Source organism: Platichthys flesus, chromosome 12, assembly GCF_949316205.1.
Source record: "Platichthys flesus chromosome 12, fPlaFle2.1, whole genome shotgun sequence".
NCBI classification, from domain to species: Eukaryota; Metazoa; Chordata; class Actinopteri; order Pleuronectiformes; family Pleuronectidae; genus Platichthys; species Platichthys flesus.
Genome location: NC_084956.1, coordinates 9,811,626 through 9,883,714, shown reverse-complemented (window position 1 = coordinate 9,883,714; position 72,089 = coordinate 9,811,626). Strand labels below are relative to the sequence as shown.

The 72,089-nt window shown below is 43.0% G+C and overlaps 1 protein-coding gene across 3 annotated transcripts; it reads left to right on the top strand.

The window, feature by feature from the left end:
- The first annotated feature begins 27,020 nt into the window (after window positions 1-27,020).
- Window positions 27,021-56,676, top strand: pax2a (paired box 2a). 3 transcript variants are annotated; one of them, XM_062400367.1, is made up of 12 exons: window positions 27,021-27,218; window positions 28,731-28,899; window positions 29,919-30,116; window positions 33,670-33,755; window positions 33,909-34,053; window positions 35,133-35,170; window positions 37,586-37,606; window positions 42,343-42,518; window positions 44,486-44,606; window positions 52,072-52,173; window positions 53,559-53,645; window positions 53,851-56,676. In XM_062400367.1, exons 1-12 carry the CDS (start codon window positions 27,176-27,178, stop codon window positions 53,970-53,972), a joined length of 1,308 nt encoding a protein of 435 aa, XP_062256351.1. In that variant the 5' UTR covers window positions 27,021-27,175; the 3' UTR covers window positions 53,973-56,676. The 3 variants fall into 3 exon arrangements, with proteins under 3 accessions (XP_062256351.1, XP_062256352.1, XP_062256350.1); XM_062400368.1 differs by having other exon boundaries at window positions 53,832-56,676; XM_062400366.1 differs by lacking the exons at window positions 27,021-27,218; window positions 35,133-35,170; window positions 37,586-37,606 and adding an exon at window positions 34,992-35,036 and having other exon boundaries at window positions 28,694-28,899; window positions 33,909-34,028; window positions 53,832-56,676.
- Window positions 56,677-72,089: the final 15,413 nt, after the last annotated feature.

Here is a 72,089-nt window from a genome sequence, read left to right as displayed (position 1 = left end):
ACAAATCCCATTAAAAGCACAAAACCTTTAAACCCATAAAAGACCTAAACCAACATTGAATTGATGCCAACAAGCAGAGTTGGTGTCGGGTTACTAAATGCGTCAGAGTCCCTGCAGTGTTCGAGCCCATGATCAAGTCACCAAATTGAGTCACCATGACTCGAGTCAGAGGTATTAAGGTAAAATTTGCTATGGCATTTTATCACCTTTTTTTATTCACAGTATACTGATGCACATGTAGGCTGGTGAACACACTACACCTTCCTGCCTTGGCATGAAAATGTAATAATGTTACAGTCATAATATAGTTATTAATGTCTTATAACAATTTATTGGAGCCTATTGCAAAAGAAAACTAAGGCAGTTTTTTTAACTACTTTAAACAATTAAAAAGTCTAATTTGAATGCAGTCCATGCTCGAAGTCTGACTAGTCATTGCTGAAGTTCAAATCAAGTCATGAGTCTTACAAATCTTAGACAATAAACTAGTCTTGTTTCCCACATATGATGTTCTTTTGCTAAATATACTAATAAGTGCACAAAATCCACAGCTTAACGTGTCGTGCTACTTTATTCTAATTTGCAAAAATCAACATTTCCCACATTTATTTAGATTTTTTTTTTTTTTTTGACTTATTTAAAAAAAGATCTATGTTTGTATCTATACGTATGAAGGGGCTTGGGTACAAAATTCAGGTTGGGAGGTTGAAGGTACGCATTTATCCAACGCATTCATGTGTTTTTTCTTGGGCGTCCTGTACAACACAAATAAAGAATAATCGAATATGTTCTTTATTTCAGTGGTCAGATAGTTGTACGAGAACGTAAAAGGTGGCTAAAATGTTAAAAGTATCAAATCGAGGAATTGTTTGGTAATAGCTCTGAGTTTATGATCTCTCCAGGCTCCAAAAAGCATGGCTTACTGCTTTATCAAGCCATGACACACTCATATCATCCTTTATGAAGCCAGAAACCAGCTCTCTAACACGCAGGCCCATCAAAGCCAATCCCATCAGAGGGATGTGGGGCAGAGCAGAAATTGGTCTCTTTAACTCCCTGTACCGTAACATGCTAATGCAGGACAATGACTCGCTCATTGCCTGCTATTATGGAATATACTGGAGGCCCAACATGAGGGCTGTGACAGAAATGATTGTGTGATACATGGAAATGCAGAGAGGGAGAAGTCAACTTTTACCGTAAAGTGTGGTGTTGTCGAGCAGGATACTTTGAAGTTGGAAATGAAGATTGATGCCTCGCGTTGCTTCTATTAATATATTGATGGTGCTGTCAAAAACATTGCAAATAACATTTTTTTAACTTTACATTGATGCATTAGCTCAGGTAATTGATGAAAATCCTGTAAAACTCCTTAATTTTTTTCCCCTTATAAGCTATTTGTCTACCATCTGCTCCATTTAGAGCTCCCCTGGGGACGGTCGTGATTGGTTGAAATCTCTGCTGATGAGAGTCCTGAGTGCTCACAACTCACAGTTGAGTTTAGACCCTAAGAGAGCATTATTTTCTGTGCAAGAAATAATTCACATCACGGTGAACATTGCGTAAACAAATAGATGTTTCAACGTATTTTATTGAAACATGCATAATTATAAATACATGTGTGGGTTTACTGAGATTAGTGTTATAGTGGATAATCAGAGAAATCAAATGTTTGACTTAGACATACCAGCTGACTTGTAAAAACTGAGTCCACGTGAGAAAGCAGGAGATCCTCCGGAGGATTCAACGCGAGCAAGTGGACATGCTGATTATGTTTCTAACATGCAACAGAAAAAGAAAAAGAGGGGCCATACACGTAGAAGACACTGACGAAGATGTTAGATGAGATCCGAGAGCTTAATTTCCTGTGGAATTTATACATTATGTCCTGCATGCTGAACCACCCTTTGCGTGAACACTCACTTTCTCTTATGGTGAACACGTGAGACTGGAAACCCCCCTGCAGTGTTCTTCATACGCGAATGGCAAACTCTGGAGACATTCTCTGGAATGTTCATGTTAGAGAACGACTGCATTAAGATAAAACATCCCGTAAATTATCTGTTGAATTCATCCCTTCGACCTTCAACATCTGTGCACGCTCCTCCAAACCCAAAACAAGCCCTTTGAACAGGGCCTGTGTATCCAAGGTGAGATACGCCTCTAATGCTGTTAAATCACACCAAGCAGGATGAAGACAAATATGCATCAATCATGTGTTTACTCAGCAAAGTAATGCAAAACAAATGGAAGCCCACAGAGCACCGTGTCCTTCTGGGGTTACATTTCATGAGGTTTTGTTTATGGGTCCGTGTCTGAGTTAAATAAATTAACACTTGTGATGTCTCGGCCGGTTTAGGAGTTAAATTTCTGGGAGTTATAAAACATCGCAATGACACTGTCAACGTTAATCTAAAGAAAACAGCTCTGTCGCTGTATTTTACACCATTTGTTGACAGAGTAAAACCCAACAGCTCCCTCCATAATCATGAAGGGCGTTGACGTGAAATGAACTGTGGCCACTCTCTACTTGACCAGTTCGCAGTGGTCAGCGGTCCACGTCCAGGAGACTAGATTGGATTTATTGCTACTGGGCTAAAGGTAACAAATACATGCAATATAAAGGCGGAGATGGATGCCATTATCACTGGATGGATTTTGTGCCCATCATGAGGGGCAATCACATGGAATAGATTGATACTGCAAGCAATACCTTTATATTAGGCTTATATATCTTAACTGGACAATTCACTTTCAAGAAGGTAAAACAGGTACTGGTTGAATGAAGTAACTCCGCAGCCAGAGGCGGACCACTTTAATCATATTTCCCCTTCTCTTCATTCATGACTTTCCCTCTATTTCTCTAATGGTTTACCTTTAAGTGTGCCTATCAAAGTATCAGACAGGTCAAACTCTGACTATTGTGATTACTCAAAGGCCATTACTGCCCAGAGGTTTCAGTGGGCCGAGTGGAAATATCTTCATCTCGTCCGCGGGGTCGGCCGAAGGTTCCCGGGAGTCCTCGGAGAGATGAGATGAGGTTGTGAGAGGTCATGTAGAACAGCTCAGTGTGACAGCAAATCAGAGGCCGCCCCTACGGATGGAGTCACGTGAAACAAAAGGAAACAAGGAGACGAAACACAAACACAAACCTCTGTGGGCAAACTACGTCACCCCCTGAGCTTTTCTGCGGCACAACGATCTTTCAGCCTCATTCCCAATTTTTTTTGTTGTGAAAATTGATTTTAAGTGCTAATATTTGATAATCGCTTAATCCTTTTTTAGAAGTCGGGTTTCACAGGCTCTTCCTCATTGCAATCCATCATTCGGAAAATAAAGAAAACCTACATGTATATTTTTAAAGTGTTCGGTAATAGATTTTTAATGTTCATTTGTCTATGCCCCGAAGGCTTGGATCTTTGACATTTGAAATAATTGTTGTTCGAAAGGATCATCACCAGGGGAGGGTTGTGAATAGTGTGGGGACGATTTGAGTAAATGACTGTGTCAGCCTGTTTATTTGTAACATGATTGCCTCGGGCGCTGCCGCAGGACAGCTATTAGAGGGTTTGGCCATAAAGAGATAAAGAGAGAAGCCCGACGCTCACCCAAAAGTTAGCACTTAATGTGACAACTTATCAGCCGACAGCTCCCCACAGAGACTGTGGAAATGACAGACAGAGAGGGAGGGAGGGAGGGAAGGAGGGCAACATCATTGCCCTCAGACACAATAATGTATGAAGAAGGGGAAACTGTATAATAATTACAATGATCTGAAGTGGCTGCGGTGTCAGAGATCACATGTCTATTCAGGGTCCTAAGCATTGTCCCATATGCTTTAGCATATTGCACAAAGCTGTCCAATCCATGTTGGCCTGAGGGGAGGCAGGGCACAGAGGACGCCCAGTCCTGTATTTAATTAGATGTCTCTAATGCCCCTCGCCTGTGGCAAGGCCTAAAGTGTAAGTGGAGGGTTTCTTTTTGTAACTGCAGTCTGTAAGTGCCTCTAAATAAATGCATCAGATCCCAGAGGGCCTGAGATCATGAGAGGATGCATGTCAGTCCTGAGATGTAAACACAACAGTGAGAAACTGAGACAACTACAATTGCACATGGTAGAGCCTGCACCTTTGCCAGGGCCATACAATCTCTAGAATGAAATCAAGGGTTATAGCTAAGACCACATTATGTTTCTCAGCTACTCATTGCTGGTAGTAATAGGTTTCTAGCCTTATTGTTACCATAGAGCGGCTGAAAAGGCTTACACGCTTATTCAAATCCAATAATAATATATATTATTATTATAATAATATATAATAATAGTATGTACAAAACACATGGTAAGAGGAGAGTTTGTAGATTTCACACCCACATGAATAGAACCACCTTAAGTTGTTTATACAAGACAAGAGAGACAAAAAAAGTATCCTCGGAAAGCACCCTCCATCGCAGGTCTCCACAACAACTCTGGCCCTGCTGAAGAATGCTTGTAATCTCTTCTGGCAGGGACGGATCCTGTGGCTCAGGCCGGCTGTGGAGTGGACAGTCCCTTTGTTGCTCTAAACCTCAAAGAGGAAAAAGGGGGCGATAGGAAGGCAGGCGGGAGGCAGAGAGAGAAAGCAAAAGAGAGAACGGGGAGGAAAAGAGTTGACGGTGAGGAGCAGGAAGCATCTTCCTCTAATCCTCCTCATGAAACTCACTTATTCTCTGTTGTCCTGGGGAAACTGCCGTTGTCTTGGTGACTGCCGACTTCAGCGACGCTCTCTGTTCATTTTGTTTCACAAGTCGATGAAGTGCATTGTTGCTTTTATGCAATAATTAAGAAAAACACATGAGGAAGGTGTGGATGGCCTTCTTGTTTTTTTCCAATGAATGATGAGATGAAAAGGAAAAGATTCAGCAAAGAATTTGTTTATGTGTTCATGTGTGTGTGTGTGGGGGGGGGGGGGGGGGGGGGGGGCACCAAGGAGGAGGGACCAAGGTTTTTTTATTTTTTTATTATGCTAAATCAGGGCCAGTTAGAGGAGGAGGTGGAGCAGAAGGCCTGACAAAGACTGAAGAGGATGCGGCCACTGGCATTTAAATGGGCAGGAGGTTGAGGGATTGAGAAAAGTAGAGAAAGAAAGAGAAACAAAACGCTACAGAGAGGAAAAGCGAGAGAGTTTCTCCGCCATGACACACTCTTTTTTTTTTCTGGGCTCTTCAAACAGATGCTGAGGCAGATGGTGGTGAATTAACAGAAGATGGGAGAAGAAGAAATGAGAAAGCCTAAAATGGGCCCATGGAGGGCAGACATTAAAATATTGTGTGTGTGCGTGTGTGTGTGTGTGTGTGTATCTGTGGAGAGAAAGAGAGAGAGAGAGTGAGAGAGAGAAAGAGAGAGAGTGTGTGTACGTCTGAATGTACAGGTCCAGGGGAGAGGCTGTTAAACAGTATTTCAGCTGGGAGGACTGAAGAGGATGGGTGGAGGATTCCCACTCAGAGATAGAGCTCGCGATAATAATCACAGGCGTGAAATTACAATGCTGATATTTGTTGCACCCCAGGGTGCGGTGTGGAGAGGCTACGGGAGCTCAGAGGGCCCACATATCACCGGAGGCCTGCGCCGGCTGACGGTCATCAATGATCAGAGGAGCGGCCTCACACTCACACCGCTGCCCACCGTGGCTCCAAATCACCCAGGAAAAAAAAAAGCTTTTGGTTGTTTTCTGTCTTAATGTAATTAAATGTTTTTTTCTTAATTTGCATTTACAGTATTTGGGATCAATCGCTGTTACATATCAAATTATTTTTTTATATTTTATACAACAATATATTTTGTTATATTTCCACAATGAAACATTTTTTTATAGAAACAGTATCAAGTAAAAGTAAACATATTCTTAGCCTATACTGTCTCTTGATCAGAAACAGAGGAAAGTGTCCGACCAACTTTCAACAGGGAATTTGGTTTTGAGTTGATCTTGATCTTGTGGCTGTTACAAACACAGAATCTGCTTAATTTAACTGAGACATATGGGCTCACAGTGCAGGACCTTCTCTCATGTGATAAAACAGGAATTTTAAAGGTAGTGTTTAAGTGTTGTGAGTCATTGGCAGGTAATTGTTGTTTTCAGCACCTGGAGAACAAAGATATCAACTTCAACTTTTAACTTTATTTGTCCCCAATGGGCGATTTGTGTTTACAGCAAGGATGAACAACACATAAGACACAAAATATATAAGAACAAAGGACAAATACGTCTTTCTTTTGCACATTTTAAATATTATTATCATGTATTTGTTATTCTCCTGAGGGGCCTTAAATGTGTTGTATGAGCCAAATCCTGATATATTTGTAATCAGCATTAAGCCTGAACAAAATGCACAACACATTTATTGAAATCCTGTTTTACAATTTGCAATGGAACAAATTACTATAATATGAGAATGGAGCAGTAGGCTAATGTTTGTCATGTAGTTAGAAGTATGCATAATCCTAAATCTGGATGGATTTATGGACAAAATGCCAAAGATTACCATACTGACCAAAGACGAGTTGCCTTTTGAAACTTTGCGATAGTGAAGTCAGAAAGATTGTTTCTCCTTGTGCGTGGTTTCTAAGTCAAGAGCACATTCACCCTCCTCTTGTGTAGCTCCACCTGTTCTGTCTTGTCTACTTCCAATCACAACCTGACGTGCTCGCCTGTCGATTTCAGAAGTGTCTTTCCGCTGTCACTTAAGCAATGTTGAAGGTTTGTGACGCACCTCTGCCCCTTCACAACCTCTTCACTGGAAAGACATATAAACCTCAAGCTTCATTCCTCATCACTGCTGGAATCTGGGCGGCTTTACCTCCGTATTGGAATCACAAATACATCTACTTTCTACTGTGAGATACTTCCTGTTGGAGTCAAAGCCTATTTTGTCCTTCTCACAATAAATGTCATCTAACTGTATCCCTCCTGAAAGAAATTAAAGTTTCTCACGTAAGCTATCCTACAGATTTTGGATACATTGCATCACATATTCTGATGAATAATGAGCTGCACCCTCCTGTCTGTTCGTCTTGTTTAACGGTGAAATCTGAAGCAGAGAGGTGGCCGGACCTACCTCAGCATCAATCTCTTCTCCTGGCCCTGAGCCAGGCTATGACAAGATATGACACCACATCCACTCAGTGAGTGGAGGGGAAAAAAGAAGCTCATTTTCGTGTCCATCATCTCCTGCTCCTGCCACTACGCCTGCGAGGGCCCCCTCCGCCTGCCCAATTTCTGGGGCGAAAGTGAAAAGTAGATGTGTTGTCAGGGCAAAACTGATAATGGCAGCGGGACACACACTGATCCCAATTGCCCTGCTTTCAGCCCCTGCCACCCCCGTGCTCCCCAGCACTAAGGGCTCCACTGACAGATGGGATGGGGTACTGTGGGGTAGATTGCTGAGTGGGCATTAAAAGCCCACCACCAAACTTATTGGCATCAGAGGCTTAAAAAAATACTATTTGTTGAGTGACAACCACAGTGTGTATTTAAATGGGTGAAGGTTCCATTGTAATGATTGAGTAGTGTATGAATTCTGCCCCCAGGCCCTTATCAGCTTCTGGGTATGTTTGAAACTACATTCCAAACTTTGGGACTGAAGCCAGTTGAGCACATTGCCTCTATTCTACCTTACTGTGTTTATTTTTCTACCATTTATAGAGCAGCCCAGTGGCTACAATGCAGCCTGGTTATCACTTCACAGGCCCCATTTCACTCAGATAATCTGCACCTCTCAGCAGAGGCCGAGATAAATCATGGGATCCATCACCAGGAGGAGCAAATGCAAGGTCATTATAATGTCATCACAAGTTATCCTGCCGACCCCCGAAGACCCGCAGATTGAATATTGTCCTCGAGGACATGAAAGAAATATAGGAGGGACAGTTATAGAGAGAGAAAGAGACATGTTGATGGACAGGAAGTGAGAAGAGGAGGGGGGGAAATGGAAATAACAGCATGTTACAATAACATGGTTATGCAGAGCTGTGTTACACCAGAACAGGTAATGTATAAGCTGCCTGTTAGATTTATACCAGAGAGAATAGGCTGGTAAAGATGCACTTTATCTTCAGACGTGAAAAAAAAAAGTCCTGCTCTGGCACAGTCCCAGCAGGGACTGGTGGGAAATTGCTGTTTTTACATTTCTGTATCATTCTCCCATAAGGAATATGGATAACAAATGAAATATTCAGCCCCGTTGTCTGATTTATTCCTTTTATTATCCACAAATATCATCCCGGCAGTCAAAGGAAGGGGCCTCTTGGGGGGCTGACAACCTATCAAGTCTCCTTGCATAAACAGGTCAGGATCGTGCGAGCGCTACAATGTGTTCTACTTTAGGGGTTTTTGCCGGGCGGCATCGCTAAACAGAAATCAAAAATTACTGGAGAAGAATCCCCCAGAGGTGTCACAGTGGGCCGCGGTGCAAAAATAAACTACAAACTGATGAAATCAAATAAACAACATTAAATCCACATAAGAGCCACAGATAGTTATATAATGAGATGTTTTTTTTTTATCTCCAGCACTATGGTTTCCTTTCAGCGTGGGATTTCAGCGTGTGATCCTGCTGCAGTGAAAAAGCCCATGTGTTGTTACGATGTTTGCAAAGCAGGAGAGACAGATGCCCAGTTACAGCGGCCACGTAACACAATGAGCCTCATCAGATATTAGTAATTGACCATTAATGAAGTCCCCATGATAGCCCACTGAGGAATACGCACGAGGGCCCCGGGGACCGCGGGGCAGCGGGAGAAAGGGCCTCATGGCATTAACATACTCCCAAGGCTACAAGAGGCTTTTAAATGGCCAATCAATAAAGAGCATTAGTTCATCGTGCCCTCTGAGGGACCCTGGAGGTGTCTGTTTTGTGTTGAGAGGCAGCACAATAAGGGGGAAAAGTGTGCCGTCAAGAGCCCCATTCATTGTGGATGATGAATGTGAGAAAGCAAACGTGGGTTCAATTTGTTGTCTGGGGACAGACAGTCTTATTATTCAATTATTCTGAGGCCAAATTTGTGTTGTTGTATTTTATGCCCCCCCCCCAAAAAAAAGACACTTTAAGTAAAACTCAGGCTTTTCACCAGTGCTGCACTAAACCAAACGCCCTCTGTACTTCCTGAAGACGCGACAACATCCCCATTTTACCGCGAGTGTAAAACCAGGACAAGGGCATCACAAATACCATGTGACATTTACTGTACATATCCCATTAGATAGCTATGAATAAAGCTAGACCTGCTCTGCACCCAGCAGTTTTATTCTTAATTTCGTCATTTGTGTTATATGGCACAATGAAATGGATATCATTACATAGAATAGCACTATCATACAAATACCACGCTGTGTCCTTGAAGGAAACATAATAAATGGTTCATCACCGGAGAACCAAGCGCCAAGGCGAATTTATGGCATCTGATCCCGGTCATCATCACAGCAAAGTACTCTGTAAAATTTCATTGTAACTTCCAGGGAAATAAATAAATTTGCCCCCTGACCTTGAGGGGGAAAAAAAAAAGAATCCCCTCCCACACATCCAGCTGAGATGATGGACCCCTCTGCCTCCATCGCTCCCTGCTCTCACTTTCAATCACCCCCATGCATCTGACCTTCTTTGGCACTGTGTCCATACATAGATAGCAGGCTAAAGATAGGTGTCCCACCTTCACTCGCTCTATACCCCCGTTCCCCTGAGGTTTGCACAGCACCTCTCTCTGTCTCCTGTCCCTGTTGAGACCTCCGCTCCCCCCCCAGAGGAACAACAGTGGAAGAGAGGGGAGGTATAATATGGCAGAATATGACAGGAAAGGAACATGCATTAAGTCTCAGTTTAAATCAAGATAAAAGACAGAAATAGAAAATAATAGAGGGAACAAGCCCCTGGACGCTGGCTCTCTCTAATGGAAACACATGGCTGAGGGCTGAAGTGTTGTCAGCAGTCTGCCTGCGCACACTGACACCCCTGCCTGATAATCTGGCCCGCCATAAAATTAGAATAGCAAATATCCCACTGACAGAGATGCATGTCCTCTCTCTCTCTTGTGCCACCATAAAAAAAAAAAAACTCCTGCTGGTTACTTCCGAACACCGCAAACTTCAATTTAAATTTACAGCGCCGCAAAAGGAGAAGTGATATGCATTCAGAAAAAATTTAATAACCTATTAAGTTATGACTTCAATTTCGTTTTATGAATATTTTCCTTAGGGAGCGCCGCCATCACTGGAGAAAGACAGAAATTTAAAAAAAGATAAATAGTGCCATTAATCTATAACATTTCTCTCCCATTATTCTTGAAAATGAGGAGTTATTTTTGCTCAGATCGTCATATAATTAGCTCCTTACGCTTGACTCACACGCCAGCAAATGACCAATGTATGAAAAGAAATGTGAAGTCTGTCACTTGACCGGGAATAAAAATCCTCATTCGTCTTAATCTGACAATCAGTATTTGACGTTTATTAAGTCGGTGGCTTTATTATGGCCAGGGAGTGGATTCGAGGGAGGTGAGTCCTTTACTTCAAAATCTGCTTTGTTTTGAACGATCACTGTACGATAAATTCTCACATGTCGTTTATTACGCAGCGTTGTGTTTTAGTGGGTTTAAGCCGCAAAACTATTAACCAACTCATCACAACTCCACTTTGTAGAGAGTGAATGTGGGAGTGCAGCAGGGTTTAATAGCTTTAATCTGTCTGTTGTTTGTCTCATGGGCATTAAACACCATCTTGATATGAGTGAGACTACAGTGCACGCAGGAGGGGGGTCCTCATAATATTTAATAGGTCATCAAAGGGAATGGGGGGTAGACTGCTGACATTTGCCTGGATAGTTAGGAGAAACCCCAGGAGTTGTCATATGACTCATTACCAGAGCACAGTCGACTTGGTTGCATCATCGTTCAAAGCGACTGTGTGGCAGGAAAATCATAATCTGCCAGATATAACCGTTCCGAATCACAATGGCTCCATTAAGTCGCATGAGATTTAGATTCTTGTTTCCACCCTGAAAATAGAGACTAATCAGTTAATAAAACTCTATTACTGCCACCGTGAATGAGAGGCTGCGACAAACCCTGTGAGTACAGCGGCACGAGAGCAAAAACAAACCGGAGCAGAGAGGAGTGAGAGATAGATAGATGAGGACAGATTGTGTTTGGATTCTCTCTGTCCTCGTGCAAAACTCCCACGAAGCATCGAAACACCTGCCGAACCAGCGCCTCGCCCACTACCTCTGGCCAAAGATTAAAAAAGTTGCAACCCCCGCAACCCAAAAGGAGATGAGGAGACATTGTTTGGAGCCGCCAGATTTTCCATAGAAAAGGGAAAAAAAGATATATATTGACCGGTCCACCTGCAGACCTCCTCCGGCCTGCAGGGCAGCAGGTGTCAAAGGAGTAAAAGTTAATGTGAACTCCAAGATATCTATTATACTTAAAAACCCCTTGGATACATTTAAATAGCCACAATAAAAAAAAAATGCTAGTAGCCGATGGGTCACATAAAGTTTCTGGTGTCTGATTAGTGGTTGTTTGTGTAGCTCTGCAAACACACTCCGACATATTATCATATGTCTTAATAAAACATACAGTTGCACCAGTTAACTTATGAAAGGTGGTGAAAGTAGATCTTTCACGTTGGTAATGAATAAGATGTGAATTTACTTTCCAAAAGATTACGATAAAGTCTCAACATGTTTTAGGGCTGTTATCTTACATTAACCAAGTCGGATGCGTGTCAGCGTATAACCACAACTTGTCCAGTCTAGGAAGTTGTGGACTTTGGAAACCAGTGAGCCGTGCGGAGTGAATGATTATGACACAAAAACGAGAAGTAATTTGTTGGTAGAGTTTTCATTTGACATGTGATAAAATCATTGATAAGAGCAAGAGATTGTGAAAGTGTAAGTGGCTCACAATAAGTTTACCAAATTCAACACCTAGAGGACGTGTAGTGCATGAACTGTACAACGCTGAGGGCCCGACAAGAGTTTATTCAAGTCGAACGTTATTTTAAATAGTCCTCAATCATGGAAACCATTGATTTCCTTTTTCCAGAAGATCGACCTCCATAGTTAAAGTTGTAAGAGTGTGGGCGTTACAATTTCTACAATATAAAACCATGAATTAAAATAAGAACAAACTCATACTAATCCTAAGACTTGATTGTGATTTGCCATCGAGATCTTGTCGTGGTTCTTTACTCCCCCAGTTTGGAAAGTGACCTTAAAATTCTTCGCACTTGTTTTTTCTTTGCAAAGAAGCATACCGAACGTGGTCCTCTCAAAAGAGCATTTAGCTGTCACATTCAAAACCCCTCAAACTTTGAACAACCCCCCTTAGCCCCGCACAAATCAACAGCACAGCACTTACATGCCCCCCACACATTGATTCCCCTCCCGAGGGCCCGAACCAATTTCTCTTGGTCTCAGACGCTCTCCCTGCCTGAACCTGCAGTGGCCATCAAAGACATTCATCCATCCGAAGGGGGGTGACTATGACTGATCTCGCCACCAAACGATCAATTTGTATCCCTTTCTCTTTCTTCTTCTGTCTTCTCCCTCTCTCTCTCTCTCTCTTTGTCCCCTTCATTTCATTCTCTTGCGGTTTTGTTGATGTGCAGAATATGATGAAAAAGTGAGGCAGCGGATCGCTCTGACACAGTGGCATGTGAGAGTAACAACGCAATCACTATCTGACCTTGGAGAACAGCTAATTCCAATGTTCATCTATCTGTATTCTTGACACATGTAACTTTTCATGGCAGCCAAAGCCCACAGATCATTCATGCAAACATAAAATCATAATTCTTCACCCCGCAGGATTTTGAAAACTGTGGGCCGTTTGATCCCTGACACGCTGAGCCATCGAGACAGAAACAATCGTGCCCTCAAAACTACGGGAGTTAATTCAGAGCAGCTTCAATACGCCTGATCTGTTCGGTGGTATATGTCTCTCCTTCATTCATTAAGCTGTAATTGGACGTAATTCTCGGGAATGCAGCCTCCTCTGATTCCTCCAAGGCATGCAAGGTGATGATGACAGTGTTAGAAAGAGCTGTTAATCCGTCTTGTAATTGCAGCGAGCAGACGGCAGGGCTGGTCGTGTCTGTGAGGAGGGCTGCGGAGAAACATTTGTCATCAAGCGTGAACAATAGGTATTTTGTGTTTGAGTGCGTCTGCATGTGCGCTGAAGGCTTTTGTGTGTTTCCGCGACGGTGCCGTGCTGTGCATGTGTGCGAGTCTTTGTGTTGAATGAAAGTGAATGTTGTGATGTGATGCTGGTCTGTCCATTAATACATGGCAGTGTGTGTATGTTGATGCAAATGTTGTTTGTGTGCACATGGTGGGTTGTGTGTGTGTGTGTGTGTGTGTGTGTGTGTGCGTGCGGTGGGGGTCCCTCTTCCTCGCTATTCACAGACAATTTGTAAGGCCGGCTGTTGAAGCCAGGCCGGAGCCTGTGGAACAGCTGGAGCCCCTCCATGATTGATAAACGTGGCGGCGAGAACTTCATCTCCCCCTGAATGAAGACAAAGGCTCAGCCAGTGTGTTACGCCTGCCTGTCGTTAAGTGTGGACCGTGGACCTGCCCTGGTCCTCAGCTGGGGGAGTCGCGGTGCCAAGAGGGAGGTCAGGACCCAAACTAATTACCATTTTATGACAAAACGCTTCTTTTGTCGTCATTGTATAATTGATTTACCTTTCAGAGGGAGATCATTATAAAGTTGCCGTGGAGGGATGTGATTTAAAAGAGACGAAACAGGGATTAGCCGCCGTGGTACATGTTGACAAGGATGTAAACATGTGCATGAGTACATATATCTACATATGCAAACACAATCGTTTGAGAGGAGGAAAATATATATATCAAAGATGAATATCCTTAACAAAGTCATATAGAATTCCGAATTCATCTGCTATTAAGACAGATTTAAAATATATAGTAACAAAATAGAAAAAACTGAGATATAACCAATATTGAAACGGTACAGATCACTGACCCCCTTAGTGGACATGTGCTCTGAGCAGCTCTGTTCATCCACCATGAAAGTGATCAGTTAAATCAGCATCAGTTGCACATGATTAAAAATCAGTTTGTTGTATCGGTCCTGGCGGATATTTCCAGCAGACAGATTTTTAACAGAGACGTGTTCAGAGGTCTGCCGCCTCAGTGTCGTAAACTTTTGTTTAGTTTGTGACCCATGCAGGACCAGGTCAGTGAGTCAGATCAGGGCCAGCTCTGTCAAAGTCACCATGTGGTCATAATCGGTATATTTGGCTGTGATGAATCCCATCCACGGATCCGTCTCCTGTGTCCACACGTTGTGCTGTGGGTGACAGGGCTTCATTTCCACTGGGGATCATTTACAGCACTTTAAGATGTACCAGATTTCTTCCCCATCACTTTTTATGGCAGAATTTATTAAAAAGTTCTGATTTCAAGCAGCCCAGCTTACAACAGAATGTCCGAAAGGTGAATTGTGGCTTATCGGGCAACCATCCTGTGTAGTGGAATAGTGAAGTTATGGCAGCCAGACACAGTCTGCATGCTACGGATTAATTAATCGTCAGTGTCAAAGTATGTAACCTCATAGTGTAGAAAGCGGTGTGTTGTGTTCACTGCTGCGGTGGAAATTTCTTGTTCACAAATGCCACAGATCAGGGCCATTAGTGTCTGTTACTGGATCTGAACTTGGATATATGAGTCTAAATAAGACAACAGCGAAAGCAGGACAGGAAAATGGAGAACGTGACAACACATGTCAACATTTAAAAGCATATATACGCTTAACATGAGACATGATTGGTTGAACTTGGCGGATAAGGTGGATTAATTATATTTGGCACAGCTAACATTGTTAAATCGGTTGTTTGCATATTGCCACATTTTGTAGCAGTGATACTGTTTCCCAGTAGGCCTACATGTGAAGTTGGCCTTTTGAATAGACAGTGTAGCAGCTGTGCACATCATGCATATGGATGAGTGTTAGTTGTATGGTTTACCACCTCATATTCTCCTATTGATGACTCTCGAATAGCCTTTGCCTTTTAGATTTTCTGCTCTGACCCCCTGCTGATCCCACCATCACGTTGCCTAAAGTCACGTATGTTGTCGACCATTAAACTTGTTTTTTAATCTGAATGCTTTTGCCCCCAACACTTTTCGACACCCTTGTGCGACGGCATTTCAAGTTTTTCCATTTCTACTCATCTTTCCGGTTCCAGCTTTGAGAAGAGCCAGCTTCTACTCGTGCACAGTGTTTCTTGTTGCTTCAGAAAACCTCAGCTCGTACATCTATGCGATGCATTAAATACGTCTATAATCCCCTTGTTGGAAACACTTTCTTTTGTGTGAAACAAATGATGTTTTTGCAAACGCGCCCCCAACTTTCTCTGTTTGACTGAGAGAGCAATGCAGACTGGGTACATCCATCCTTGACCTATTTAATGGCTGGGTTCTGTTGAAGACCCAGTGCACAAATTGAAAAGTTTTCAGTCGCTAAGTGAAATGTATGGCCCTGTCTCTGGTCCAGAAGAATTGGGGATTGTTCTATTTTAATTCCAAACCCAATTGCAGACATCCTCCACGACGCGACAAAGTGGTTTTCGAGCCAATCCATTGCATCATGCTCGTCGACATTTCAGCTGCCAGGACGCACGAAGAATGAGTGAATATTGATGAACACAAAAGATGTACCCATTTTTTTTCTTGTTAGTGTTGGTCGGGAGGTGGAGAAACGAGAAGATAGGCGGCACCCTTTGGATCCCCAGGGATTGAGGAACCCCTCTCCATATTCAGAATATTCGCTGCGAAGTTCAGGAAGAGATATCAATCTCACTTTGAGGCTCTGGGCCTTCATTTGTTTGTGAGAGATGCGGAGCACTGCTCAGATGACTGTGCCAATTCTTCAAATCCCACTTACAGTAGGAGTTCACACACGAACACACACACACACACGCACAAACACACGAATGTATACACACCAAACACGGCAGCATCTGCCTCTTTCCCAAGCTACTGTGTCCCAGGCATCAGTGTCTTCCTGGCTGAAGTCTACTCTATGTTACCGTGAGCTCTTGATTGAGGAAGCAGTCGAAGCTCATGTCGGCAGCTGAGAGTTAGGAATAAAAAATGCATGGCAGGTTGGGAAGAATCCACACAAGCAAGTGTTTACTGGATAAATGGGTTTGTTTTTTCTGTGTCACATTCTTAAGAGAAAAAAAGGTATTTGTTGTGTATGTTTGTATGAGAGAGAGACAGAGGTGGAGTTCTGTCTTATTGATTACTGCAAATTTTCTCTAAATAAAGGCTTTAATTCTTTAATTGTAGACAACATGAAGGTGAACATGGCATCCACATTACGTAGGAGTAATTTTTGTTCAATTGAAAGGACAATTAACCTTACAACTAGAGTATTGAGTATTTAGTTTAGAGACGCTGCCCATATCAAAATATAATTTTACTAATTTCCCTGATATCCTGTTCACATTCAAAATAAAGGCATAAATACAACTGGAATATCACTCAGTGGAGGCCAATGGGCACAACAGCCTCTGAATGAAACCACCTCTAAATTCGTTAGATCCCGATCTTTATTCGTACCAAATTAAGTGAGTTTTTTTATGTTTTTCCTTATTTGTCTGATAATCATGATCAGAAGAGAGAGAGCAATTTGTGTGGAAACACATGTTAGGTTGCCACAGTTACATGTTGAGACTCTTAGCTGCTGATACAGCAAACAGGGACAATAATGACTCTATGAAGGGAAATAATTACATGCATCCCCTCAAATATATAACCATTCTTCACCTCAATGAACACTGGCTCTCTGGGTCCATCCCTCTCGTTCATAGTGTGCTTGAAATGTGATAGACTCACCAATACCAACTACTTATAAAAAGCATTACACAAAATGTTGGTTTGGATCCGGATCAGGGATTTTCTTTTATTTAGGTAATTTTTCAACAATTTCGTGTTTTAAGAAATATTGCAGAGATACTATATGACAACAGTTGAGTGCTACCATCTATGAACTGATTCATAACAGTGCAAGTCTGGATAATGATCCAGATTTAATTTATCAAAATAATAATGTTTAAGGGGTTAATCGTTATTTAGTTTCTGTAAGGTGAGAAATATTATTTTCAACAGAGAGAATGGATATTTTACCTGTGATTAGTGTGTATATGGTAAATGTATCTATTTCGAGCTTATTGCTTTCCCCCCCAATGTTTGTTACCTCATAAATGTTGTGTGATTATTTACTCAGAGCTAAAATCTTCTTATCTCTCTCTCTCTCTCTTTCTCTCTCTATTTGCCATCTTTACACCCCTCTCCTAAAGACACCAGTGTGTCAAGCATGTAACCTGGCTGGGGTTTGGCTTTAGCAAGGCAATGGGCCGTGCAGGCCTTTTTTTTTCCCACAGTGGGTTCCTGAGTGGAGTCTCTGCCCTCACATGCATTCAGCTGGGCCTGCTTTACCCACACTATTGATTGCAGGTGATGTTCTGGACTCAGTCCAGCTGACCTTGCAGGTAAGTTAGATACATCATTGTCCAAAGAGGAACCTCCGGAGACCGGGCAGAAGCGGCACACGTGTTAAGCGGTCTGACTTTGTCGAGCCGCTGCATCTGTCAACAAGAGCTTTGGACACCAGCATCTGTGCTGAAAACAAAGTCCTTTCAGCAGTGAAACAGAAAATAGATTCTGCCACAGACCAACATTCCTCTTTCCACTGCTGCCTTTCTTGAATGGATGCCCGTGCACCACACACTCCACAACTACTTCACCTTTTCCTTCTGCCCGCTAATTAGAAATCTTAATATGCAATCATGTTAACATTGGGTGTAAATTCTGCACCGCACATCTTTGTTTCTTACACACCTTACAGCAATTGATGGATATGCAATGAGACGCAGAGTCCCTGCCAGAGGGAGTAGCTCTGCAGCATGTGACACATCGCTGAGGCTGGGGGGGGAGAACGCCTTAAATTAATTAACATCGGACCTCTTGTAGCTGCTCACTTCTGTAAACAAACATTTTAATATGCAGTAATTAATTAAATCTGCCAAGCTACTCTGCCCCTCCCATAGATCTTCCTTCAGTCTTACTTTCCCCGTCTTGTTAAAGAGTTTATTATGTGCTGCGAGAGATGATCAGAATCATAACTTTGTTCTGCCACATCTCTCTGAAGCCATACATTTCTACGTTTTCAACAGCGACGTGACGTGAGATGTTATAATTCCGGCCTCCGATTTGCATCCAGATTCACACTTCCTGCATGGTGAAGGATATAAGGAGCAAATGTTACTTGACACTTGTGAGGAATGGACCAATAAAGAGAACATCGCAGCAGTCCTGCCCCCTTTAATAGCTTCTGCGTTCTGGCTGTGAGAGAACAAAAACCTCTTGGGCTGCGTTGACCGACTGCAATGAATAATGTTTGCTCTGACAGTCACAAATGTGTGTTTTTGACATCCAATATACTCTGTCTGCTCACTATGAGTGTGCGGGTCTTATTTTGTGGTAGGACAAGATGTTTTTATTTATATTTTTACCCCCAAATATGCAATTTATGTCAAATATTAATATACAAACTGCTGAGCTGACTGCACTGCAAATAAAATCCCTTTAAGTAGATAAATAACATTGATGTTAACGCTTATGTTAATTCGATAAAATGCAAACAGCCATTGAGTGGAATGTGAAAGTCAACTATTAGAATATAACTGTGCTGAGTATCAATGGATTTAGATTTATTTAGTAAGATTTCCTGTTCAAGATAAATAAATTCCAGACACTTCAATAAATCCCTCAAATTATCTACAGTGGGTAGTTTTGCATTTATCAGAGATGGAAAAAAATACGAAGATTGCGTGAGTTTATGGAAATCCACATCAGCAGGGAATGGATGCAGACTCAAGGGGCATCACTGCACAGGTAAGCTGCTTTTGGAGGGTTCATGTAAATCCTAAAGTCCAAAAGTCAATTACTGGGGCATCTCAAGCGTGTGTTACTGAAAGACTCTGATGTTTTATTGAAGAGAGGCTTTAATTCATCAGGCTTCTCAGCTCCCTTTCATGCAGCTCGGAGAGGGAGAGCAAGGCACCTCCTTCAGATGGCCAGTGTCATATATCACACACACACACACACACACACACACACACACACACACACACTGAGCAAGGAAGAGAAAGAGAGAGAGAGAACACACACTAATGCCCAAAAACAACTCTCAGGTGGTCTGCTTCACTCCACTGACCAGACCATTACCCCTACACACACACACACACAAACACACACATACACTCATGCACGCACACACACACACACACACACACACACACACACACACACACACACACACACACACAGCTCCTCTCTGTGCAGACCACACAGACTAAACAAGGAACTCAAACTCATCCATGCAGCATCTTGGGCTCTTTCCGTGCACAATTATCTTCATTTCAAACAAGCCGTTGACAAATTTTAATTACAGATAAAAAGCCCTTTCATACTGTAACCACCCACAGTTTGACGGACACCTCGCTCGCTGCTTTACAGGAGCTCGGAGGTCCCACTCTGCCGTGTTTTCTCTTGATGTCACCACTGCTGGTTTTGATGGTTTGGCGAGGTGGGAGTCACTGTATTATAATAGCATCACAATCCGCTGATCACAGAGCGTCGCCGCGCTTTATTCCCGACGGAGTATTAATAAACAAATACAGGCTGACACTGTCCCATCACAGCAGAACGAGGCCTCTGCCTCTAATGCGTCCACAGCTGGAATTAAAGCTCATGGTGGCATTGCCCAGAGTGAGGCAAGCAGACAGCTTATTTTTCCACTGTGATTAGCCAAACTGTGTCGCTCATATACAAATGGAAATGGGATGTGCATGAGTGTCCCCCTCTCCGTACCCTCTCTCTATCTCTCTCCCTCTCTCTTCCATCTGTCAAGACAATAGATTTTAATCTTTAATCCATGAGCAACCATTGAATACTGAGGAAGTACAAATTGCAGATGTTTTACTGTGTGTTTTCGTTCTTTCTTTTCATTTTTTTACTCCCACAACATCTCCTTCCCGCTGTCTGTCTCCTTGCTCAGGCCCTTCAGCTATACCTGCTATCTTCATGTAAGGTGTGTGCACTCTCGTACTTGCCACAACACAGAGATGGAGACACACACACATGCGCACAATCAGATACACACATTACACACCCTCATTCTGTGCCATCATGGTACCATATGACACTGTCATCATTTGGTAATTAAACCCTTGCTGGCTTTAAATATGAAAAGCTGGCAGGAGTTGATGATGATGATACTGGCTGTCGCTCAGCCCAGATTTCCAACAAACCATCCAGACACCAGGCAGGAAACATATTGTCCTTTTGTTGTCTTAGTTCGGCCATGCATCCCCCTTCTGAGGAGGAGGAAATGTCGTGCAAACTATTTATTTGGCCAATCACATACTGATCACGGATGTAATAACATTAATAATTGTGTAAAATACGCACATGTGACTTTAATGTGCCGGTGCATGGGGTAATAATTGCATCGAGTTAGGGAGAGGGAAGAGGTGCCAGAGACAAATGAGGGGATGGGGGGGGGGGGTGAGGGAGGGAAGTTTATTTAATGTTCAGCTCATGAGCAAGTGGGACGCTATTTTTAAAAGGGGGAGAGGAGGTGTGGCGGTGGCGGTGGAGGTCAGGTATAGTGTGGTGGGGGTTTTGGATGGAAGTGCAGGTGAGAACCTTGGCTGTCCGTGGAGAGGCGACAGGAAGAGAGGGTTTGAAGATGCATACCTCAACATTAACCTGAACCTCCCACCAAACACACAGACACACACACACACACACACACACACACACACACAAACACACACTTCCTTCCTCTCAGCCCCCTGGCAATCTTGGACAGAGCAGATACCATTGACCAGTCTAATGGACTATGCCATAAGATCTCTCCCCCCCCCACACACACACACACTACGCCGCCCAAGCAAAATCACCCCTCTCCCTCAATTTCTACTCGCTCTCTCCTGCAGACTCTGGTCATAACCCGTAAATGTGGTGTGCGGCTCTGAGGAGAGCTTAAGTTCCATTACTGACAGCCCACACAGCTTTATAGCCGTTTAAGCTACTCGATTTGGGTTCCTCCCATTTCCATGTTCCTGCAGACCCCCAGTGAGTCGCCTCAACGCCGACATAGAGGGGAAAAAATTCTTATTAAGATCGTTAATGTCAAGATTGCCGAGGCAGAGTCGGATCTGTGTTGTAAAGGTAATTTAAACACAGCAATATACAATGATACAGTCTAAACAGCACACAGGTCAGTTTGTGTGTGCGTCAATGGAAAGATGACCAGATGCTGAGTTGCTGTAAATGACCAGAAATGAACATTGGTCATAGTTTATTATGAGGACACTTCACACAGAAATTAATTTATTTTAATTGTTCTTTTGGGATTTTACAAAGCAACAATGGAATTAATGAATTGCAGTTCTTTCCACCATCTGATTCCTAACAATTCACAATTGTAAAACTCTATTTAAGTCCATATTTACTGAAATTTGTATATATATTTGTTTCTCAGTCACATTATAGGTGAGGTTATATATTTCCTGTATGTTTCCAAATTGCTAAAATGGACAATAATGTGCAGCCGTCATGACGATGGTGTTTTAAACAGAGCACACTCAGCCTGCAGGTGTAAAGTGAGCTGCTTGTTTGAATTTAAGTAAGGAACTCATCTTTTCTGGCTGAGTATCTTAGATATAAAGTGTTCCATAATACCCATTACTGGTCCTTGGTCCAGTGGCACTGCTATTGCCATTCCTGAACTTCAAGCACTGTAAAGAGCCTTATAATACAAAATGTTTGTTAAATAGCCGATAGAGAAGCTATAATCTTTTAATGTTGAATTTTATAGCTTTACCACGCTCTGTCGTTCTTGTGAATATTGTAATATCGCATTTTTACTGGTTATCCATCTGATAATGTTCCAGTTACTAAGTTTTATACTCTCCCTTATACCTTTTTTTTTGTATTTGCTCACACTGTTAAACACACAGAGAAAGTTTCCTCTGCAAAGTTTATATATGTGTCTGACTGGACTGAATCTCTGGAGGAGAGGGGGCACTTTGTGATGACTGTTTTAAAGTGGAGGTGTCGAAACTATGATTGGTATTTAAAAATATATGTAATCACTGTTTTGAGTAGGGAGCTGAAAAACAAAGCTTTCTTGAGCCAACTGTTATGAATTAAGACTTAATAAGTAAGTACACACTTCTCTTGGTTGTTTATATGCTCTCTCTCTCTCTCTCTCTCTCTCTCTCTCTCTCTCTCTCTCTTTCTCTGTGTGTGTGTGTGTATGTGTGTGTGCAAAAGAGAGTAGATGTTAAGCTGGCATTAATCTGCACATAACAATTACTAAAAGAACAAATTAATTTTTAATTAAAATTTTATTTTATTTCTGTTGCAAAGTGTCATAAATAGTATCACAATATTTTTTAATACTGAGGATTAGCTTCGAGAACTCGACACATGCCTCTGAAGGTGAAATATGGTGCTTTTCAAATATACTAATTTGAGGCTTCAGCAAGTTGCAACCGGAAATTGTATTATTTTCAGACACATAGGTAAGTTTGACTGTCCCCTTTAATTCTGCTGCATGTATTGATTTCTATTTATTTATTTTTGTATCCCCCTTTATCAATTCCTAGCTCATTGGAGCAGGGTCGCTTCCTCTTTTTGTTGTCGCTTAAACCGTTTAGTTTTGGATGATCGCTCAAAGATCCTGACGACCAGCGTGGAGAAGCGCGGCGCGCAGCCGGGGAGGGAGCGCAGGAGGCCGGACAGATCTACTGGGCTGCATCGCGGAGACGCACCATTAGACAAGGGGGAGAAGCATGGCTCACAGCCGCTGGTCGATCAGGTAAGGATCTCTGCCTCTAATGTCACTGTTTGTTTGCAGGTATGTGCTGGCTGCGCTGTGTGGGACCAAACTGAGTGCAGGCTGCAGCTCTGTGCTCCGAGCCTCTGGATTTGTATTTCACTATTTCATGCTCAGATCAAACAAAGCGTGGTGTGCCTCTCCTTCCAGACTGTTACAGTTTACAGTTGCTGTAATGTCATGTAACGCCATGAATCAAAATAAAAAATATATATGTCATCGGTTATTATAATTATTTGTGTTATTATTTGTATTTTTGTTATTATTATTATAGTACATTATAGTTTATTAACATCCTCGTATCTGCTTGGGGCTGTAATTGAAAACATAGATCTCAGTCTAATTCACCTCTCAATTTTGGGTGGAGATGGGAAGATCAATGGAAAACAGTTGTAATGATCTAATTAATTATCGCAAAATTAAAAGCAAGTACAAAATCAATCTGCGGTGGTGTCGCGGATATGGAGTCAAATTGATATCCATCTGCTCCCGTTGTAAAGCACATGAATAAGCAATCTGAGGACGCAGCTGATATCCTGCAGTTTGGCATAGCCTGCCCATATGGCTGTGGGTGTCAGGAGACTCCAAATCATTGTGGGGCATCGCAAAGTGACTCCTGGTATGATGCTGGTGTTTAGACTAATATAAAGAATATAGGGAATTGTGCAGAGAAACAACCCCACTGCTCTGTGGTGTCTGATGTGCAAATGCAATCCAATCAGGTCTTCTGTAAATCAGACACAAGATTTGGTGTCTGAGAATATAAAAGATGTAACATTGACTTTTACTTCAGTGACAACTGGGTGTCCTCGGTGGAATGAGAAAAGGTTTTTGGTGGAGGAAGTTTGCACAACTAAGCAGTGCAAGAAGATGTTGCTTCTATTTTTCTAAATGCTCACATATACAGATCAAATAAATCAATCATTATTTTCTACAGTTTATATAGCAAAGTTAAATTAGCTTTTAAACTCAAAGTCAAACCTGCAGTGGCTCCCAAACTGGAGGTCAGGAGACATCAGGCAGAAAAAATGGATTTCAATAAGTCCCCACCAGGTTAAAAAATTTCTAATAATATAATAATGATAATAATAATAATAAAATAATTCTCACTTCCAATGCTGTTTTATTCCACTGTATAAATGAATAGCCTAACAGAATATGTGTCTTAATAACTGAGGGTTGCTGGTGAAGGCAGACAGACTTAAAAAATGTCTCATACAGGCGAGAGAGACACATGAGGCAGATAAGAAGAGAAATATCGATTGTTGACGTGAACGTGCACTGAAAACAGGCCCTGTTAAAAAAAAAACGGGAGAAAAAGATTTGTTTTGTCCTCCGAGGAAACTCATCATCCTTCTCTCCATCCCTCTCTGTCTGTCTCTTCACTTCAATACTTCAAACACACTTAACAAAAAATACCCATTATTTGTATTATTTATAATAATGATTATTTTAATAATAATAATGATAATAATAATATTTCTAGTGTTTCATAGAAAAATTAAAAACAGGCCTAAAACATGTGAACTGTTAACCCTCCTTAATAAACAGTAGAACGAGCTGAAACTCTTTAATAATTGTTTTTAAGTGTCTGATGTGAAAATCAACTGTTTCTCTGCAACTGTGTCCAAGCTCCAGTATTCTACAATGCAGGCAAATCGAAAACAATAACTGCATCAGGCCTAATGGGACTGGGGTGAAGGCAGGACTAACAGTTTCTTAATTATCACACGCTTTATGTTTTCTTTTCTGTAGTGATGCTGTGACACGCGGGGACGTGCATCGTTCTGAGAGAAAGAGAGAGGGAGAAGGAGAGAGAGAGAGAGAGAGAGAGAGAGAGAGAGAGAGAGAGAGAGAGAGAGAGAGATAGAAAGAGGGAGGCATACGGGGGGGCAAATCGGGGTGTTGAGGGGGAAATAGCAGCAGCTTTAGGGCAAAAGTGCAGTGACGTGTGAAATTACAGCCCATGGTGCTACATATTGTACCAGAAGCTCCCTCCCCAAAAAAGGCAGAAACAAAAAAAAAAGAGGAATCGTCCTCAAAGTTGTCCAGAGGGCAGCTGGACGCAACACGGAGCCCTGCGTCATGGAGGAGTCCAGCGAGCCTCTAAATAACTGCTCGTTATTATCATTATTATTATCATTATTATTATTATTAGTAGTAGTAGTTGTAGTATTAGTATTACTGTTGTTGTACAGCAGTTTTCATGAAAAATAAGTATCCTAAGAACCTGCAGGAGATTGCAGTTGCATACATTATTTACAATAATCACTGTACATCAACACGATGCATTGATCAACTGTACATTTACATATGGTTTGTTACATATTTTTTACAGTGTTCTGGTTAATGGCACTTGCACAAGTTGATGGTGACCCCATGCAGCCAATTATATTGCGCACTTTTTGAAAATCTCCTTTGACCGAGTGTTTTTCACTTACCCTCTCGCTCTGTGTTTTCTTTCGGACTGAGCTCTTACCGGAAGAGATTAAGAGTGCATAATTCAGCTACAGTAGGCTTACCAGCGACCTTTGACCCGACCAACCTCAGCAGCATCACCCTACCTGCCTCCCTCCCTCCGTGCCTCCCTGCCTCCCTCCCTCCGTGCCTCCAGCCTGCAGGAGCACAGCGGGCTGCTGGCGAACCTACTGTGTGAGCGCCATCTACAGAGCGATGCTGCACACCGGCGGCGACTGGGATGATGATGATGATGGTATTGGTGATGATGATCTTGATGATGATGATGATGATGGCCAATACTGGCTGACTCTCCCTCTGCAGGCTCACCTTGCACACCTCCGACCTGACATGGAGAAGAGACAGAGTTTGTCTTGTGTGATAATAATAAATAAAATCAAAACCATGGTGAATAGAAAAGGTGCAAAGACTGTAGATATGTTTGGTCTTATTTTCTTTCCTTATTTAACAACAGGAAGATGTAAAAATATATTTTTTAAATGTCAACACACTTTCAAAAATAAATTGAATTGAATTAAATCGAATTCTGTTTTCTTGTGTTTCATACTTGCAAATAATATCTTGGAGATTGTGCAGTTGAAGCAGGAGGCTCACAAAGTGGGTTACTGGGTCGCTTCCACAAGTTTGCAACAACATAAATAATAGTTTAAATATTTTTGTTCTAATTAAGTGTACAATACAATGTGGAGAAATTAAACCTGTAATTCATGTCACTTTAAAAAATGTAGTGGCAACAATAGAAAATCCTCCCGAGTGTCCTTCTCGACCGTGTGTTTCTCTAAGTCCTGGAAACATCTGAGTTTGTGGAAACGCGTTAAACAACATGCAGCAGCCTGACAGCGCTTTACCTCTCTTCTTCCCCCCTGCCTTTAATTTCCTTGATTCCTCACCCCCAAAGTCTCATCATTTCCCATTTCGTCTCCCTCCCCTTCCTGGCTGTCGGATGCTGGGACCTCCTCATTTGAGCTGCAGGTTTTTACGTGGGCGAATCACAAAGTGTTGGAATCTATTGCCTTTGTCTGACAAGTCATCCATCTCTATGCGCGGGGATCTGTGGGATGGAGGTATAGAGGAGGAGGTGGAGGGAGGAGGGGAGGGAGGAGGAGGAGGGGGGGTGATCTGTGGGACTGCAGCTTTTAGAAACAGACACACAGCGAGCGGGGTTTCATTCTCAGCCCAAAGCTTTGCTCAGGCACAGCCCATTCTGGAGGAGAGGGGGACGCAACGCTCCGCCGTGTGTCCGTGTTGTTGTCATCTCCGCCCCTATCTGATTAAACCCACAGAGCCCGCCGCTCCTCCGCGCCGTCACATGCAAAACGAGAGAGGGATTCTTCTTTCTTTTTTTTTCTCGGCCTCGACATTTCCAAAGCGGACCCGTGGACACTCCAGCTCCTCTGCGTTCCGCCTCGCTCATGATGTCCTGTAAACACAGACAGTGAGAGCCGCTTTGAGCCAATGTTGCTGCGTCCGGTGCGCTCTGCACACGCGTGGGTCATGCTCCGCACCTGACAGCTCCTCTCTCCGCGCACTGCTCCCCTCACACTTTCACCGGAGGAGAAACTTAGAGTTGCCGCACTAGAAGTTGCTTGCCGCTGCGGACTCGTCCCCACACGGACTGCTTTACACCAAAAATATAGAAGTGCTCATTTTTTTTTTACCCCTACAAAGCTGCACCACTAAGGCGAAACGGCGACCTCAGTCGATTACCTTTCTTTCCTTTGCTATCCCATGGATATTCACTGCAAAGCAGACCCCTTCTCGGCGATGCACCGTGAGTATACTGAGTTAGTTCACACACACCGATGTCTCTGCTGTGGCTCCACTTACGGTCCAAATTAGTTTCAAGGCGTCTGCAATGATAATGATGTAAAGGAATAGGTAGAAATGTTAAAAAGGGCTTTTATAGATATGTTATATTTTACGTCCAGGCTCGATGTTTGCCAGCGTATTATGCCGGTACTGTAGATGAACTCAGATATTTTTTTATACAAGAGATTAAATGTGTTTTACTTTTACTTCCAGTTATCCAACCCTAATTGTTCTCATTGAAAGCCAAAGAGGAAATTGGCAAAGTTTAAAAGAAAACTAGTTTTGAATCAGTTTCAGTCACTTCATATCTTAAAGTTATAAATTCAACTTAGAAAATAATACTAGTTAGTAATATGTTTGAAAATAATAATTATGGCTTGTCTCACTCAAAAGTTTTATGTGGAGTTTTATTTTTTCTTAAGTTTCTAGTGTAAAGTATTCATGTAAATAAGAACATTTAAGATGTTTAATACCAATTACTCTGAAGTGAGAAATAGAAACTCCCTGAATTTAAATACAAAGCGTTTATTACCTGTGAAGTGACACACACGTTAGAGAGAGCAGAGCACGTTGTGTGTAAATGGGCCAGAACGTGTCACTTTATTAACCATCTCTTCGCATTCAGGTGCGTAAAAATAAAACCTGAAGTAAAAACAGAAGCAGCAGTTGTAACTGCGCCTTTCCTCGTGTGTTTCTTCCCCCTCCATATGATATGCGTAAAGAAGACCCGGCACCGTGCGTAAATTATTTATTCCTCCTCATTCGCACCATCCGCGTTTGTAATATGAGTTATCAAAGCTCATTTTAATTATTTACAGCAATTGTGCGAGGAAAATTAAACAGGTTGAAACATAATACCTGGCGACATGTGTTAGGCTGCAGGCGAAGAGATGCTCCTGGAAAATATTGCCTAACCGAGGCAGTGTGTTCAGGTAGAGGGGAGGAGGTTATGTTGTTTATTCCAAAAGAGACAATGAAGTGGATTTTATTATTAATACAAATTTATTAATTGTGGTATTTTTAAAAATGTTTATTTTTAATGAGTCTTTTTTTATATGTGTATTTGAAAGTAAAATAATCACAATAGGATAATTTTAGAGTTTTTAATCATCGGCATCATTGCCTTCATTTCTATCATGCTTTAACTTATTATTCATATTATAATTATAATTCTAGTAGGAGATATTTTCCAGATATTTTACAACAAAAGGTTTTTGACCAAATAGTAAATGTGCAAGCGTGTGCTTTTACGCATGTTGGCAATACAGATAAACACGTAAATCATACTGTGTGTGTGTTTGTGTGTGTGTGTATGTGTGTGTCTGTGTAAAGCAGTAAAGTGAAATACTGTAATTGGAAAAAACACATTCTCACCGTAAAGTAATATAAAAATCACTCCACTCGGTGCATAGACGCTGCGTCCTCTGCAGGTATGTAATGTTATGCCCCCCCTGTGCCGCTGTTGTGTCCCACGCAGGGCATGGCGGTGTGAACCAGCTCGGCGGGGTGTTCGTGAACGGCAGACCCCTCCCGGACGTGGTGCGGCAGCGGATCGTGGAGCTGGCCCACCAGGGCGTCCGGCCGTGCGACATCTCCAGACAGCTACGGGTCAGTCACGGCTGTGTCAGCAAAATCCTCGGCAGGTAAAAGGGGGGATCCAGCACCACTGCAACAGAGCCCTATGTGTGTCAAACATCAATCTTCTATAGCTCGTGTATATATGCGCACCCAGCTCTATTTCAGCCTCAGTCATCGGTTATGTAGGCAGGTCATTTTTTTTTTCTACTTTCTTTCTCTATTTATTTTTTTTTGCTTGAACACAGCAGTTCTGCGTCCGAGATATTCCCTCAATCACTCTCAGCCTCCCAAAAAATAAAAACCCCTTATTCCAAAGATATATTTTAGGAGTAAAGTTAAACATAAATTGAGAAAAAAATATCCCATTAGAATTAGAGGCTGTGTGAAAATTATAGGTGATAAAGAAAATATTGTGTTTCAAATAAAGGCTTGAGTTTAATATGACTCACAACCACATTAAACTCACATCTGAGCATCATATTCCATTTGGAGAAAAAAATAATACCATAAACACAGACTTTAAGTTGAAATATATTTTTTTTCCATGAGTGTAAAATGATAAATTAGTTTTACATCATTTTACTTCAGAGCACAGATGCTGTGAGATAATATTTTGAAATATATTTTTTTCAGCTATCAGAAGGCATTTCAGAGGTATTTTCATTTCACACACACTGAATGTTTTGTCACCAACATTTACCAATAGGTCATGGTGGCATGTATATATATATACGTGCATGCTACTGTATAAGCTCATGGAGACTGGAAAACTATCAAACTGTCCTTTGGTCCTGTCCGTGCCACTGCTTATATTGTGTGTTTTTTAGTTTTTTATCAGACTGCTTTTTCGTTGGAAGTCCGCTCTGTTCACCTCCCAGCTGACACACAAAAAATAGGCCCATACAACAGCACACTTCAACACAAAATGTAGATTACGCCCAGACATATTTGTTGTAGGTAATTATTATTTTCTGACCTACATAAGTGCAGAAGGTCGGCCTCTCATCATTCAGACAGCTGACTCACTGATTGTTGGATATAGGATGGATCCATTCAGGAACACTCACTCTGTCCCCCCATGCAGGTACTATGAAACCGGCAGTATTAAACCCGGAGTCATCGGTGGCTCCAAACCAAAGGTAGCAACTCCGAAGGTGGTGGATAAAATAGCAGATTACAAGCGCCAGAACCCGACCATGTTCGCCTGGGAGATCAGGGACCGGCTACTGGCTGAGGGCGTCTGCGACAACGACACGGTCCCCAGCGTCTCCTCCATCAACAGGTAGGTGGAAAAAGCTGATTTCGTTTGGTTTTGATCATGTTTAAAAGCTGTGCCAAATTGTGCCAAAATGCGTAAAATCTCCCTGAAGCACACTTCCCTTATTTGATTTTTCTTAAATGTGTAACAGAAAATGTCTGAGTGTGAAAACATTTCAAAAGGGAAATAAGAGTGGGGGGAGTCGTGTCATGCGCCACACCTAAATGGGATAAATCAGCTTTGAAATAAGCAGAGAGCCATTTTATCTCCACGGACGAGGTCTGAACCCTAGTCATTTGCAGCCGAGCCCCATATAGCCTATAGAACCGGGGTGGTCTCTCAAGTGCAATTCAATCCCCTGTGCGGCCCTCCACGACACTGCCTGCACACGGAGGAGGTGGGGGAGTCGAGACGGAGGCTGCATGGGGCCACGGAGAATCACATCTGTCTCGATAAAAACCGATCAATACCGCGTAACCGGATCCAGAGGCGCAGGGAAATACCCAACAAAGTCGTTCAATAGACGGAGACCACACTGCGACAGAGGCGGCAGCAGGCAGCCTCTTTATTGCTGTTTCCCCAACACTGAGGTGAATGTGGAGCCACAACACAGCACAATTTCACTCTTAATTATTAAAAACAAAGTTATTATTATTAATAATATTATTAATATTATTACTGTTATTGTACATTTACCTTTCATGACAAATAAAAATAGACTCAAGAACCTGTAGGAGATTGCAAGCCATTAGCATACATTCATATTATCATTTTTTAGCTTATATAGTATATTATTATTATAATTATTACTATTATTATTATTATTATTATTATTACTACTACTATTATTATTATTAGTGTAGAATAAAGGTTGAAAACTCCATAGAAATAGAAATATATAGTCCCCAAATGGATAGTTGGAGTATAAAAGAGTTTCTGTTAACAGACACCCTACACCTTCCCCTTCCCCAGATGGAGCGGGGACAGCAGTGGACAAAGTGTCTTTAGACAGAGGACGCCCGATGAAAAAAAAAATAAAAGCCCCAGCACTGCCTGCTGCAGTGTGCAAAGTGAAAAAAGTCCCCCCAGTGCCTGCGAGTGATGAACTTTGGTTAGAAGGCACTGTTCCAGAGAGCTGGTCATCGGCATTACATTTTAATGAGCTGAAGAGAGTCTCATAACACATCCAGCTTTAAATGGAGGAGATGGGTGAATCTTTATATAAAAAAAAAGAGACAGGGAAATAGAGAGAAAGGGAAAATTGGGCCACTGTGGAAATGGTGGTTTCAACAGGTCCTTTTGGTGCCACCATTTGTTCTAACCTGTTGTTCAGAAACCCAAGGGCAATGCATTCAAACAGGTACTGTGGCGGTGAAATGGTTTGAGCCGTGTGCAGGAGAGTCCTTTAAAACTAATTTTTCCTGTGCGTTAATAATTAACATGAATGCTTGTGGCGATGCACAAATCTGCATTACATCTTCGTAAAGCTTGACCTCACAAATCACAATCTGACACTCACCAGGTTTCACTCTTTCATTTCCACAAAGCCCGTTAGATGTGAAGAAGAGTTAATTGAGGTTTATTTTATTGCAGTAAAATGAGCAGTGTTCTAGAGGTGTTGTGTTATCTCCAGTGATAGGGTCCTGTATTCACATTACAGGCTTCTTTTAAAAACAATATTCAATTAATTGTGTTGCTGCTGCTGTCAAAGGGAGGATTGGGAAAGACATGACGGAGGGAGAAAGTGAGGAGGAGGAGTAAAAAGAGCCAAGCGGAGGGGGAGACGGAGGCAGTTGACCCCTGGTGGTCTCTGTGGTTAAGGGGCTGACCTCTGCTCTGTAGACTAAAGAGGATGTCCTGGCTTTAAACACATTTTCCCTGCATGAATTATTAAAGATTACACAGATACTGGGTTGCACTTTGTTTTGCTGCCGCAGAGAGGAGTTTCCAGCCGCTGCATCATGCCCAGTGGACACAGGCGTACCCATTGGGTCCTAAGTGGCTTTCAATCATATTGATCCACATTTTAATATTTCTTTGGGGAATTTTTTCTCCCTCCACAAGGGCCGAGCGCCAAAGTCGTTAATTCACCCATCCAAACTGCTTATTCAATACCAACAACACAGACTCGAAACAAAGTCCTTGAATTTATGAGGCTCCCTCGAGTCATGAGGTCAGATAACTGTTGTGGTGGGATGTTAGAAATTCAAATAAAATATTGATGTGTGTTTTCTGGAGGAGGCTGCTTGCCTTTGTTACCCCGCCTGAAGGAGAGAGTGTAGAGGACGCGTGAGATACTGAGGGGAATGAAAAGAGTCTTGATGTACATTTTTTTTTCTTTTGCCCCGAGGAAGTTTAACCCCATCGCTGCCTGACGCAGAGTTGATGGCTCGTTGCTGGGTGCTGCACGGGAACGTCAATTGCTTCATTTGCAGTCTGTTAAAGTCTGTTTTTGTCACACCTCTCCAGCGAGAGGGTGATTCCTGTCAGTACACAGCGCTCACACGTTATTGATGTTGGTTTGATGTTATGCGATCAGAAGTAGAGCTGAGATTGTGTAAATCCCATTGTACCCTCCTGTTTTCAGCAAAATTACCATTTACTATTTTTCCTATATTGTCTCTAATTTCTATCAATTTTAAAGTTGTGATATGATTGTGTCACGTCTTATAATCAAAGAGACACAATCATATGCTTGATGTGGCGGTGGTCTTGTGTTGGGCCAATAGGACTTCATTGCTTTCCTGTAACATGTAATTTAAAGATCTACATTTGCATCTGTTGTGCCTCTCTGCCTCGTCAACTTTTGTAAGCCGGAGTTCCCAGTCAATAAGCTGTGGTCGTCCGTCTGCAACAGACGCCAGCGAGTTGACAGAGAAATACAGAAATGGATTTAACGGGGGATGAAGACAGAAAGATAAAGAGATAAAGAGAAGAGCAGGGTGAGAGAGACAGACGCTGTGAAGTACAGTAAAAAAGAGAGCCCACTGGACACTATAGAGCAGAAATGAGAAAAGAGGATGAGGGTGGGAGCGGGAGGAGTGAAAGATCAGGGTTGAGGGATGGAGAGCGAGAGAGAGAGAGAATGAGGAGAAACGAGGGAGAGGGGAGCGGTAGAGGGAGATTATTAGAGTTGGCCAGGTAGAGCCAGTGAAGCCGATCATTGAGGTGAATTGATGTGATTTCATGCTTTGTTTGCAAGATCATTCAGACCAAAGTGCAATGAAGACTTTCCCGCCACATCACATCTTACTGGTGTGGGGACTTTATCATATTTCTAACCTCAGAATCCAACTAGATTGAATCCACAACCTCAGGGGGGCAGCCACTATACAGCTGCACACAGGAGCTGAGAGATTGCCCCTAAGGCCCCCCACAGATTGGCTAGTTTTGACAGGGCCTGAGTGCGAGGATACACACGTCCCAAACGACGGAGCACTAGTACATGCACGGGCGTAAAGTGGATGCGATGTGCCGTGGTTTAGTGTCCCGGGGCGGATGCAGGGGAGCTGGTGTGAAATCTCTGTGCTCTGGCAGCAGAATTGATTGATCCATGTCTGTTTGTTCGCCTCACCAGGATTATCCGCACCAAAGTCCAGCAGCAATTCCACCCGTCCCCCGACGGATCTGTCACGCCGCTCTCCCCGCCCGGCCACACCATAGGTGAGCAAGAACGAGGCCACACACTGATTTACAGCAGGAGGAAAACATGAAGACCTGCATGTATTTACCCATTTTCAGCAACATGCACCTGTGTGAATCCACAAATGATCCACTCACACACTGTACACACACTAACTCAGCTCTCTTCATCAGTGCCCAGCACAGCCTCCCCCCCTGTGTCCAGCGCCTCCAACGATCCCGTAGGATCCTACTCCATCAACGGCATTCTGGGTATCCCCCGCTCCAACGGCGAGAAGAGGAAACGAGACGAAGGTAAGGGAGACACAAGACCTCCTTTGTTTTCCCATCCTTTTAATTCTCTCCATCACTCGTCTCCCACTTTTGCTTTTCCTGTGTGTGAAGAGGATGGCGTTTATGACAGCGCTGCAGCCCAGTGTGTTTCTGTGCGCTGTCTCCAGTGACTTGTTATGTTGTGTAGCAGCCAGGGCAAGTGTTGTGATTCAATCAGCTCTCTGATGCCCTATGTTTTACCATACGCCCACAGAGCTGCATCTCAATTTCATAACATGCTCAGGCGTACTCTAGATATCCCATATAGCTGTCATACAAGTCAAATCCCCCTTGGCAAGGCATCAGTGCTGCTGTTCTTTTCAGTTTTATATCATAAGAAGAAAAACAAGGCAGGAGAAGAAGTTGTTTTTGTGGTTCTCTGCCACGATACCATCAGTTAACCACCACACAGTTTACATTTAACATTACATAGATATATAAATACATTTGTGGCTGAGCTGTATTTTATTCTGAAGGGCTGAACAGCATTTAAAACTCAATAATATTGTATTTTTTGTAAGACTGCATACTAGACTACACACAACATCAGGGACTGGCAAGAAAATAGATATGCTCAAAGATTAAGTGGAGGCCTATCCGGTCCAAGCCAGAATTTCTCATTCCTAGGCAAGGCAAGAGTGGACACACACTGCCTGAGGGCTAATAGATTATCGGTTGTGCAAACAATTGGCTTTTTTAATGCCTATGAATTAACATGTCCCTAGTGGAGGCCTGAACAGGTGTAGGAACAGACCGGTGGAGGCAGCGAGGGGGCTGCGCGTGTGTCTGCATGTGTGTGCGTGTGTGTGCGTGCATGTGTGTGTGTGTGTGTGTGACTCTGTTGTGCTTCTTTGAGGTGGCTGATGGGATTATACGGTGGAAATTATCCAAAAGAGCACTCATCAAAACAAGCCACTTCCTTCTTTCATGTTTCTGTCTCTTTAGTTCTCTGGAGTGGCAACCACATGGACGGAAGGAAAATCGGACATTGTAAGTTGAAGTTAAACAACCTTCTCTTCTGCTGCTTTGGTCAATCAGATCACTTTCCTCCTAACTGCTGCTTTCGCTCTTCCTCTGGGTTTTGAGTTTAAAGGCAGGCGGGGGGGGGGGGGGGGGGGGGGTTCGTTCCAATAGATAATCTGCCAAGAAATTAAAATGATAAAACGTAAAGTGACCATGGCAAACCTTATTTTCCGTTTAATAGCATCAAACTCAATATACAGTAATGTTCAGTTGTGTGTATTCACAATTGTTATGAGGCACAAATATGGATTTTCAACACGATGCGGTTTATTCTAAGAAAAAAAACAATAATAATTATTAGCCTGTGTTGTCAAGGAGCCTCTTGTGTCTTGTTATTTAGATTAATTTAGCGTTGCCCATATTTTTTGAATTATCTCAGCTTTGTTCTTATTTTACAAAACAAAGTTACAGTTATAACCTCAGCTGCAGAATGATCTGTGGTAGAAAAGGCCTGGTCCATGTGAGCTGGATAAGAATATGTCCGGGCAGAAACGGGCCTCCAAAAATTTTTAAATGTTCCTTGGCAACTCACAAATCCACAAGTAAATAGATAAGAAGTGGATAAATGCATTGAAAACAAGGGGAGACCGGGACTTTCTTGCATGTCTGTAAACAAATGTCATACTTTAACTCGCAATGTTTAACGTGTGTGCTATTGCTGTTCATTTGGCCATTTTATGTGAAAAAAAAGAAGTGCATCACTGCTGGTGTTGGCGGAGGTGTGTGTTCCCGGTGTGGCTGAAGTCGGTGGTTGCCCTTTGAGGAAGAAAAAGGTCCCCATTACCGGAGGGCTGTAGAGATAATGTAGTGTGACACGCGTAATGTACACCGGGTCCCCGTAAGACGAGCTTCAGGGACATGGATGCCATAAGAGCCATTAATCTGTCCTTGTCATGTGTTATTGCAAATTAAAAGTAGCATGTTACACTGGACGGCTCTGAGCGGAGATGGGTGGAGGAAGAATGGAATAGAGGGATAAGAGATCAAGAGAAATAGGGCGGAAAAAAGTGGGTTTAGGAGGTGAGGAGGGAAGAAGGAGATCCTGGCAGCCTGACCGAGAATTGAGCAAGGATCAGTTTTAGGATCTGTGCCTGTATGTGTACGCACACAGACACCTGTGCATGGAAATGTGTGTGTGCACTAACGTAGGAACTCTTTGGCTCTGGATGCTCCTTGCACAGTGAACATAGTGACATTTAAAAGAATTTGCAATTCTGCGGAGAAAAGCTATTAATTCACAAATTAACATCTCACCCCCCCTACCCCCTCCCTCCCTCCCTCTATCTCGGATGTGCAAGCTATCGAAAAGACAAAAGAAATAGCCTTAAGGGGGGAAAAAGAGAGAGTCTCAGCCCTATCTGTGGAGAGATTGGTTTGCATGTCTGCAAGCAGCGATACCAATTATGCCAGAGCTGGGAGAATGCATCTCAATGCCCCCCCCACCCCCTTTCCCCTCCTCCTTTCCCCCCCCCACTCCTTCTCTTCCACCGCCATCACCACCACCACCACCGCTGCCGCCGCCACCCCGAATCTATCCACAGCCAGATTTATTTGTGTATCTCATTACAGGAAATGGGATGTTGTTCCTGCCAAATGCATTAATAGTGAAGTGGGGAAATTAGCCTGTTGTACAGCACGCTCAAACTCAGTCATTTAAACCTATGGTGGAGGTGGAAGCCAAGAAAAGACTTGGGAGGATAGGGTGACGAATGCTGTGAGGTTGTCAGATGTTGGATCACAGCGTGCCGAAGGTGCATGCATTTGTTTTAAAAAGTTTGCGGCCTCTCCGCTGGAATCTCAGAGATGAATTTTGAGTGAATTATCTCAAAACGCAAGTCTGCTCTCATTTGTTCACCTTCCTCGAAGAAATGCTGTTGCTATTAGCGCCGCAGCTTTATGTAAATTCATGTTTTCTTACCAACTTCCTCCTGACCTTGCCACTGTGCGCAGTCAGGTTGATGTGACCTGAGTGTATGTTTCTCTCATCACCGGCTTACCAGGTCCTGGATGGCGCCCAGTGGGGAGGACAGGCAGCAGGGAGCTGCAGTGATAAATTAGATGGAGAAAGCAAAGGTCATAACTTGTGATTGTAGCGTGGGTGTGGGATGAGTGTAGAAGGAGCTGATGAGTGTGTGAGCGGGGAGGAAAAATATGGCCCTGGCAGGTTGTTCATTCAGGACATAAAAGACCGATCGTAGCACCAGAGTCACATCAACCTTGTTCAATAGCTGCGAGAAAAAATGAATACAGTCACCTTGTTGATTTGTTCAAATTTGATATTTGGCCTTTTTGGGGATCGTCCGCCGTGTATCTCTTACACATATGACCCATTTATGGAGTTTAGATCAGTTAGTGTATGGATTTGAACCTGGGCCTACACTGGTTGGCTAGTCAAGCCAGTCCATGACAATGAGTCAATAGAGGATCGCTTTAGAAAATAAATGCATCCAGAGCGAGACAGAAATAAATGGAATCATGAGCACCATGATGGCCCTGATGGGGTGTGTGTGCCAGAGAAAAGCTCTGGTCTGAGAGGGGCCACAGAGCGTAACATAGAGACAAGAAGCTGTTAGGGCCCCGACAGTGGAGGAGGACACAAAAGGGTCCACGCTGCATCTCTCCCCCCTCCTTTTTTCCGCGCTCAATCTCTGTCGTTCTTCCCCTTCAACGTTTCATTCCTCCTCTCATCTTCCCCGTCCTCTCTCTGAGTCCTTTGCGTTCAGCGGCGTAGCTGCGTGAGACCCCCCGTATATAGTTGTAAACAACGCACAATGAGATCCGTCACCAAAATATAAGGAGAGGGAATTCACTCAGTGGAGAGGAATCTTGTCAGAGAAAAGTCAATTAGGGGCGCCGATGCCAAGAATTAATGGAGCAGTGCATTACTCAGCTTGAGGAGGGAGAAATGGCGAGAGAAAAGAAAGCGTATACGTTAATTGCATTTCCACAAATACTCGCCACACAGGGTGGAGACGCTAAACGACAGACTGGTCCAGAGGAGGGTGGAGATGAAAGCAGAGGAGGACAAAGGATAGTTAGAGAACAGTGAGAATATTTCATATATATCCCTCATATGGGATTTCTCTGTAATTTATCCAACTGAAATAATATAAAATCACAAAATGGTGTGTTTTTCTTTTTTCTTCTTGATTTTTGTGAGGCGATTTGCTTGATTTGCTTCCTTCTTTTTTAAAAGACGTGAGAGAATTTATTGCAATAGTCCCACTGCAATGGCACACTGGGATTTTATACTGCGTGTTTCAAATGGTTTGCAAATATTACATCAGTTTTATTTGGCAAACTGTTTTATCTTAATTGACAGTTTTTTTCCCCCACGAACACGCATCACAAGCAGTTCAGTGTTTTGCTCAAGGACACGTTGACATGTGGGGAGGAGACGAGTTAGCCTGGAAAACTAACCACCAACAAACCCCCAATGTACGATTAGCACCCGGCTCACTCTGAGTTGAGTTACAGACGCCGCTCATGAACTGAATCCAAACAGTCGTGTGCTTTTGTTTAGTCGTTTTAAACCTCTATCTTTGGCCCTGCGTCTGAGAATGTGAATTACAGTACATAAAATAAGAACGTGCTTGGAAAATACTATCCATGCAGCCCCAGTGCCTCAGCAGTGAGTGCAAACATCAAATGAGCATCACTTCGCCCGCTGACACTCAGTACACTGGTTGGTGGTGCTAAATCGAATTAATAAAGCTCTTAAACACGCCACAACATAACAGGATCTTAACAGCCATGGCAGCGGGGCTGTCTCTCTCCCTCTCTCTCCGCCACCCCACCCACCTCTCTCCTTTCCGCTTCACGGGTTTCATAAATATAGCTTACAGCGAAGGAGTTTTCACCCTCTGGGTATACCAGTTTGTTTGTGCTCTCTCTTTTCTTTTCCCTTTTTTTCCGAGCTCAACTGCATTTTTTTAAAACAGCGACAAATGATCCACAATTTGCGATAGCATCATCCCGCCCATCAGCAGAGGACGAATAGGTAAACGGTCCACCCGCAGCCTCTGATCTAGGAAACCCTGTGTCGTTGATTTACGGAGCCGGTGTGTAGGAATTCATTTGCCTTTCAAACAACTCCTCCCCCCCCCCCCCCCCCCCCCCCCACCACCACCTCTTGTCTGCTCTGTTATCTTATCACAGGAGCAGGGGAGATGAAAGAAGGACATAAAGTGCCACCTTGCCAACACAAGACGTTAACATCCCCCTTAGAGACAAGTAGAGATAGAAGACAGCTTTTGATGCCATTGTAGTCGGCTTCACAGTCGCTGGTGTCATTGGTTTAATCTTTGTGAGCGTGTGTGTACAAATGGCTGAAAGGGTTTTAGCTTGCTGGAGGCCTTTAACAACTTTTATTGTGAACCAGTTGCAGTTTCATGTTCATTCGTTGAATTTGCAGTCGATTTTTTTTTGGGACACAATTACCAGCTTCCGTATCTTCAACATGGCTCAAAGAGAGAATTAGCTTTTTGGTGGATGATGTGTGAATGTCACCGTTAGAGAGTCTTGATTTCTTTAGTATTTTTTATCTCGGTTTGTCTCCTCGCACTTTGGTGTTAAAACAAAGAGACGCAGTCTGCTGGTGCTGTGGGATTGATAAGAGGATACCTGCTGAGACACCCAAAGGGGTTGGAGAAACAATGAGAAAATGAAAAAAAAGTGAGTCAATGAGAGACACACACACACAACCACAAACACACAAACACAACTGACAGTCGGGCTTCACACTCCACTTGACACGCTGACTGTCAAAGGATGAATCTGATTTATTGCAGCTATCTCATGATATATGTCAAACATGAGCCTCTAATGGCAAATCCTGAAAATAAATGAAATACTATTATTTCAATTTAACGGCCATATCTTCAATTTCTTTAGCCACATAAATTTGAAATATATTGACATACATGACTGAAGAGCCAAAGATGAAAAAATCACTCTTATGTTTTACATTACTAGTGTAAACAAACCTTTTACTATGGCACCTTCGCCAGGACCCTTATGAAACCTGGATCTGGTTGGACAGATATTTATTTGGATTGGAGACACATTTTTTTTTTGGGGGGGGGGCATAAATATGGATAAATATCCATGTAGGAAAATCAAGAAAAACAGTTTATCTCACAAGAAAGTGGGAACAATAATAACCCTAATCTGTATCGGCACCATGAATTTAATTGGTTCTTCCTTGGGTCATGCCTCACCCCTCCACAAATTTTCATGGAAATCGGTTGAGTAGTTTTTTGCGTAATCTAGCTAACAAACAAACAAATGTGGGACAAGAACATAATCTCCTCGGCGGGAGCACGAAGTGTCGCAGGATATTGATTCTGCTGTTGTGTATTTCTCGTCGGTTCAATTTCCACGTTCTAGAATTTGCTTTTAATTTTGCCAGTGAGGCTTTTGATTATGTTTGCACCACAGAAAGTGCAAAAAAAAATAGAATATCCTACAATGGCAATCTATGTCCCTTGGCTGCCGGTTTAGAAAGCCTGGTTCTGTGTGTGAGAAGCTGCTGAGTATGAACATGCTCCTCCGGTGTGAATGACAAACACTCGCTATTGATTGAGCTCGCCTCTTTCCTCAGACCAGCTGATACGATGTAATTAATGACTCTATTCATTATTATCATCTATTTTCTTCTGTACCACAGACAACAATTGAGTTTCATACGGCAACGCTAATGCTGCTCCGACACCAACACCAACCCTTCACCCAATGGAGCTGTTGAAAAAAAAAAGCCTGTGCTAACATACTTGGTTAACTGATGGAAGGAAAAGCACACGGGGAAGGAGAAAAAAAAATGGATTCCTTCATAAATGTTACACAAAGCCTAAAGTCAATATATTTCAGTGGTGAAATTCACATATACACACACCTTTCTCTTTTCACACATACACACACACACACACACACACACACACACACACACACACACACATGCACCCAATTGCAGTTCTATTCCATTCCCTCCATGGATCTATTTCTTGGTGCGAGTCGGGGTTCATCCTCTGGCCTCAGCCATTGAAAAAAGGTCAAGCAGCCGAGCAGAATGGCAATAACGCCCCTGAAATGGTACCATCAGTGGAACATGATTGATCAATTGAATTCCATAGCACAGAAAAATGTGGGATTAAGTAGAGTATTATACGCACAATGAGTTGAGGCATGATGTTCATTCCAAGTTCATTTCGCCTCCCTCCTCTGCTGGCGGATCAGGCAATCAATAGCGGCCTTGCATATCATATATCACCGCTGCTCGCCCAGGAGAGAACATAATCTGCTGCAAATTTAGAATGACAGATTTGTACGGTAGCTAAAGCCCTCATCCGCTGTTGGCGGTCGGGTGTAGGGAGGAAAGGGAGGGTGGCGGGAGGCAGGCAGTGGAGTAGAGGTTCCTGGGATGCTGGCTGGAGGTTTTAGCCGATTTCTTTTTTTTCCTTTTTGCTTTCAGTGTTCAGGACTTGATGAGTGAGCAGAGGTTGGAGCTGATAGCGGCAGCGCTGGGCTCCCTGGCTGAGTTGATAGGGTCAGAGATCAGGAGAACGAGGGAAGCATAGGCTCATTTGTTTATATAGAGTGTGACCGAGTGAGGAAATGCATACGCTTGCCCCCGACGCCCCGTCCTCATTCGGCCCTGAGTGCCGTCCCCACTCCATTCTGTTTTCCAGAAGACAGGTAATATGTGGGGTTGGTAAGATGGAGGGTTAGAAGGAGAGACGGACAGAGGGAAGGGTAATATGTTCACGAGGAAATAGTACAGTTAAATAATGGCTCCCCATTTCCCGCTGGCAGAGTGAGAGGCTCTGTATGTAATCGGCAGCCCCACTTTCTCCACCTGAAACACGCTCTCCCTTACAAGTATATATTTGCACTGAAGGTAATCCATCAATTACCATAGACCTATCACATGATGACCGCGCTGATGGTGGTCACAAGGAGAGGAGGGGTGGGGGGATGTGGGGGGGGGCAGAGAGCTGCTCGAGTGAGTGAATGTGTGAGAGAGGAGGAGAGAGACGGTGGGAAGCAGAGAGGGAGATAAAACGCAGACATGCCGCTGGGTCTCCCTGAATTTACGGCCGCTCCTCGTGCCATCACTCTCGCACCCGTTGAGCTCGAAAATGTTCTCCTCCTGCTTATCTCCGCCTGCTAGAATAATGACAAGTAAAGTAAAAAGAAAACGATGGAACCAGGCCCTGATCCAGAATATTCTCGCCCTCTCTTCCTCCTTCCGCTCTTCCTTTCCGTCTTTCTCTAGATGGCTCTGATGGCTCAGGCCCCGGCAGCGACTCTCAGGGCAGCGTTGAGAGTTTAAGGAAGCATCTGCGAGCGGACGCCTTCACCCAGCAGCAGCTGGAGGCCCTGGACCGTGTGTTTGAACGTCCATCTTACCCTGATGTCTTTCCCACTTCAGAACACATCAAACCTGAGCAGGTTGGCCACACAGATTTCTCTCAACACTGACATTTACAGCCCGGCAGCTTCTTCCCCTGTTACCCCTTATGTTGGAGTAGTCAACAATAACATAATTCACACAGATTTCTAATATTATGACCTGATACACATTCTGACACAGGCGACTAAAGGCTCTGCACAACTTCTTGCTGAACGCAAACGACCAGCCTACAGCCTATTACAGCGGATAACCTATATTTACATTTATTAGACTGTTAAACAACAAGAGACTATTAATTTCTCCATTGGAACTCTATATGGGTGCCCACGCAGCCTTAGCAGTGCCCTAATTGAGTTCATTTTCATCTCTGTGCGATCGCGGGGAATTACAGCGGCGATAAATCAGAGGGACAGCCCCTCAGCCGGCTCTACAGCCCCTAATGCAGCTAATTACCAAAGTGATTTCTACGGCAAGATCAATACCAAAACGAATTGGAAATGACTTGCAATCACAAAGAGTGGAGGAGAGGTATTAAAAAGGCGAGAGGAAGGTGGAGGAGGGGAGAGAAAAACGGCGTCAGAATGGTCCAGAAAAATCAGTTTTAATTTGATGTTATATTAATCAGGCCGCTTTGCACTCGTTCTGCGCGCCTCCTTTTTTTCTCCCTGTGTCCAACACCCCCTCCTTTTCTTAAAGTGGTGAAAAGGTGGGATATTAGGCTATTAGGGGCTTGTCTGGTGTCTGCGTCAGGGTATTAAAAAGCCATTTTGAGGAGGCCAGGCTGAATAGGCCTCATCCCTCCCACACTTCTGGCAGCCATGTGGTCAGGTCATTCAGGCCCCTCTGTGCTCGCCACTCGCCCGGCCCTGCCCAGCCCTGCCCACAGCCCATCTGCATGACAAAATGGCCCTTGTGCTGCGGAGGCCCAGCGGAATAGAGAGGAACATCCAGCCTAGTGCCAGGGAACAGTTGTAAGCAGACAATTAGAGTTTATCTGGGATAGAGGCAGACAAGACCGGGGTCACCGGCTTGCCCCTGTGGGACCCCATCCCATTGAGGCCAACAGATGCACACACGCAGTCGGATCCAAACACTCACCGACACAAACGTGCGCACACACACTTATCCTGTTAAAGAAGAGGAAGTGTCATCTCATTAACAAACAGGATTCATCACAGCTGCTGTAGAGAGATTAAAGTGAATAAACACCAGAGAGACTGAAGTTTTCCAGTGCAGCACAGTGGGCCGACGCATTTTGAATGATTAAGTGTAAAAACGTGAGAGATGGCTGCAGCTGCACATCGCATTTTATCATGGCCAAAAAAGAGACACAACGAAAACCCTCCAATGTAAAGTAAAAAAACACAAAACTAATAAATATGTGAAATGCATGCTGTACAACTGTACTCTGTATTTTATAATTTTATTAACACAGTTTTATGTGTTCATCCTGGAGGCAAAGCACAAAGGTTGATTCTGAGGTTGTACTCCCCTTTAAAAAAAAACACACCACATGTCTCTCCTGTAACAAAGCCCTGAATGTCTCCTCCCTTGACTGGTCACAGGGATGACTGCAGTGGAGCACAAAGAGCCAGCTGACACCCCGTCCTTTCACTCCTCTCCCAATCCCTCTCTCATCCCTCTCTCCCTTTCTGCCTTCTCCTCAGACAAGCCCTAATGCATGCATACATCATGGGTCTTGGTAAAAGCACAGGGAGCAGGGACAGTTGGGGTTGAAGAGAGGAGGGGTGTTTGCAGAATTCACAGGAAACATGGAGAATAAAACACAGCGAGAGGATCACAGACAGCTTCCTCGCATACACCAGAGGTTATCTTCAGACATGTTTCACATATTCTCACGCATATGGGGAGATCAGCTCCAAATCTGTAACCAGAAGTGGGCTTGCATGTGGCGGAGCAGTGATATTACCCAGATCACACTATGTTGGAATGTGAGATTATTCTACAGAAGTGTCAGTAGCTGTTTTTTTGCACCTCTCCTCAGGCAAATGAGTACTCTCTCCCGTCCCTGAACGCTGGCCTGGAAGACGTGAAGCCAAGCCTCTCCAGCAGCGCCAGCTCCGACCTCGCCTCCAGTGTGTCCCAGAGCTACTCTGTTGTGACAGGTACAATCTGACTCACGCTACATCGATCCCTAGAAGAATACACGTACCTGCAGCAGGTTGAAGACTTCCGCGAAAAACAAGGCGGTCGAACTTAACAGGAGTCGGAGTGCAAACATAGTGTGTTGAGCTCGGCTGCTGATGCAAAGTCCTTCTACTGTATCCATCCAGGAAAGATCCTTTTGTAGAGCAGTTGTCCCGAACTAAGCACATATGATAATAGTCCTTATTACACTGAGTGTTAACATGGTACAACCAAATCCTTGTTTTGCTTTGTCCCTTTTCACCTCCTCAGCAAATCTCTTACTCAAAACTAATTCATACCCCTGATATCAATGAGCAGAATCCACAAGTGGAGGTAGTTGTCGCTGGAAAAGACAGTTGCCTTAATTACAATATGGATTTTTTGGGGATAAAGTTTTACATATACTAACTCACTCAATGTATTATACTAAAATACTTGAACTCCTCAAATTCAAAATAGATTCTTCTCTTTTATTATAATTTTCTCAAAATTGGTCGACTGAGGGAAGTGAGTATTGGAAGAAAAACTCCAGTTCAGCTACTTCTTATTTTAGATATTACATGATCATTGACTCTTTACAGTTCTGACTTCCACTTTATGACGGCGCACACATTTTCCCGCGATATAAAATTCTTATCACCAAATGAAAAAGCTTTTTCAAGGCACTTTTTTCTTTTTTTTTTTGAGGCACTCAGTGTGTTTATTTCCAGAGTGAGGTGATATATCATCTGAGCCCATTAAATCCTTCAAGTCTTTTTCGCACGCCGCTCCTAACTGGCTATTGTGTTAGCCCGGATTGGCCCGCTAACAGATTGACTGGGAGCACTTCTCATAAGAGACAGCTGCTGTTCTCGCCACGACACGACGTTGTCATCAAAGGCTATGATAGCCTGTTGATTGACAGCGGCTGGAACGGCACCGCGGCTGGCTGGCTGCCTCATGCTGTGGAGAGAGAGAGCGAGAGGGAAAAGAGAGAGAGAGAGAGCGAGAGAGAGCGAGAGAGAGACAGACGCTGTTGAAGAAACAGGGAATTTGTTTTTTATCCAACTTGTGAACTTCCTGCTGTTTTCAATAGTAACTCCCACTGAGAGCCAACAGGTAATGGCAGGTGCAGTGTATTGAATTGCGTGTAGTATTAACTATCTGTATCATGTAACCCATACTGACCCGCCCTGCATTGCACACTGGCTTCCTTCACTCGGCAGTCGACATTGATGGCCGCCCGGTTAATTGAAATATTGTTTCATTGTGGCTGCTGAGGCACTTTTCCAGGAGAGGTTAGGTTTACTGATGGCCACCAAATAGTATGCCAGCCTTTTATTAAAACGCACATAATTATGCAGTGGGCATCCAAGTCAATGAGTCCACTGTGGAGTGTCTGTGAGTGTGTGTGTGTGTGTGTGTGTGTGTGTGTGTGTGTGTGTGTGTGTGTGTGTGTGTGTGTGTGTGTGTGTGTGTGTGTGTGTGTGTGAGAGAGACAGAGTTAAGAGGAGGACAGCATGATTGAAAACTGCAGTAGCCCTTCTCAAATGATCCCTATAGTCCAGCCCCAGACCCCGGCACTGAGCTGTGGGAAAAGAAAGACCCCTTTTTTATTCCTGAATATGTGGGAGGTAGATTCGCCCCAGAAAGTTGGGCCTCAGGAGAAGAAAGGTGTGTTTTTGTCTTTTATGCCGGGGTTCCTCCTATGAAAGCGGTCTCGCTCTGGGGAGCACACTCATAGCAGGTGGCCTCCAAGCCACCTGGGGGCCTGGAGGAGGGGGGGAGCTCCTAAGGCGGTACATGTGAGGGCCACACGTTGCATTATGAGGAGGCGAACCAACACAACTTTAAGTGGAATAGTAGGTACTCTAGTACAGCCGAATTAAAAAAAGGAGTTTGAGCTTCAAATTAAACTCAGAAGTAATATCCAGTAAACTTTTATTACTTAATTTTCACAACTATGCAAAGTAATTCATGAAGCATTTGATTGGTTGTAGGTTGTTAGTGCATAATATTATTTTTTTCAGCCATTAGCAAACACTGTAAATAGGAATGTATGCCAAGGCAGAAAAAAAATGCCAAATTACCTTCCTCACTTAGGCTGAGATCCAATTATCAATAAATTATGCTCTGGTACTGGATGGAGCTGCGAGATTATATTCATTCTTTAAATGTTTTCTGCTCCCAATTAAAATTCATACAGTTATTGATCTTGTTGATTTTTATGTCCTGGAATTTGCATAATCTATTAAAGATGAATGATTAATGAAGTGCTCGCTTTTGCATTCCAAGGGCGCTTGTGAAAGCAATGTCGGCCATCTTTTGTGTCCTCTGTTTACCCCGATGTGTGAAAGAGACAGTTACCTCGGAAGGAGGGCGACAGCCAAATTGGAGGGAGAGATTCAGGGCACTGAAATGCATCACTGGGATTTAATGAGAGGATGAATTCCCTCCCCTGCACAATGGAAACCTCCACATTTCAAGCATTTGAATTAAATGTTATTATAGTAACACTTACAAAATGATTACTATTAAATTAGGTTTTTGACTTGTAAATAAAATAAAATTTAACGGAATTCCTTCCTTACTTAAAATAGGGCATCTTTGCCTGGATAAGGGTAAATAAAGCACTTTGCTTTGGTGTACACAGTAAAAAAAAGTTGCTGTGTGTTTGTGTGTGTGTGTGTGTGTGTGTGTGTGTGTATCCAGTCACATGAAAGTAGGAGAACACTGTGAACTCCCCTGATCCCTGGCTCTGCTCCAGTGCTTGTTTGTCGCCACAATTTTCTATTAATATCTGAGCAGCCGACAGTAGCCTGAACATGCTTTATTTTCTTAGTTTGTAGAACGTTGCTTAATAGCTTTCGTTAAACGGGGTTTCATCTCTGTGCAGGCTGGGCTTGATAATCACTCTCACCAGTGCCTGCAGGGAGGCTGGGTGTAAATGGGCACCCCTCTGACCTACTAGAACTCCAGCAGATCTGAAGAGGTGGTTCTATTCACTCTCTGTCTTCATGTTTGTTGGTGGCTCTAGAGAAGAGGGGGAAAAAAAATAAGGTTTAATTTCAAATTAATTTCCACTTTTATGACTTGGCAGCACCAGCTTCTCTCAAACAACAAGCCCCCGAACCTGCAGTGCTTGGTGTGTGGCCTGGTGACAAACGGCTTGTCTCAGCTCAGTTAAACGCCTGCAGCCCCAAGCTTGGAAATTAATGTTTATATCAAACCCCCCCCCCCGCAAAAGCACTCTAACCTTTGAGCACACATTTGATAATGAATTACTTTAAAAATGTGAATGGGGAATTCAAGCTATTTGGCCCGGCAAATATTCTGTTCTCACTCAGGATGCGATGCAGCCTTTGAGAATTTGATTGTCCCTTTCTTTTCAGTGGTTATAAATGACCACCGCCTCAATGCAGGAAAGCAAAGGTACAAGTGTAATTAGCTGAATTGGAAGGAAACATGACTGGGACCCTGTGGAGGGAAATTGTCTCTGTACACTCGTCTCCAGATGACCTGGAAGTTTTGCTCAATCTTCAACATTGAGCAGGAAGGAAAAGTTCTCCACAGATCGGCTGTCAGCCTTTGAGAACAGAGATCTGCCAGTAAAGGGTTTGCACATTAGAGTTCCTTGGTGAACGTTTAAAAATGAAATGCCCACTTGAGAGAAGGCTGTTGTAGCTATATCCTGACACATCACGCCGAGCACTGTTGTGGACTCTTAACAGTCCATTTCTATGGTTGATGGGGTCTGTAGACGTGGTATCAGTGGTGGAGCAGAGACAGATGTTGGAGAACTCTATAGCGTCTCCACTCTCCTAGAGATGTGTTTGCTGGGTAGAGGAGTCCCCAAGGACCCTGAGTTTATCTTCCATCTCCATCATCAGGGCCTGTGATTTGACAGGCTCCCTTTACCCGGGCTCTGCCTCGTCTCCAGGACAATAAGCAACACCATGTCTGATTAGTTTCAGAGTTCAGTGGTCTTGAACGCAGTGTTTGTATCAGTTGTTGTTGCGTCGTAACCCCTGTCTGTTTGACAACGGTTGCCCGGGCGCTGAGAAAACAGTATTCTGCAGGAAGTCTCACATAGCGTGTAAACAGACTCACTATCATGTTTAAATGTCCTACAATGTGGCCTCCTGGTTAGTTGTCGGACTCCTGCTTAATGGTTTACGTGTTGACGAATGTATAATCCCAACGATCTAGGTGTAGGACATGGTGCATTAGTGGTTTTTTTCGGAGAGAGGCTAACCACAAATAGTAACTGTCTCGTCTCAGTAAATGCTGCTTTTCTGAGGGAATTGGTTTTGTTTCACATTTAAATCAAACCCAGCGTAACTGGACTTTTGAAAGCTGTTGTAACTTTAAACACTTCATGTTGTTTATAATTAACTGCAGACTAGAACTGAGTGCTGGCCATTTGCTGTAATTTCCACATGCAGACTCTGTTTCCCATAAATTCATGACATACTTGTGCAATGCATGTGACAAAATCATGGTCCACCCAATTAGGTGCAAAGCGCCCATTCATTAGAACATTTCTGTTCACGCCGGAGATTTGTGGCAAACGTTCTTTTTTTTATGATAAGATCATAATTCAAAATTGTGCTCCGTTATACTCGTGTCGTTTCCTCAATAAAAATGGTATTTGTCTCAAAGAGATAAAGGTATCCAGTGTAATTGCGGCAGTTGTGTCTAAATCAACAGTTGCAGCCGTCACAAAGACAAAAGAGGGAGAAAGAGATTTGGAGAACCTGCAATAGATTTCTATGGGAAAGCAGTCAGTTATGTTGCCTGTTTCCCTCGCATTAGGTTCATGGGGCTGACAGGGTTGCATCCCCCTTCCATAGAGCAGCCCTTATCTTAATGAGGAATCGCAAACACACAGTCCTGTTGTAAAACAACAATGATGGGGGAAGCAGCTAATGAGGCTATCATAGTGTCGGGGAAAGAGCCATTTCTCCCTAAAGGCCCCATTGAATAAAACGGGCTCCGCAGCAGACGAGGAGAGGCCGGAGACAGAGCTCGCATTGATTACATAGGTTCGAGAGGGAGAGCAGCTGAAAGTGAAAGATGCCAAAACTCATCAGCCAAATTAGATCAAAGTGTAGAGTTCTGAACTGTCTGCGCGCTGATTGTTTGCTTATTTGTGGGAGTGAATTTGTTTTGAGGGAGCAGCCGTGAGATTATGTTGTTTGTTTACCCAAAACCTTTGGGAAATTTTTTACGCATTTAAGCTTGATTGATCAGGCGCGATGTGTTGATGCAACATCTCACTGGTGTATGCTTCCACTTAGGTGAATGAATTACTTCTGGATGCATGTGAGATTATTATTATTATAAGCTAGGGGAGTGAAAAAATCAACTGCTAAAGACTGCTCATCTATTAAGAGTTCATATGCATTCATCCATATGTATGGTCTTGACTTGGTAAAAGAAAGGAAGTTGATGTGTACCTCTTTAAAGAGTTCCTTATTGGTTTCCCTTTTATTCCGACTACAAATCTGAGTTACAAGGCACGGGTAACTTGTCATTGGGTTAGGGTTAGGGTTATATTATTGAGAAAGCTCAAATCCCACCCACCTACATCTGAGTGATTGAAGTGAACGTATGAAACGTAAATATGAGGAGTTACATGTTTTTCATTACACCTAGTTTCTTTTTCTTTTGCTTCCACCTGGCAGACTCTCACCCATCATATCCACCTTCCATGTGTGTAAAGCGGGAGCCCCATGAGGCATCCTTTGCCCCGTTCACCCCCTCCTCTGTTGGGTACTCGGCTCTAGCTGACATCTTGCCCCACCAGTCCAGCCACTCTGTAGATGCGTCTACTCCCAGCTACCCTCATGGCCCCTGCTACAGCCTGTATGCCAGCCAGCCCTTTATAGCAGGTACAACTTTACCCACAAGGCCCTGTAACCTGATCAAAGTTCAAACACTCTCACACTTTTCAGCTGATTTCTCTTTTTGCTTATTTAATTCTGTGTTCTTATAATTTGGTGATATACGCCAAGTTAAAGCGTCCACCTTTCACGTTGCAAAGCCATAAATCCCATCATGCTTTGTGGCTTTACTGTTGTGTATACAGGAGCAAAACCGACTGCCCCTCATTAACGGCAACTACTCTCCCCCCCTTTCACCCTGCTTTTCTCCGGCTCTGACCCTTTACTCATCCCTTGCGTTAACAATAGGCCTCCAAGTCCTTCCAGCCTCGTGACAGGCCCGAGGTCTGGGGGGCCAAGCAAGGCCAATAGAAGGGGCGGGGGGGGGGGGGGGGGTTGCAGAGGCAGAGATGTAGGGCTGATGCTGGGGTATGCTTTGGACCCACTACTCCCTGTCCTGTGTGCCCCTTCAGCCAGCCAGGCCCGATGCTGTCACTGTTAATTACGGAGCTGAATGTGGAGCAGTGAGCAGAGAGAGCTCTCAATGGTCTGATGCCCCTGTCAGTTTTAAAGCTGCTTAGGACAGGGGTACATTCATCTTATAGTAGTCATCGTCTCTGATGAGATCATTTTATATAAATAATTTGAATAACTTTCCTGAAGTTAATAAATTGCAAATTGCAAATCTGTGATTGAGCGTTGACCCGTCCAAGCTGCACCCGGGCTTTCACCTCGTGCCTGTTGGGATTGGTGTCAGCGCCCTGCGACCTCAGGCAGGATAAGCGCTTCACAAAATGGAAAGTCAACACGCAACTCCACAAAACTGCAATGCTGCAAAGATCACACCATTTGACCTTTGAGTGTCTCAAAGAAATTTATTGGTGTGACGTTTTGTGACAGACAGTAGCAATGTTTGTTATTATCTGTGACTATTATGCATCACTTCACTTTGTTGATTTTAGTGGTTGCCTTGTATATACTGTGTCATTATTGCAGTGCAAAAAAACAGGTAAAAAAACAAAACAATGAGTGGTTCCAAAATGGCAGATTAAATCGACCCTGTCTTCACAAAAATATTTTCATATGCAACAAATTGCTGAAACTTATCGAAAGACCAATATAACACCCCGTATTACCTTTTCAACAAAAAGGAGAAACTTTGACTAACAGGTCTTGCAAACTGCAAATTTAAGGTACTAATATTTTCAGTAAGGTTTTCTACGATAATATACTTCATATTTTCTCTCAAACTGTCTATCTCTGCAGATGATTAAACATGTTTAGATGCTTACAGTATTTGTTTACCACTAAGGAAACATAATGGTTTGAAAATCATAATCATTTTGTGCACTAAGCACAAAATGTACATTTCTATGACATTGAAACTAAATTATATTTCTTCCTGAAAGTGCTTCAGTTGCCTCGACCTTACCACCCAGGACTCTAGACACTTCTTTATTGGAGAAAAAAGCATTGCATGTGAACATAACCCAGGCAACGATAATGTGTATACAATAACTACGTTTTGGGTGGAGATAAAAATACAATCATTAACTGTTTACTTCCTCTGTGCCTGCAGGTCGAGACATGGCCAGTACCACCTTACCTGGCTACCCGCCTCATGTCCCCCCCACAGGACAAGGCAGCTACCCCACCTCCACACTTGCTGGAATGGTTCCTGGTAGGTGACACTGTTCCCTTTTTACGATGCAATTAATCTTTCTTTCACAGGTTATATTTTCTGAAGATAGTCCCCTTCAGTTGATCTTGTTTAAACAACTTGAGGTCACTTTTACGTGAGTGTTCCTTCTCCGTGATTTCTTTGACGGTGCACATGCATATAAAACCTACCAGCCCCCCCCCCCCCTCCAGTACGCTGAAGAAACCTCATATCGTTGCTCTGGACTCATACGATTGAAGGAAGCTTGTTATAGCTTTGTTAGTCTGCGGTTAGCGCTGTGGTTAGCATCTGCGGATGAGGACATTAGATGAACTCGATAGGCGATCACCACAATCAGTGGCCGTGAGATAGGACAGTTCCTCTCAGTTACACTCCAGCTCCCAGCGCTCATTACCCTCGGCGTGTCCACACAGCGCACTCTCACCAGCCCCGTCGATAAACACTGCTTTTGCTCCTCTCCTCGCCTCCCCGGACACTCAGGGCTGCGGAGCGTATCTCTTTCCCCTCTACTTAACCTGCAGTTCAGGTTCACAGCAAACAGTTAAGGGTCAAAACACAGAGGCGTGGAGGGCCTGTAAATATTTAAATCACTATCTCTCTCAGGGATGAGCTCGAGTTACACGACCAGCAGCGAGGATGCTATAGCTGCCGTGTAGCGCGTGTAGATCTCTCCTCCAAACAACTGAAAACACAGTTCCCTTCATTGCTCGGAGACCAGTGCCTATCACACTGGCTGATGATCAAAGCAGGCGTGCAGTATTTACAAGGGAGCTCAGTGTGCATGAGGCTAACATCGTAGGATACACATGGAGGTAAAAGCTGATATTTGAAATCAAATTAGGGAAATTTGTTTTGCTTTATATGTCACTAGAAACACACATACAGGCACAGATGCCTTCTTAACAAAAGCCTTGTAGATGTTTTTCATCGGGTGGCGAAGATTTAGTGACTGGCCCCAAACACTGTTAAAGCAAAGGCCATTCTTCAGCAGCTTCATATAAAACCCAGCGTTTATGGTCTCATAAAAAGAAAGAAACCTGTGGACCCAGAGCATCGCTCTCCGACAAACCCCCTCAGCCTCCCTGTCCTTTCTACCACGACCTGCACTGGAGGACGACCAGCGAGTAAGATTCTCAGGGAACCTTATTAGGAAGTTTGGAAGGGAAGAATCATCGCTTAGAAATTGAGAAGTCGTCAATGAAGGAAAGGACAGAGGAAGTCGTGAAGGCCGAGGATTCAGTTCATATGAAGAGAGCGAAGAGAATGTCTCAATAAACATTGTTGTGTGACCAGGCTGTAGTGTAACAGTGATGAAAAGGAAGTTGTCACTCATTGTGTTTTGTTAGCTCTTTGCTAATGTTTGTTTGTATTGATCCGTTCTTTAGGAGGGGACTTTTCGGGGAACCCTTACTCCCATCCACAGTACACCAGTTACAATGAAGCATGGCGGTTCAGCAATCCAGCATTACTAAGTAAGTCACTTGGTCTTATATCATGAAATCTAACACACATACTGTGCATGAATAAGCTTTGATTTGCTGTAGAATCAAATTAAAATCTTAATCTATTAAAACATGTATTGTCCAGCTTTTAACAGTTGTTTTAGATGATGTTTGACCTCATTGTATCCAACGGTTTGCTCTTCTGTTAACTTCCAGGTTCCCCTTATTATTATAGTGCCGCATCTCGTGGTTCCGGACCTCCCACTGCTGCCAGTGCCTACGACCGACACTAGTTACCACGGGGAGCGGCTCAAACTGCAGGGCCACGGCTTCGGCCTCCATATTGTCCCCGTCTGAGAAACACTGCGGTCAAGGAAAAGCGAGGTGGAGTCCTAAAGGAACCCCCCCCCCCCCCCGTGATGTTATGTGATGAGGAGAGAGGATCAGCGAGGTCGATGCTGGCGCATCTCGCCCCAAGCTTCAGCGTTACACACTTTGGGCCAAAACAAGGGGCCTACGGGGCGATCAGAACTCACCCATCACGCCCTCACTCTCTCACAGACCTGAATATTTCCAGAATGACTTTAAGAGATTATATAAATATATATATTATAAAATATAAATTGAAGAAAAACAGTGTGAAGAATACCATGTGTAAAAAACATGTCGTGGGTTTTTGTTATTTTTGTTTCTTTGTTGCTGTTGTTGTTGTTTTTATTTTATTCATGGATCCTCACATTCCTTTACGTAATGAACTGCAGTATTTTTCTGCTCTAAAGAGAGAAGTCCAGGGGAGATGACAATGGTCCCATAGCTTGACGATGCAGCGACTTGAACCAGTGTTGTAGGGCCCCTCTGACACTTAATGAGACCCCGGCTCCACAATGTAGGGCAGGCTTTACTCTGGTGCTTTCGACGACATCTCCTGCTCCCATTTCTCCACCCACAGTACGTTATCAGATAAACACAGCATGTCCTACAACGTTTTCTGACCCTGTACAACATCCCGCTCCCTGTGGCACACAATCAGATGTAAAAAATGTAAATCATTTTTTTCAAAGTATTAAAAAGGCGGTGACCATGGACAAAAAAAAAAAATGGTCTTGCGCCAATTTTTCAATACTTTCAATTGTTTTGTTCGTCACAATTTTTTAATGTACAAAAAGGTATCAAAGATTTTTCCGAGCAGTCATTCTCGTTTTGCAGTCATGTCCATGTCCACGCATGATTCGCTCTTTTTTTTGCACTATAGCCTCAGCTTAGCGGATTCCTTTGGAACAGTCACAGACATTTAAGTTGAATTAGCTTTCCGTTTGAAATATTAAGGCATAAAAGACAGTTTTTGTCTTCCACAGAATAAAAGTGATGCTTTCAATTTCCCGAAGTCATTGTGAACCCCTGCTCTTTGGCAGCATGAAAAAAATCCTTTGAATTCTCCTTGGTCTAACTTCATTCATACCACTAGATGCCTACACAGTTTAGAAAGCTATGCGCAGTTGAGCGAGCCAATTGTACATGAGCTTCAACAATTGCCTTACAACCCAGTTTTTTCAACTTAAATTCATGCCTGTTCAATGGAATTAACTGCCTTTTCAAACCGATAACCACCGGCCTCCTGGAATTACCTTCAACTCTCCATAGGGACAGAAAGACAATACTGATTCAGTTTGCTTTCCTTTTGTTTGTTTTTTGGAAAATATTTTGTGAATGTACTTTTAATTACATTTGCCAAAGACTTAGTTTGATATTTAATATTTTATTTACAGTATATGTATGCATAAGTAAAACAGTATTATCTTCTGAATAAGTAGTCAACACTCAACATGTTGGTCGTGACTCTTCAACAGGCGAACAACATGTTGCATATGACTGTAATGACAACAGTGAAATTCAGTGACTCAATATTCCAACAGTTGCAACAAAATGCTGCTTTGTAGAATGATTTGTGAATAATGTGAAGACAATTCTTCTCTGTAAATAATATCACACACACACATACACACACACACACACACACACACACACCATTGCAGTATCATACTAATGTACTGGCACCCTTTGTAGATATACAGACTGAAAAAAAAATGCATTACATTTGTGTCTTAATGTAATGTTGCGCTGAGATGAAACGTGCAACTACTATTTAACCTGTGGCTACGTCAGTAGCAGGTTTCAGATTCTAACATCACTTAGACTGTCTTTGTCATTTTATTTTATTTTCATGAAGTTGTCATGATGATGTTTTATGTCACTATGCAATGAGTTAAATGGCTTTCTGTATCATCTTTTGTCGTTGGGCTCTGAACAAGTACTCCCTGTGAAAAACAGCATAAACGTTAAGAGGTACAAACGACCTTCAGTGTGAAATGGTTCCTCTCTAATTTCACAAATTCCCTTGAATCACGACGTGATCAAACTAAAGTCCTTGGCAACAATCAAAGATATTGTCCTGTTTGCTGTTAGTAGATGTTGTGATCATTATGTTAATTCAAATTACAGTCATCTGTGCTCCCATGTATAGAAAAACATCCACGCTTATTCCCTAGTCACCCATCTTTCCCCCCTCCCCCCGCTCTACTCTTTTTCTCAAACGCCAATACAACACAACGCTGTAGCTCAAGGCGTCCGAGATGCAGTTTACTTTATTTCTACACAAGCTAACACATCCTCTGGTACCAGGCTTAACTGTCATTGCAGAGGGAACCAGAGAAACAGAGAAAGAGACTGTGGCCCTGCTGCTCAGGAGAAGCTATCCTCTACAAATTGCACACGGGATTTGCCTATTTCTGTCTACATGTAGCTCGACACATCTGAAGATGAAACACTGGCACAGAGTGCACGCCACGTCATTCAGGCTAAGTCATTGCTTTAGGAAGCGGAGCACCTCTGTGGGGATGGGTCTTCTGCTGTAGTAAAGATGATACAGGAGATGTGTCATGGACATAAAAAGGATTTCTGATGAAAATCTATACAGAAAGCCTTGTGGCCTCAATCATTGTTCTGTTTCAGTTCTGTTCCAATTCTTTTTGTGCACATGAGAAATAAATTCTTTTATATGTCAGTCGTTGACTCGGTGTCCCCTCATTATTAACCCCATAAGAAAATGATTCAGAGTTCAAGGTTCCTGCAGCTGCTGTATTGACATTTGGTTTTATTAACAGTCAGGACCACGGACGACACCCGTATAGGTTACAGCTCTCAAATATGAAATACATTGGGGCTGCACAACGTGTTGTTTGTGTGTATCAGTGTGTGGGTGCATGCAGAAATCATACACATTATGATCGCAGTTAAGTAGCCTGAGTCTATGATAAAAAATAACTGCATTAAGTTAACTTGTGTGTGGGTGCAGGACTGGGAGAAAACAGAGAAAGAGGGTAAAACAAATAAGGACAATTGGGAAGTCAGGAGAGCTTTGCCCCAGCTTCTGACTCCAGTATATTTAATGATGCATCAGTTTCATACTGCCATAGCACACGGCTGCTGCCCCGCTCCCTCTCTGCACCCTCTTCTCTCTGAAACACACACAGCCGGTTATAATTCATTTCTTCCCCGTTTCCTCTGCCTATTGTTTATTTCATGGATCCCCTGTGAAGCATCAAAAGCTGCTGTTTCTGTCAGCCCTTAACTGTCCTATGTGTTTGTCATTCAGGCCTTGTTAAAAGATGTGAAAAAAGAAGAAATGCACATCCGCACATACACACCAACGCCCCCCCCCCCCCCCCCCCCTTTCCCAACTGAGAATTCCCAGTGGTAAAATTATTCCATTTAGATGGGAACTTTTTTTGTCACTACCCTGTCTAAATTGGCATATCTGGCTCTCTCGTATGAAACCAATAAACTGTGAACCCGGATGCATCCGTCAGTCAAGCTCATCTTTACTTTAGCGGGCCAGATGACAACAACAGGAGAAGAGAAACACACACACACACACAGCAGCAGCAGCAGAATGGGAGCGCACTGATTGGCTCTCATCAGTTAGGCATTACGAAAAGCACCTGTCATCCTTGAGGCTTCTCAAGACCGCACGGAGGGGCCCTGCCAGGGGGGCCAATGGTTCCTCGTGCACGATGAACTCAAACACTTCACCCTCATTGTCAAGTTGGCCTCTTTGGCATGATTCATGTCTGTCACCAATAATATATACAGCAAATAAGCCAATTTAAAGAGCTGCTGGCTGGACAGAGTCACAAGAAGTTCCTTGGAAATTTTAAGTTTTATAAACATTGGTCAATAACATGTTGCGCTATATGCATGCTTGTATATATATGAATATAAATATAAGAAAAGATAAGGCAGGGTTTTTCTTCTTTCTAAGATTTAGCCTGAGACCCTTTAAAAAAAAGGTACAAGCAAGTACATGGAGAAGTAGAATTTATGCATTCATATTTATGGTGGAGTTTTAGTGCAATATTAGGGGGAGGACATTGGAGATTTCAAGAATAAAGTTATTAAAGTTAAATATTATAAATATAAAGACGTCATTTAAGGAAATACATTTTTAACAAAAAAGAAAAAAAGAAATTCTAGGAAATAAATGGCAAAGTGAAAGCGTGCTTGATGAAACCTCCACTCTTTGTAGATCCAAAATCCTGATTATTATGATTGCTTTCTCAATATTATAACATTTTCGTTGTAATATCACGACGTCAACGCCACAGCATTAACACTGTATTCTCTTTATTTGGTAATATTATGACTTTCTTCTCATAATATCAAAACTTTCTTCTCATGATACGTTACTTTATTCCTGAAATCTAATGTTTTTCTCCTTTAAGTGACCCTAACACTTAATAATCTAATCTTAAAACAGCTAAATCAGTTACATTTGTCAATTTAAAGACAATTTGCTTTTACTTAAGTACAGCTTTGAATGCAGGACAATTACTTCTGTTTTGTTTTATTATTTAGGTTTGATGTACTTCTTTATTACCTTTGAACAGAATGAATGCTTCAAGAGGGTAAACACCTACAAATCAATATATAATTATTACCCTTTGTGTAAACATCCATGATCCAAGACTTTGTAAAGCCCGGCGGTGCCACACGAGCACAGTATTGTTCAGAGACGAGGAATGGTGGTGGTCTAACAGTGACATCCTGTCATCAGCCTGCATGGGAGCCTGTCATCAGCCTCATCATGTGGCTGTCATAGTTGATGCTGGTGAGGGGAGAGGCCAACCCTGCTGTGTCAATCAACAAGCCCTCATTAGAAGCGGCTTTAATTAGTGGCTGCACGGGTGCAGTATTGTTCCCAACACCGCCTTCGTTAACTCTGTTAATCCCAAATGGATTCGGGTTGGGAAGAGACTGCAGTATTTAATGGTACAGTGGTATTGTGTGAGGTGGCTTAATGTGTTGCTTGGTTAAAAATATGTATTTTCTATGTTATTTATACCTGAAATAAATACGTTTGTCTTAAATGGATATAAAAGTGTCCGGGAAGCTGCAACTCTATGTTTATCATCCTGGTCCATGGACGAAAGGCTTTAAAAAATTACAGATTTGTGAAAATGGCCTCGTGAAAATAAATCATCTTCCCATGCGAAGATTATTTCAGGGTAGCAGGGGAGCCGGAGAGTTCAAACTCAGTCTCTTATGATCCCGATCCTGACAGAACGATGATTATGAGGTTATTTTCACTGTCGGCGGGTGAGACCATCCAGGCGACAAGTACACGACTTTGTGATGTTTGTAATGAGTGAGCATTGATTGACTCAACACAGCCTAAAGAGGTTTCAACCATGTTCAAGCTCAAAGGATGCTCGGGCTCTGGGTGCATCCTGTACTGTAGCATGGTTCGCAATTAGAATAATGAGCAGTCGGAGAGCTGTCTGGAGAAATGCAATTGCTGCGTTTCTCAACCCAGGCCTCATCTGCCAACTATATGCTATTATACCGTTCCCATCCCTGTTAGATCAGTCACCAGTGCAGAGCAATTTCCCTTCAGGAGCTAAATTACCGTTTTGAATGGCCATTGTGCGACACATTGTGTAATTAAGCACTAAATATGCCTCGCTACCTGATTATGTCACCCTCCAAAAGAGCTGAGGAGCTGCGGGGCGAGAAATAGTGTTGCTGTGTTTGTGTGGACACATCAAGCGGTGGGGAGGGGATTCAGTGCTGGGGAGGAAGTGTGCTGGGGCATTACAAAAGGCCAAAATGGGTAAAATGGGGTAGCACTGACCTGCGTGCCCCTTTCCAGCTGAGAGAGGGTCTTCAGCCTGACAGAGGTGCGGCCTGGAGGGACGGTGGGAGGGGGGGGGGGGGTTGTTTGAGTCCCCACTGTTTCGGTAAAACTGTTCAACAAGAGCATCCAGCCTTCTGCAGCCCAGGCAGGACATAGGAAGAAGAGGAGCCGGGGCAAAGGGGAGAATGAAAAGAGGGAGGCCACAATCCACCAACCCCCACCACCTCTGACTGCCCCCCCCCCTCCCACTCAACCCACACACGCACACGCACACTCACACACACGCACACACCCCCCGATGCCTCTATCTCCTCCCCTACCCAACACCCAGTCACTGTCAGGCCAAACACATGATGAATTGCCCTGTCAACAGAATTCATTCAGGGACCAATTAATTCAACAGAAATGAACTAGAGCCATCAGTCGCTGAAAAACTCAGTGCAAAGAGAGCAAAGTAGCCCCACTTCAGAAAACGAGGAAGCGAGGGAGGGAACACGGGAGAGAGGGGTGAGAGCGCAGCGGAGACGAGAGGGCAGGCAAAAGAGAGAGGGAGAAAGAAAGGATGAGGGAGAGAGAGGGAGAGCGTGGTGGAAGTTAGTCTGACAGAAATTGGTCATTTAATGCTTTAGCGCACTGGAGACAGCCCCTGTCATAGACGAAGGCATGGCAGGGGCTCCCCTGGTATTTTATTTATTAATTATCCTATGCAGCGAGGGGCCTTTAACTGTCTCAGTCCAGCCCCATCAGCCCGACTCCCTGTCATTTTCTCTCCACAAACAGATCCTTTAACACCGTGCTCCAGGTTAATGGAGACAAAGCCAATATCCAGCCAACCTTGCCTTCTCCCCCAAATACAGTATTCATCTGTATCTTATCCAGGTAATTATGTCTCAGACGATCTCCTGAATATGTCGTTGGGATGCTAATAAACCACTTTAGAGCCGGCATGCAGAACATGCCTGACCTTTTCAACTCACTGCTTCCAAAGGAGGGCAGCAATTATTTACACCTTATTGGGAACTGCATGTCACTGGGAATAAAAAACACTCCCAAATAATTTAATGATGGCTGCATCTATTATTCAACGGAATGAAATACCCAAACAAGCCTGTGCTTAGTTCCTCATTATTACCTGATATGTAACATGATATGAAGTGAAATCTTTGTTGATGAAATAAATACTTTGCCTGCATCTGTCAAATATTTTAAATCTCCATCTAGGTTTTCTTAACACTGTTGATGAAAAAGCAGCAGAACTGCGCTTTGCCAGGAGCTGTTTTGTCGCTGTTGACAAATTAGCGTTGTGAAGGACGATATCAACACTAGCTAATTAAGGTGTTGTGTGATTTTGGGCTCCAGATCAAGAATCTGCTGATTCATCCCACGGGTGATTATGATGTCCATATGGTCAACGTACAGCGAGCCACTCTGGGGAAACACTATCGGCCCGCAGCGGCGCCGGCTTTGCCAAAAGTTTGATCTTGTCTTTTGTGGCGGTGTTGGGTGGTGTTCGTCAAGGTCCTGAATTATTAACGGCATCTTTTCTTTAAGCCCGGGATCCTCTAGTGGAAAACACGGGATGAGGGGCAGCTGGGAGGCTGCCTGTGACTGGCCGCCACTCCTCCCTGACATCAGGAAGTGAAATTCGATGCTGTTTCCACTCTTCAGCGATGAGCTTGTGCACCTTGGATGCCCTCTTCTTCATCTCACTTGGTTTTCAAGAAATCATCACATGCTGTACTGCATAAAGGTGATTTAATTATGAGAGGTCTTTGCGGTTTCGGTGTTAAATACTGGTGTGCATTCACAGAACTACAACCACAACTATTTAATTAAAACTACAACTATTCCTTATTCAAAACATTCGTGTCCTGTGGTCAAATGATGAGTAATTACTCCATGGACTCGTAAACTCACTTCTTTTACTCTCTCTCCTTCTCCATTGGTTCTCACTGTAGAGCTAAGCACGGTGAAATTACACCTAATAGACAACTGTGGCATACAAGCCGAGTGAACCTGACAAATGGAACAGAAAAGCTAACAGAGAAGAAAGAGGTGCTTAGGCCAACTGTCACAGGTAAAGTGCTTTCCTGATTTCTGTTTACTCACCACGCTTGAAACTTGACTTGTTTTCCCTGCAGCTTACTGAAGAGATTCTGTCTGTGAGTCAGCCTGTTGTCAGCGCGTCTCGCCAGCAAAAACACACATTTAGCGTGGAACTCGGAGGGCGGAGATAGTTGCAGAGTTCAGCTTTTGATCGGATAATAAGATTGGTCAACTGAAGAAAGTTTTCACTTTGCATGTTTGGGTTAGCTGAAGAAGCCGTCATGTTTTATGTGTGAGGATTTCTTGATTCGGTGGACTGCTTATTTACAGCCACTGCAGCACTAGCAAAACCCTACTCCTGCAGAACCTGACAAGGGGGGAAAAAGACCCATATTCTCTATTTATATACAGTATAAGGAATTAAGGGAGTAAAGGACGGGGGGGGGGACCTACAGAACGAAACTGCATATGAACGCTGTAGAATATAATTAATTAAATGAGACTAATTAGGAACATGAGAGCAGGTGCCAGGCTATGAGCTGACAGGGAAGACAGCGAGACAACATGCCAGCACAAAAAAAAAGAAAAGCACAGTCACACATACACACTCAAGTGCACACCCAGACACACACACACACACACACACGTTTAGGCACACAAACACACAGCTGCGGTTATGAGGGTGTATCGTGACAGGCATGGGGACAAAACAACTTTCTGCGTTTTGTCATGTGAAACCCCGCAGGAATACTCATGACAGGAAGCAGAGACCCAGCCGCCATGGGGGTCTCTTGCCTTTGTCTCACACACATTCTCTTTATTATTTTGTTCTGCAATGGTGGAAGGAAGTTAGCACACGCCGAGGACTCCTCTCCCCTAATTATTTCAGCACTTGCTCCAGACTGCAAGCTGCGTAAATTCATAGACTTCTTTTTTCTTTTCTTTTTTCTTTTCTCATCTCAGACCCCTTTAAATGCTCTTCACTCTACAGCTGCTTCAACAGGGGACTTTTTTAACCCGACCTTTAATTTGATAAAGCAGAAATTGATTGGGAAAAGTTGAATGCTCTCAGCTCAAAAGAATTACATACCATCCAATTATTTGTTCGCTCAAAATGAATGTACACACACACACACACACACACACATACATACATAGATGGTATCCATAAAGGAGAACAATTACAATGAATGAAGTTTAATCAAATATCACAGGGAAATGAATACTCAACAAAACTTGGCAAAACTGTAATTTTGTGTGATTGTGTGACTTGATACCATCATTTTATTTGGTATTTTGCTATTCAAATATTTCTGAAACAAAACATATTTGTATATTAAATGTTTTTGTTTGATTTTGAAGTGCTAAATAAGCTTTGTAGAGCTAACTTTCTAATTACTAATCGAGAAAATAATCTGGATACAAGTATGTTGTTGTTCATTGTGGTTGTAGAGTAAAGGGAATCTGATCAGATTCTAGTTAATACTAATCAGAAAATTGACAAACAGGACTATTCAGCACTGCAATGCCTGAATTCTTCACAACTGTTCCTCTGTTCAACTGTTCAGAGAGAGGTAAAATGCTGACTCTTGACAATGAGGTTTCTTGTTTTTTGTCAGAAGAGACTCAGTGTGCTGTTTGTAATTCCTCAGACACAGACACGACTTATTCTCAGGTTTACAAACTGTTAGAGCTCTAACTTCTAATGTACTAAATCACCAGATTGTCTAAAATGTAGATTGGGTACAGACAGGGTTAGGGTTAGAGGTTAGGGTTACAGACAAACATGGCATGTGATGACAGTTATGAAGCTCCAGCATCTCTGGAAGTCTGGGGATTTTAATAAAATTTCCCAGTGGGGCTGTATATGAGATCACAAATATCATGTCAATTTTACATCATGTCAGAATAGCAACTTTTCCTGCCAGGTCCCTAGAAAAATATCTGGAAGATATCCATCTGTGTGAAAATACAACTAGAAATCCAGACAATTCATATTTTCAATTTGATGATTCTGACATGCGGTGAAACTTGAACTGGAAGAATACAAATATCTCAGGATGAAAAAAAAGAGGTGTCTGACCTGAACAATTTCCTGCTGCATTCTTAATATGTATATGACAAACTACAGAAAAATGTCTCTGGATGTTTTCTGGATACTAGAAGTGGAAGTGCCAGTGGTGGATGAAGTTTCATGTTGCAGCAAAATAACCTCACCTCACCCCCATCCCTTCCAATCATGAAAGAACTCAAAAGGTGTTTATCCAGTCTGAGCTACTCTTAAAAAACATGGCGGCCTCCATATAGAGGACCCGCTCCCTTTTTAAATATAAGGGGCTTATTCCAGGGTAAAGAAAACAATTATATATAAATATATTCAATTCCTGCCAATTGAACCTTTAAACACTGAAGCTTTATAGACTTTTAATTGGAAAGAAATTATTTCTGACACTTAGCAAAAATATTTTTCGTGCAAAAGTAGTGGCTGGACATGAAGAATTTGATAAAACCTCAGACTTTTCCAAACACCAAGCATTTATACCCAACTTTTCTCCTAGAGAACACAACAGAGCAGCACTTAAGGGGTCTACGTGGTCCTGCAGCCAAGACTCTGCGAAGCGGACAGCTCAATATCTCGCCCTAGTGTGGCTTGTCAATGCAACACCAAACTCAAGACAGAGAGAGATGGGGGGTTGGTGCGGGGAAGGCTTTTTTAATTATCTGGGGTTGGGTCGGACTGTGCATCATCATTAGAGAGTCTAAATAGCAGTGGTCACTGACTCAGGTAGTGGTAAACGGCACAATTAACAAGCTGAGGAGGGAGAACTGTATTCAATTTGAAAGCCTTCTCTCCTAATCCATCTCCAGTGATCAGCAGTGCTGCTGAGCTACGCCCTTTTACATTCAATTACATTAATCAGGTTATTACCCAGCAAAAGTCAACATTTTAATCAAGAACTGGCAAAGTAGGGCAGGACATTGCACCTAGACAGGGCTAAGTGACAGTCAGAGGAGAGGAGTGATGATGTTCTACTGAAGTTTAATCTCACCGAAAAAAATGGCAAGCCGTGGAAGGCTTTTCAACTGTTGGTGTGAAATGTTTTGTAATTGATCAGGTTTTAAAATACTCCCCTCTTGTAAGAATACTCCAGAATGTATTTGTCGTCGTGTCCGTATTTATACAAGTCTGAATTCATCTCATTGTTCAGTGGGAAGTTCATGAACGTGTCAAGAATTCAGGCCCTTTTTTTATTTTTTTTTATTTTATTCCTCGAGGCTGCAAATCCTCTTGGATTTAATCCGCGCAGGAGTGTTGTTAGCACAGCAGGTGTGTAAGAAATGTAGAAACACAGCTGCAGGGTTCACGTCCCAGTAACTATCCTGATAGTCTCCAAATCCTCTGACGCCGTCTTCTTATGGAAACTCTGGAAATACACATTGTCCATAACAAGCTTTTATTCATGTACGGAGGGAAACGACTTGTCTAAATGTATGTAGAGCTTTCCACTGTGCTCAGGTGGGGGATTATTTCATTCACAGCAGAAATAAAAAGCCAATCTAAATGAATATGTGCTTACTTCACAACCAGTCCAAGTTGACTTTGCTGACTGATTGCTGACTGCACACACCGAGTGAATCTAATTTAGTGAAACCTCTGGCTAAGCAGTAGTTTCTTGCCCATTTTCTCCCACTAACAGGGAAGAAATCAATTCTCTGGCATCTATGACATTCAGGAGATGCTTGTCTTTTTTCTTAGTTGTCTTTTTTTCCCCTTTATTTCCACACTTCTTTTTGCATTTTGGCTTGTTAGGAGCTGTGTGATGGCTGACCCTGGGCATTTGGCTCTGATTAATGGGGGGAAATTCTTGTTGTGCAGCCCATAATGAGAGAAGACAGAGGTGAGAACAGCTCAATAGCAGAGATAACCACTCTTTGATCCAAACGGTCATGCAGAACCTTTACTCTGCTGCATCGTCAAAAAGTGGACTGTCGAGCTCCTCACTTTTAACCCCCCCCCCCCTCATAAACTTTGAAACAGACGAGGACGCTCTTGGTCTACATCCAGCCTTTATCGTTTGAAAACTGTGTTTTTAAACTAAAATAATCTCCGTTCACATAGCGTTCTTGGCTCTGCATCCGTTTTAATCCTCGTCCATACTAATGTGCTCAAAACACTTATCACGTGACCACTCACACACCGGGCATGAGCACTTGGCCCAAATAATAACTTGTGTAAAACAGGGTCAACAACAAGGTCAAGTTATTTCTTTCCAGTTTGCGTTTCACACTGGTAGGAGAGTCTAAAGCCAGTTCTTTTCTTCTGATTCATGGTCATGTGCTAGAAGCCTTGCAAATCAACAACGACTAAGTCCTGAACAAATAGACCTGACTTATACGAAAACGAAAATCAGCTTTTCCAAACTTCTGCGTTTCAGCGGCTCACAAATTTCGAAGTAGTATCCGAAGCAGAGTTAATGCATTTTCAAAAGAAAACGTAATGGTATGGACGTAGCCTAAGAAAAATTTGTTTGTTTTATAGGCAAGGCAAGTTTATTTATATAGCATATTTCAGACAAATAGCAATTGGTGTTTTAGATAAAGATACAAGATGACAGAGACAAATACCTGAAATACAGTAGATTTAAAAACTTTTTGGATAATGTTTAATAAATTATAACGTAAAACTAAACCTAATCGATCTGAAGCTGGTCTTTTTGTTAATAATATACTTTGCAAATGACGCCGAACTGTCCGGCCTGCAAGCTCATTGTTTCCAGATCACAGCCTGCAGACTGTTGAGTTATAATAATTGACTCCTTTCTCTCAGTTACATAAAAGTAGGGGTGCCGTGATACAGCATCTTCGCACATTTCCAAAATATTACATATAAGTGCCATTTCTGAGTCGCCGCTAACAAGACCCATCTCAACTTAAGATGTCTCGTTAAATTGAGACCTTGTTCCCCAGTGGACTCAAATGTAAAACATATCTCTACCCTTGACAAGCAGTGTTAATCCATTTAGTGTAACGAACTAACATGTCCCTAATTAAAATATGCCTTTTAATGATACATACTGACATCGTGGAAAACACTGTCACGCTTCCCTCCTTTGATACAGGAATATGCTAATTGCATCTGTAACACTGGTGTTCAAATCCCAAGGCTACCTCCACATCCTGGGGGGGTCTGTGCATGTGTTGGGGCTCTGGATCCCCGTTCCAAAAAAATAGAGAGAGACCCCTTTTGTCTGAGATTGTTTTGACCAGAAGAACATGTTAAGAGAGCTCTCGGGGACTGACACTGTTGATTTGCTTTCATTTTCAGACGTTCAGTTTAACATTCAGGAACCACGGCCTCACCCTACACACTCCTCCAGTCCACCCCCTCACCTATAGGGGACGGAGGGCAGACAGAGAGCATCGAGCTTCTCCGCCGTCCCGTGGCAGCTCATTTAAAACAAATCAGGCTGATTGCCGAGTTCCTGCGCTCACACAAGGCCCAGGTGATAGAGCAATTAAAGCCCCCTAATTCTCCAGCTCACAAAGGGCCAGTAGGTAATTAACTATATATAATGAAATCCTTTTGTTACCCTCAACGCTTAATTTTTGTTTGATCCTGATGTGCAGGGCCGTTTGCGTGATGGGCAGCACAGGGGACAGGTTCATGTGGGTGGGGTCTGCAGCCCTCTGTGGCAGGAACCCTGGATGAGAGCGGGGCTATAGTTAATAGGCTCACTCTGGACAGATGAGGTCCATTAGGAGGTTAATTTAAAAATGAATAGAGGACATATAGAGTGAGAGAGAAGGAGATGGCGACAGGACAGAGACCACACAGTCCTTGGAAAGAGCAATATGTAGCCTCCCGTATTTATTCTACAGTAAAGCAATTGCTGCTAATTAAGCAGGTGATAATTAAACAGCCGCAGATCCGAACACCCATTTAAACAGACTTTCACAAATGACCAAATGAAAACAAGGAAGCCTCCTCCAGACCCGAGCACAACTGAACCCTATCACTTCCCATCCATGAGGCCATTTCTTAAACATTGAGGCATTGTTCAGATGCATGGACTGCAGCCCCTGCCTCCCAATTTCCATTCCTTTGCCCCCCTTGCAGAAAGGCTGAATCTGATCCGGGCCCATTGGTGTGTGGATAATGAAGGGGTTACCAGGAGCTGGGAGAGGCCCAGTAATTCCCCGCACCAGGGGACTGGGTTTTTGGGTGGGGTTTGGATGAGTACCCCTGCTCTGTGATGCATGCACTCATGTGAGCTTGTGACAGCCTCTACCCAAATCCAAGGCCAGACATAGGCGCTGCATGTATTATATACACGTACAGTACAGGACCTGGACTCAAGGACTTTATTACTGCAGAAATGCTAGTCTCCATACAACCGGAGCTCATGCTGTATACATAAGTATTGGCATTACTCTGATCTTCTGTATATATCATTTCTCTTGTATATATCATTGACATGTATTTCAGTTGGTGTCTGGTAGTGTGCATGGATTCATCCCTGCCTGATGTCTCAACAACTGAGAACAACACAATCATGCAATTCAAATGAAAGTCTCCTTTATGTGTCGCGCTGAGTTCATCATCCAGTTTTTTTCCGTCGACGTGGGAGTAGCCCAGCTCAATCTGAGGTCACGGAAATTAGCATATCATCTGGCAAAATGGTTAGCCAATGAGTGGGCGTCTCCCTGAGGGGGGTCACCTTAAACATCAGTATCAAGGCATCGAGAGAGCTCTGCGTACTCCAGGGTTAAGTATCTCCACTTCATTACGGTAAAGATGTGAGCAACTGCCCAACCCGCCGACGCTGTCAATAGAGATTGGGTCCTGGCTCTATCCAGCCTGGCTCGCCCTCTCTCAGGACCCGGCATGAGCCTCAATCCATCATCCAAATACTCCTGGCCCAAATCATTGCCGATCATTATAGTAACAGAGAGAGTGCCGATGATTGGCCGTGATTGTTAGATCACAGGGATCTGAGGGGTGATCCATCACACCGGGTGGCACGCTTACACCTCTGTGTGATGGGGTTCACCTCCCGGGTCAGGGCCAGGTCAGCCAGGAGAGAGCCCCTCCACAGAGAATACCTCCAACAGTCCCAGTTACCCACCAAAGGCTCACAAAGTGCAAGGTAAGCAAAATCATTTCCCGTTTGTCTCGTCTTGCTGCGTTAGCAATCATTGACAATATGTAGTTTTCAATGCGATTCAGATATTAACAAATGGAGCAAATCCTCAGACTAACTGGATCCTCTATCATCAGTTGTGCGACACTCACTGCTTCGCAAGGCAAGAGGAGCCACTGACCCCATCCAACTTGTTTCTCAGAACTGGTGCAACACAGCTCAGTGTAACCGGAGGCTATGTGTTGTCATCCAAATGAGATAAGTTTATTTTCCCGAGGCCAGCATTTGTTTCATCAGCCTGTGGGGTCGCAGACCACACTAGGAAGCAGTGGGGAGTCTTTCTCAGCACCTGCAGCTCTAGCGAGGTGGCCCGCTAGCGAGGAAAGGCTTTGGCGGCTGCCCAAGTATCTGCCTGTGCCTTCTGTGCAAACGCACCAGCCTTAGGAAACCAGGAGGCAGCAATATTGTGGAACAAATGTCCTCTAATCTCAGCCTGCTGGTCCGGGGTCCTGGGTGGGGCCTCCTCGTTGCCCAGTCCAAACACTTTGCCTATTCGCTCTTAAAGCCTGCGATCACACAGGATGGTGTAACTAGTTACTTTTAATGGGACACGCCTACAGAGGTGTGGCAGCAGCAGGAAGATCCACCGGCTCCACCCGCTTGGCATATTTTATAGAGACCAGCAGCATTACAGTGCCAAAGAAATACATAACAGGTAATGAATGTATTAAAGAGCAGTTATACAATTCCCTTATCAACATGATATAAAAAGAGAGATGTAGGCTATTGTTCTATTGGAATTCAATCTCTCCAAATGCCTTAAAACCAAGAATGTAATTATATTCAATTGGGCCACTGGATTCTTTTTTTTTTTTGACGATATGATGTAATTAATCATCCAAAAAGTTGTGTAGATGTACTAAATTGAGTCTTGCTGCGGAGCTCATTTAAAGATTGTCTCTGTCCAACCCTAACCCGACCCTATAATAGCTCATTGTCACTGTTTATAAATAAAGTGATTTATGACTCACTTGCTGTGGTTTTTGTTCACTACATTTTTTACTTATAGAATCGACACAGCTGTCAGTTATTCTGGCTTTTGAAATCCACGTTCGTGTCTTGTAGATTTTCAAACTTTGGATTTATCCCTCGGAAAAAGTTCAATTCCAGTTCATTCAGTCAGTGAACAAGACCTGTCATCTGTAGCCTGGCACACGGGAAGTTGCCCTGTGAAGTGTGTTATTGCGAAATAATATTTGAAATTATTTTCCTGATCACTGGCTTATCTCTTGGAATTCTTCCACCTGCACTGAAGACCTGTGCAATCTGAACAAAACAAACAGAAACGCGTTCATCTGCAGTGACTGAAATTTATTTTTACTGTTCCAAAAACTGACTTTCCATTTTTCATAATCAGCTGTAATAGATAACAATTAAACCTTTGAGTGCATGAAAAGAGAAAGAGTTCTTATACTTTCAGATTCAGTATTTTCTTTTATTATTCGTTGCATCGCTGGGAGAAGATAAAGAGAAGGAGAAAAAACTGAAATGGTCAAAGGGGCAGGAAAAGATCAGAGATCATAATTTTCAGCTAATATACAGTGCGTGTGCATGTGTGCGAGCATGTGTGTGTGTTTACTTAAAATGAGCAGTGGACTGGGGGCGGGGGGAGAGTGTATCTATGGCAACGGTCTGGTCCCCAGCTGTCACGGTGAAGAAGAAGATGGGTGCCATGAGCAAGGAGACCACTTAACCTCAGCTGCTCCTCAGCTTAGGGGAGTCAAGATGCTGCTGAAACCTGCACAGAACCTCACTTAATATGTAGACAATAACCCCCCCGCACCAGACAAGAGATGACTTCAAACCAGCCAGTGGAAAGAAAAAAATAAACGGAGCTCCGCAGAGCCTTCATAGACGTGGGGCTCAGTATGAGAAGCTCCAATACAGCAGATGGAATGTTTTAGGGGTAAGAGGGAGAGAGAGAGGAGGGGGGGCACTGGCAAAAGCTAATTAGATGTGGTTTAACTGGAGAATTGCTTTAATTGTTAACTGTTAGCTTCTGATAGAGGGATGCCATTCTGCAGCAGATTTTAACTCTGATGTAACCATCTGCTAGAGTTGCATCAAGCTACACAGAATGAATACAAAACAAAGCGGTGGAGAGCGGCGAGCATTAGTATCTGTTATCTCTAATTTTTTTAAAGAGTGAATAAACTTCATGCTGTTGCTCCCCAGAAATTCACACAGAGATTAATGATTTGCCACAGAAATAATGACGAAATGTTTATAGCGTTTCTGTGACTTTCTCCTAGTATAAAAGATAGCAACTTAAAACATTTAAGAAAACAGATCACATATTCTTATAAAAAAATAAATTTCTAGATGAACTCTATTGGCTTTTTTGCTTTTGACATTAATAATTGTAACTAAGACAAAATATAAATATTTTTTGTGTTCTCTTTGTTTTTTACTCTTCCGTATATTTTCAACATTATTAAAACACAGTGGACTCAGGAGAAAAATGTCATACACTAATAAAATCCCATTATACATAACGACACCAAGTCAAGACATCATTTTCAAGAGATATAATAGGACCAAAAAATGTTTATGTCATATTTGCTTGAAATATGTCTTTCATCAACTATCAGCTCAAGAAATCATCATTTCCACCAAGGAGGTTATGTTTTCACCCCTGTCCGGTTCTTTGTTTTTAAGCAAAATTACACAAAATCTCCTGGACAGTTTACCAAGAAACTAGGTGGAAGGATGTGGTGTGGGTCAGGGAACAAATCGTTCAATTCAGGTGTGGATCCGGATTGAGGACCGGATCCAGAAGTGTTTTTATCACTTTCTGTAACCTCACAAGACAGGGAGTTCTTTTTTATTATTGTTCATTTATTTATCTATTTTGTAACTGATTTCCCTGATTCCAATAATGATATTATTTTTTAAACAGGCACATTTGGAGGATTGATATCATGAGTGTGTGAAATTGGGCCCAGCTTGATTGGACTGTTGGGTCTTGGGGGAGTATTGCTCTCTACTGAGGGATGTTCGTTTGGGATTTTTTCAAAATTCCTGAGACACAAAGAC

Coding starts and splice junctions, on each gene's coding strand:
- pax2a (XM_062400367.1), top strand. CDS start 27,176: ATGGATATTCACTGCAAAGCAGACCCCTTCTCGGCGATGCACC. Junction 27,219..28,730: donor CCCCTTCTCGGCGATGCACC/GTGAGTATACTG, acceptor TTGTGTCCCACG/CAGGGCATGGCGGTGTGAAC. Junction 42,519..44,485: donor AACACATCAAACCTGAGCAG/GTTGGCCACACA, acceptor ACCTCTCCTCAG/GCAAATGAGTACTCTCTCCC.